General features: G+C 39.0%; 1 protein-coding gene across 3 annotated transcripts; it reads left to right on the top strand.

Annotated features, from left to right (window-relative positions):
- The first annotated feature begins 805 nt into the window (after nucleotides 1-805).
- LOC135259679 (gamma-aminobutyric acid receptor subunit gamma-1-like) lies at nucleotides 806-32,474 on the top strand. Of its 3 annotated transcripts, XM_064344294.1 has the most exons (10): nucleotides 806-1,351; nucleotides 5,139-5,299; nucleotides 5,912-5,979; nucleotides 10,113-10,333; nucleotides 10,698-10,780; nucleotides 11,340-11,477; nucleotides 11,937-12,089; nucleotides 13,067-13,266; nucleotides 16,137-16,224; nucleotides 32,127-32,474. In XM_064344294.1, exons 1-10 carry the CDS (start codon nucleotides 1,209-1,211, stop codon nucleotides 32,171-32,173), a joined length of 1,302 nt encoding a protein of 433 aa, XP_064200364.1. In that variant the 5' UTR covers nucleotides 806-1,208; the 3' UTR covers nucleotides 32,174-32,474. The 3 variants fall into 3 exon arrangements, with proteins under 3 accessions (XP_064200364.1, XP_064200363.1, XP_064200365.1); XM_064344293.1 differs by lacking the exon at nucleotides 32,127-32,474 and having other exon boundaries at nucleotides 16,137-21,826; XM_064344295.1 differs by lacking the exons at nucleotides 806-1,351; nucleotides 5,139-5,299; nucleotides 32,127-32,474 and having other exon boundaries at nucleotides 10,202-10,333; nucleotides 16,137-21,826.
- Nucleotides 32,475-60,948: the final 28,474 nt, after the last annotated feature.

Genomic DNA, 60,948 nt, shown 5'->3' with positions numbered 1-60,948 from the left:
ACCCTCCCATTCATCCAGGCTTGGGCACTGCAAACTGACTCACGCATACTCAGTGGCCTGGTTGGAGCATTGCTCGGGAAACGAACCCGGGCCTCCAACGTGACAGGCGAGTGCTGTACCACTGACCCACCAATGCTCCCCTTTATGAAATGCATATCCATCCATCCATCCATTATCTATACCCACTTATCCTGGGCGGGGGGTGGGGGGGGGGGGTGATGGAGCCTATCCCAGCGTGCATTGGGTGAGAAGCAGGAATATACCCTGGACAGGCCGCCAAAAAAAGCGTGGTTTGTCTGCCATGTTTGGATATTATTATTATTATTATTGAGAAATATGATAATACGCCTGAGCATTTTTACCAGAACTTAAAAGCTTTATAGTCGAGCCAGTTAACCCAGAGAGATCTTTGAATTGCATGTATTAACAATTTTGACAATGCAAGTCTTCTTAAATTAGACTTATGATCAAGTAAGGGACAAACTGATTTAAAAATAAATTAATTAATTAAAAAATAGAATTTTCATTTAATATTTATATAAAATGTTAATCTACACAAGTTGATTCAGTAAACGGCAAGTGCCGAAGTCCCTGTTTGTGAGAGTCCTATCTCGAAAATTCCGCTAGCCGACTATACCAGTTTGGAATGCAAATGGCGATCTCCATGGTAACATCCCATTCAAGTATTCAGTTTATTTCCTCCTGAGCTCAGTTTTGTGTGCCTCTGAATAACAATTACCTCTTATTATTGTTCTGCTTTTTCCGATTTTATTCGGGAGGGAAAAAACAGACGTCTGAATGACCCTTGATGCATTATATTTTTAGATCCCTCGTCCCAAGTGTATCACTGAGGTATTTCAACCTTCGTCTTATATATATATATATCATTATCAGCACTATAATAGATGTCTGTCTCTGGTCCTCATGATGCATTGTTTTGTTTATCTCTCCGAATTTTATGGACAGCACGATGTGTTATGCCCCGACGCGTCTGCAGGCAACAGGAACCTATGGAGTAGCAAAATTGTCCCGTCACCGACGCGCTTCCTCATAATATTGGAGCATGATACTGTAAAGAATAATATATGCAATGCTCAAGTGCACGGATTGGTAGATTGCTCCATCAGTCTCAAATTCTTCACAGACCGCCCGTGATTCGCGCAGAATAACGCTGAAACTGTTAGCAAGTAGAAAAGGAATTGTATTACATGCAATCTTTGTGTTTTTATTTCCACACATTGCCAGCAATTAGATTGAACATGGACGGAAGTCGCACGTCTGGGTCCAAGCTGCATCATGTCGGAGGGAGGGTGATGCTTATTTGGATGGCAGTAGCGTGTCTCGGCGTCTGGTAAGTTTGTGCTGGGTGCGTTTAAAAAAATAATACATTATTTGATAAATATTGCAGCTTATGGACACGATGGCAGCAACAGTAGATTTTGTGTTATTTGATGACAAATGCTGATAATAATTATAATGAAACTGCAATGTAATGAGGATATAAAGGATATGGTATAACACACCGTATATGATGGCTTAGAGTTTCCTGGTCAACCCCATAATGATATGTCTTGTAAAATAAAATACTGTATTTCTGTGTCGGCAAGGACATTTACTGATTTCAGATCAGGTTTGCATTGTGCGCGTGTGTGAGAGTCGTTTTTATTGAGACTGGCAGTTTTTGCTATCTCAATGACGGTGTAATGCCCTGTGTTAAAAGAACAGGCTTGGCAATTGCAGCAATCTATTTAACTTATTAACTTATTATTCATGTTAGCTACAGTAGTTTCCGACGAGTTTGGGTACGACAAAAAGCATTTTAAATCAATGTACACAGTTCAAATGGATGCTGCGTACTACTGGTGCGCATGAGGTTTTTTTTTAATGCTAGCAAATCCATAAACAAAAGCACCACCTGTTTAGCACGTGTGTATTGAGACGGTATCCAGTGCCGCAGTTTGAGTCTTACCATTTTTTTTTCTGTCTCAATCTGGATGGTTCAAGGTGCCAAAGCAGCTCTTGGTATGGCAATGTCCAGCTGAATGAATGAATGAATTCATTAATGAATTAATGCATTTTTATGTGAATTTGAGGCTATGATTAAATGGAAAATATAACAACATACGCGAAGGTGTAATTTACTTTTAAATGTTCTGCGCTGTTTAAAAACACTGTTGATCGCATTTTCCTAGTGATACATCCTTGCTCCCCCACAACAAATAAAAAATGCACTTGCCCTTTGTGCTGCTCAGACAATTAAATTCATTAATTCATTCAAAATGAACTGGCAAAAAGGTGAATATTGTGCCTGAATTAGTTTAAAGATACATAGTCCCAGCACTTATTAAAGTACGGAACATCAGTACAACTGGTTTCACCCATTAAGACTGAGCACAGTTTTGACCTTCCGCATAGATAATTGGATAAACACAACTGGTACATGGAGAATGTGTGGGTTGCTCATGACAATGTTCCCAATGATGGTTAGAATTACCCACAGTGAGGGAGTGTTGATTCAGTCTACCTGTCATGGTGCTTACAATAAAGATATAAAATAATATCATTATGTGCCACAATGGTACCACATCTGTTGAGCCAATTTTAATTGGAGAATGATTAGACTGAAAGGTTTAGTGAACCAGGTGACAGTGTCTCCAGGAAACCAGTGATCCCTTATTTTCCAATAAGTGGGGTCACTCAGTCATCTCCTCAGCTCAATGTTCCATTTAAAAGATGAGACCTAGTTTCCCTGTCCATGCAGGACTATTTTGGAAAACAGTGAAGACTCATCAACTCCCATACCAGACACTTGTGTTTTTGGTATAACTTTACATTAAGTTGCAGCTATACCGGTGTAGTTAAATTGTTACCAATTTGGTAAAAGGAGGTTAGTACTGAATAACTCAAACACAGTTAACATGGAACAACAGTTAGCAGTACCATTTATTATGCATGTGAATATTTTTAAATATTGTATTGTATACACTCATAGGCCATATGTTCATAATACCCAACAAATAAACCTTGCCTGTTAATTTCACTTTGTCTCTTCTTGATACAGAATTAATTATTGTTTTTATTCATATACTTATACAAGCGCAAATCCCCCTATTCTCAGTAGGGACAGGGTGCATGGTGATATGGCTGCTGGCTTTTCATATAATATTAACAGCCTTTGAGGGCAGTGCAACAGCTCTATATCCTCCTAAGACCTGTCAATTCATTTTTGTCTCCTGGAGAGGACATGAGTCTCTGGTCCTAATCTCAAGAACCATATATTCTATTCTATTGAAACTTACAACAACAAAAAAAACCCACATTCAATAAAAATAACACAAACAATATATATCATCTTATTTGACATAACAAATTAAGATACTTATTTTCTGCTGGGTCCCAAGATGATATAGGCATCACAGTTTATCTCATTGTAGGACCACTGATCTATAGGGACAGTGCAGTTAATTTGAGGGTAGTGCAGTATATCTAAGAGAATAGTGCAATACATCTTGTGCAATACATCTACAGCACAGTAGATCTGTGTTAGGGCAATGCAGTCCATCTTGTTGTAGTGCAGTAGATCTATGTAAGGACAATGCAGTCCATCTTGTTGTAGTGCAGTAGATCTATGTAAGGACAATGCAGTCCATCTTGTTGTAGTGCAGCAGATCTGTGCAAGGACAATGCAGTCCATCTTGCTGTACTGCAGTAGATCTATGTAAGGGCAATGCAGTTCATTGCAATCAGAACTTTAGCCCAAAGGGACTGATTGATGTCCCTCGCATGACTCGGGATCGTTGCCAGAGACGTCGTGCTTCAAAAGCACGAGTCCAGACCGATTCCTCTGAGGAATACCGTGACCTCTGCCTGCACTGTCTGAGCGCTGGCCTGTCACTGTGCCGTGAGCCTTAACCCGAGTCACGCAAGGGCAAGGGAAGACAGGCTTCCGCAGTCACTCCAGCTCTTCATGTGACGGTGACCCCGTGGCATTTTAAGGCAATGGCAACAGGTTCATAAGCACTGGAATAAGATGTAAGGTGAAACGTAAAACCTAGAGTAACCATCGTAATCATTTACTCTAATTCAGCTCAATTTTTTTTTTTGCGTTGTCATTAAAACTTAATTGGCATTAATTAGATGCAACAAATTCAGGACTAATATTAATGTACTGTAAATATACTTACATTATATACCTACATTATAATTAATGTAAGATTAATTGAGTGAAAACATATTTGGTGTATATTATGCTTATCACTGATGTAAACCATATAGTGTTGATGTACACAGCTGGATGTTTGTAAAAACAACCACTTTTGCCTACATGGAGTTTGAATCTGTATATTTATGTCCTCAAAGGCAAACTTTACACAGATGAGACATGAGACATGAGACAATTCTTGTCAAGACAAGTAAAAAAACAAATCATTTAAATCAAATAAAAAGTTCACTCATACTTATGTAGCAGTATTGGTTCAAAATCAGACCAAATATGAAACACTTCAGATGCCTAGAAACTCAAAATATTCCTGCACTCCCCTGTGAAACACTTCAGATGCCTAGAAACTCCAAATATTCCTACACTCCCCTGTGAATTTTCAATAAACCATTTCACAAACAAAAAACAGTAAAAGGAAATAAAATATTCTGAACATGAATGAAAATAGACATAGAAAACAGACAGAAAATAGAATACTTGTTGTCTGTGGAACTTGTATTTGCCTCTGAAGGGTGTAAGATTCAGAATGATTATTGACTGCTAAAAATATCCTGAGAACCTAAAATTCTGTTTCTGAACAGGCTGTGAAATGTAATACATTTAGACTTCTCTTTTTTGTGTTGCATTGTTTAGATCCCTCCTTCTCATTCATATCCTTCTCTCTTACACACGCTAGTCATTCAGGGTAGGGAATTAATATCTTGAAAGGTGCAGAGTGTTGAACCCAACACATTAAATCTGACAGTTTTATTCTGTCTCCAGAACCAATTCAGTATAACCAAATCCAAACAATTCCATAAATTATTCCGATGTTTGTTACATTGTTTCCTTGTAACATATGGTATTTATGCCTTGGTGTTTTGTTCTCAGTGTTTGTTTCCCTATTTAGTATTTTTATTATTTTCTTTTTGTTCCGAAGTCTGGCATTTGGCCCCAACAAGCTAGAAGACGAGGACTATGAGGACGTTGCCATCAATAAAACATGGGTTTTATCACCAAAGGTCTATGAGGGTGATGTCACCTTGATCCTGAACAAATTACTACAGGGCTATGACAACAAACTCCGCCCTGACATTGGAGGCAAGTGACTTTGTGTATCCCATTTCGCCGTCTTTGTCTTTGAATTCTCATCTCTTTATGTGTGGGCTTACGGTAAGTCTAAAGCACTATGCTTGAGGTAGGCTGTGCTTTTATTGAAAGGGGGGAAACAAGACTTCAAATAGAAAAGTAAAGAGTCCATACTTGATACTGATTGTTTGTGTCTGATTTCGCTCCCACTGTCTGCGTCAACTTGCTCTTTGCGCTGTTGCCAGAGCCAAGTGGTTTTAAGCAATTGATCACTGAATTGCAAGACTGAAACAGAGCCAGATGGTTATTGATCTATTGAGCTTTAAGTGTGAGGCTTAAGTTCATTAGTTTCCTGCAATCAGTGTAGGCCATGGATAAATATACTAAATAAAGTTATAGCTGGGTTGCTAATTCATTATTTTGAATAGTGTAAACTGCCGACGAGATTTGAAATTAGCTCTCCATATTGTCAGTTTTGGTGAAGCAGGGCTATTTGATGTTAGAGCCCCGAAATCCAACAGTTTTCCCACCAGTAGTTTGAAACCGAATCCAAGTTTGTGGTTGATTGTTTTCAGCTTATTTTTACAGTCATTGTTTCTCATCCAGGCGGTAAATCTCTTTCAGTTAGACCAACGGTCATTGAGACTGCAGTGTACGTGAACAGCATTGGACCGGTCGATCCCATCAACATGGTGAGTGCATGGCCTCTCCTGTAGAGGAAACATTACGGAAAGAAACGGCAAAGTCAGATGGACTGTTATTTAAGACCGTTAACATGTTTTAAAACAACAGAGCCTATCACCACAACTGACTAGTGGTGGCAATGTACTGTATGGGATGTTGAAGATTAGGCCATATGTAAGCAGATATTTGTGCGCTAAAATTCTGCATTGGGCAGTTCCATTGAGCAAGGCGAATGGTTTCAATATGAATGCGCAGCAGTATAAATAAGTGTATACATTTTTATTTACTTTTTATTTATTGCCATTTTTAATAATATTTTCAGAAAGCATGTTGGAGTATACATTTTCCAGAGCAAATTAAAGAATCCCCATTTGTGTTAATGAGGTTAGACTAGATCTCTCCAGGTCCCTTATCAGGATTTTAATTTATGGAAAAATCTAATAAAAATAGTTAGAAAGGAAATCTAGCACTTCTAAAAAAAATAAAATAAAATAAAAAAGAAAGTGACCTTGCAGTGACTAAGTTCTTGAAAAATGATTGCATTGTGACTGGATGACTCAGGTACTACAATGATTGACCATTAAAAATATTTAAGAATATTTAAGCTGCAGAATTATATCATGCAGTGTATTCATAGATCTGAAAGAGTTTTGGTCAAAAATGCATTTGAGGCTGTGGGGTCTACTTAATGACTTCCATGTCTTTGGAGCTGGAGTAGAATACAAGGTTTAGTAAATTTCCTGTCATGGTTTCAGGGTGCAGTGGCTGGGTGTGGCTGGATAATAAATGGTACTGCTAACTAGGGCACCATGAGTTCCAATTGGACTCACCTGTTCGCCGCCTATTTAACCTGTAACGTGACGGGGTTCGTCGCGTATGTGTCACTATCAGAAAGACCAGAGCCAGGTAATAGGACGGTGGGACAAGTGGTCTGTGGGAGCTATTTGTTAGGTTGCTTGTCCGGTACATTCAGTGTTGGTGTTAAGCGCAGTTTAGCGCTCTAGTACAAAAAGAAAAAGTTCTTTTTTTATATTGCAGCTCTGCGAGCTGGGGTATTTCGGACGTTGACCTGGTTTTGTATTTCTTCTGAGTATTTCTGAGTTGCACTCAGATTATTTGTTTTAGCTGAGTGTTTGTCACTCAGCTGTATTCTCTGTTAAACCCTAAGTCTAAAGGTTTCCCGTTGGAACTTCCGGGACCTTTATTATTTAGTACCAGTGTCTGGGTTCTCGGTTTAGCATTTGTCGGATATCGGCTTCGCTGCTATTATTTTTTTGTTTTTTTCCCCATCCCTCTGTTAAGTCCATTGAGATTTAGGGGCTAACTGTAGTAGCCTGGTGGTACCCTTGTCAGTGTGCGTGTGAACCTCCGAACACTACCCATTCCCCTTCACATTTCCCTCATCTCACATTGATCAGGGATAGTGTGGTAGGGGATCTATGCTCAAGATGGCCTCTGAGAATGGGGGCAAAAGAGAATGTACAATTACAAAACAAAAAGACAATATGCTACCACTACTATACTGGATAATGTTACATTGTCATTGTTACATTGTTACATTGTCATTGTAGGGTGTGGCAGTAACATCTGCAATGGAATAATCCAATGCCAGGGTTAAAATGATACTGTGACCCATTCATTTTACTTGCATGGGCCACACTCACCGGCCACTTGATTAGGTGACAGGAGTGGCACCCGCTGGATATTTTCTCTTTTATGGACCATTCTCTGTAAACCCTAGAAATGGTTGTGTGTGAAAATTCCAGTAGATCAGCAGTTTCTGAAATACTCAGCCGGTCTAGCCGGTCTGGCACCAACAACCATGCCACGTTCAAAGTCACTTAAATCACCTTTCTTCCCCATTCTGATGCTTGGTTTGAAGTTCAGCAGGTCGTCTTGACCATGTCTACATGCCTAAATGCATTTCGTTGCTGCCAAGTGATTGGCTGATTAGATATTTGCATTAGCGGGTGCAGTTTGCAGTTGAACAAGTGGACCTAATGAAGTGGCCAGTGAGTGTTTTTAGGTTGGGTCTTTCATTCATTCATTCACAGGTCTTTTAGATGTCTGTGTGCTTTTCTGTCTCATACAAATACAACAAAATAAATGTGACTATTGTGAAGTGATTTCATTATGACAGAAAGTTGAGTTAACACTTATGTTTGTAACACTTATGTAAGAGTTTGGCATGGTGTCATGCAAAGCCACTGAACCAGACGAAAACTGAATAAAGAGACACCCAATCTTTGGTTTTTGGCCATTTGTTTCCCTCAAACTAAGCAGTACCAAAAGAAAAATGCCAAGTTTCAAGCTAGAGAACTAAACAAACTACAAAATAATAAAATGGCTGAGAAGCATGCAGTGGCATTGTTCTTCCGGGCATTTTCCCAAAGGAACAGGAGGGTGTGCCTTTACAATGGTAACACCTTGGCTGACTGCTGATCAGCCTCAAGAGAGAATGCCTGGATGAGGTGCTGCTGTCCAGGGTTCTGAAGGCCTCCTTGGCTGTGGGGGAAAGCAGGCATAGTTGACAGCAGCAAAAATGAGAAGCATTGCTGCCTTTTCTCCCTATTATAACTCATTTATAAGTGGTATATATCACTATGAAATACAATATTAACATCCATAAATATAAATATACTAATGTCAATAACCACAAATAGGCATATCATACTAATTTTTTTTGTCACCAATTATGCTGCAATTTATATTAACTGGACAAACAAAGGTAATTATGTAACATCCTTGTGTCAGAAGCCATACAAAACATAGGGAGTTATACTGGTTAACAGCTATCATCAGTGATTAACATGTATAAAGCAATGATGTCACTCCTGTTTAGAGTCAAAATCATGCAAATAATGAATGCTGTAAGAACAATAATTACAGTGGTTACTCAATAAATAGTAATAATGCCATATGCCGATAGCCTGTATTGCAGATTGTAAAAAAAAAAAAAAAAAATCATATTGCTATTGGTATTCTGTAGTATTAGCAATGTGCTGGGTGCTCATTCACAGGATTAGATTGTGATGCATTTCAATGGCTAAGTGAATCATTTTTATTGAATAAATCAGCAGCCTGACATGCTGTTCAGTATGCAGGTAGGTTTATGGGAGAAAAGCAAACAGGAGTTGAAAGTATAATTTTATCAATGATAACTTCATTGATTTTATAGGAGTCGTTATGATTTTATCCCTCATTACAAAGTCATTAATCCATTTGTAACAGCCCTATTAAGGACTGCTGAGCCTTTAAACTGAAGTCACATTTTATGTTTACATTTTTAGTGATTTTATATATTCGCTTATCCAGAGCAACTTACAAAGCTTGATTTTTATTTTATTTTTTTATTTTTTATTTTTTACATGGAATCAATTTATACAGCTGGATGTTCAAGCAATTCAGGTTAAATACCTTAATCAAGGGTAAAAATTGGCACCTGCCAATTATAACTAGTACATGATTACTATTAATCACAAAAAAATGCATTTGGCAAAAACCTCAAAAGACAGGAAACAAAATTGATCAATCTTAACGCTAACATCGGCCTGATCTCCATCAAGGTGTATCAGTACAGATCTTTCACAACTGCTGCAGCTCTGTATATGTCTACTGTACTTAAAACAACATGTACTCACCACTGGGTAGATTTCTTAAGATTGAAACCTTCTCTCAAAGAGCCTAATTTGTACTCTTAGAGTAGTGTTCTGTACAGAGCAATTTTGGATCTGCAATAAATTTAGAGATTTTGTACTTTTATGAAGACTTGCTTCATTTCCAAAATGCCCATACATCTAAAAGGTTATTCCCCCCGTCTATTAGACAGTGTCTTCTTCTCTGAGTTCAGTGTGCTCCAGTGTTCCTTATTTTGGGCTAGTCCCCATGAAGTTGACCTTGTAAGGATTCCTTCTTAACATTAATAGTGCTGTAGCTACAGAAAATTATTGGGAATATGGCAATTTAGGAGAAAACTGAAGAGAACATAAGAAGAAGGAGTAGAACTGAAAACCAACGAAAATAATAGGGGATGCCCACAAGATCTATTTGCCCCTCTAACTCCATGTCAGTGACACTTATATTAGCATTAGTATTATTGCCATGCGATCAGATGATTCAGGATGTTCTGATCTGGTTGCAGGAGTACACCATTGACATATTCTTCGCCCAGACTTGGTATGACAGCAGGTTGAAATTCAACAGCTCCATGAAAGTTTTGATGCTCAACAGCAACATGGTGGGAAAGATCTGGATCCCAGACACCTTCTTTCGCAACTCCAGGAAGTCCGACGCCCACTGGATCACCACGCCCAACCGACTGCTGAGGCTGTGGAGTAACGGGCGGGTGATGTACACGCTGAGGTAAGGCCTGCTGAGGCTATTGAGCATTGTTAATAGAACTGCCTCTTTATTTTGCGTTTTTCAAAAGAAAAACATTTGAATGTGGCTATTGGTGCAGAAGTCCGACAAGCGTCGTAAAAAAAAACATGTTAAAAAATCTAGACAAAAATAAACTTTATGAATGGGAGTAATGAAAACAAATCTCCTGGGCTCTTGTTGTCAGCTCAGTTTTCTTGTCAATGAAAATATCTATATAATATGAATTGCACACCATACTGAAAATATACACTGGGGGGGATTGTTTTTTTTTCCCACATGTGCTTTTTCACCTTTAAGGAATATTGCATGCTCTGATACAGAGTATTCGCTGTTTCTCCATTGTCAGGTTGACCATTAATGCTGAATGCTACCTCAAGCTGCACAACTTTCCTATGGATGAGCACTCCTGTCCCCTTGAATTCTCAAGCTGTAGGTGCTGTTTTTTAATCATGGTTGTGCCTACACATCACGACTGCCATGCCAACACCCCCTCCAAAAAAAACGAGAAAAAAAAAACTCTTCTAGCAAAGATCTGGAGAGGCGGAAGTGCATCATCTCAAAGCAGAAATCCCAGGCTTCATCTGCTTTACACAATAACCCGGGGCCATATGCGCTTGTCATATGCCACACTCATCAAGGGTTGGGGACCCATAAACACTCCGAAAGATGAAGTCTGTGTCACAAACCCATCATGCGGCTAGATGTGATTCATGCAATGTCTGTGTCATATTTCACTGGCATGCATCTCAGTAACCAGGTCTACCATGTTCTCCATCATCTTGCCAGGCTATTCCGGAGGCATTGGCTGTGCTATAGCCAGCCTCGCTATGCATTATGCATTAGCATAACTGCACTTTTCTGCAGTCTGATACATTCATGCATCATCGATGTGCTGCCATCGCTTGGCATGTCTGAGGACCACGCACAGTCATCGTGGCATGAGATGAAACACAGGCTTAAAGCATTTCCTTTGGCGGTGCTCCTCCAGATGGCTATCCTAAAAATGAGATTCTCTACCGCTGGCAGAGGAGGTCGGTGGAGGTGGCGGACCAGCGGTACTGGAGGCTTTACCAGTTTGCGTTCGTGGGGCTGCGCAACTCCTCCGAAGTAGCGCGCACGCAGTCAGGTATGAGTAGTTGTCTTTTGCCTTAGTTATGCCGCAGTTTCTATGCTAGCCTTGCAGCGGCTAACGTGTGGTGCCGAACACATTTGCTAATACTGACGTATTAATTATTAACTACAAACATCAGTGTAGCGACAGACAGCATGAGTGTAGTGACGGATGCACATAGTACACCCACCCACTATGGCCATAACAAAACCATACTCACCCTCTGTAACTTCTCTCCCACTTTAGCACCCCCACAGCTGAGCACGACAAATAAGCCCCCCTCCTCCCGGAATGGAGTTTTATATTTTAAAATCAAATGTTACATGTACACTGCAGTGCAGACGTGTATTTAACTGCTGTGAATTACAGCAGACATTTTATTATATACACTTCAGATTCCCAGATGTGGGAACTACTGGTACAGAAAATTCTGGCTTCTAAACGTGGGTTCAATCATGCACTTTCTCTTTCCAGGAGAATACGTGGTCATGTCAGTGTTTTTTGACTTGAGCCGGCGAATGGGTTATTTCACCATTCAGACATACATTCCCTGCAGTATGATTGTCGTGCTCTCCTGGGTTTCCTTCTGGATCAACAAAGATGCTGTGCCAGCAAGGACGTCCCTGGGTAAGGTTCTCTTGTCACAGGACATCTAAACCATTAGTATTAAGTTCAGCAACGACTGCTCTCTTATCTGGGGATGCCCAAACTGTGATGCATTTTTCCATTTTGAAATAATTCAAATCCCTTGTTCACAAATGTCAAGAACAAGGAAGCACTTAATTTGTCATGGTCTGCTGCAACATAAAATGGCTACTCAGGAGCCAAAGTTACTGCAGAAAAAAAATAATTGAAAAGGGGATTCTCAATTACATGTGGATTTCTAAATGAAATTTGGGGTTTCTACTAGGGGTTTCATTCAATCAAATATGTTATTCTTTACCATCCCTTACTTCCTTATTAATTAGTGAATTAATAACTGGTATAATGATCGGTTGATCCCATTTTCAGCATTACTTAATCTAGTATTTGTTCCTTCATTTAGGTGAAATTCTAACACAGCAAATTTCCATATGGAATCACACTGATTATCTTGCTCATTATGCAAGTTGAGACACTACCCTATGAAATTAAACTCTCCTTGAGACAGGAGATTTTGTTTCTGCCATGATGAGAGAGTAGCTGGAAATGAAAATTACAATTGTTGAAACTGGTTTCTATGCAATCTGATTGTACATAGCCAGTAGCCAGTAGTATATTAAAAGACAGTGGTTGGGTTTCAATTGTAACTCAACCTACATGACATGATTCAACAGGAGGAGTAATGTTGTTAGCCTTAGAAAGCGAGGCATAACTACAGTGAGCATATTGTGCATTTTAATGTGTGTAAAAATACATGTGATTTATTATGTTAAGGACAATTAATATGTCCATTACTACTCAGTATTTAAACATAATAACTGATGACTTACATTGAAATGGAGCAGTACTGCAGTTCATTTTCAATCGAAATCATGAGACAACACTGGAAAATACATTTTTTCTTTGAGTATTGATTGTGTTCTGTTGTTCTGACTGACCAATGATGGGGTCTCACACTACAGGGATCACCACAGTGCTCACCATGACAACCCTCAGCACCATTTCCAGGAAGTCTCTCCCCAAGGTGTCCTATGTGACGGCCATGGACCTTTTTGTGTCCGTCTGCTTCATCTTCACTTTCGCCGCGCTGATAGAGTATGGAACCCTGCACTATTTCACCAGCAACAGGAAGTCCAAGAATCTCAAATCCAGCATGACTCAGGTGAGAGGTTCGCTAGCCGTCTCGCTACCCTTCACTATCAGCCCTACCGGACACTTACCTCAACTGCACAGAACTGTCAATATTCAGGGATTAAAATAGCTGATCCACAAAGTAGCTGACATTTGTAATAACAAATCACGGAAAATAAATAAGAAAGCACAAGTGATGCTCCTCTTTCAGTCACAATTTCAGTCACAATTTCTACTATTTCTATCTTCTGTCAACTAGAAAAGCTTTTGTCTCTGGCTGAAAATAGTCTGTTCATACAAATTTGTTGAATGGCTTTCATTAACACAATGGGAATAAATATTGGAAAGGGAATAGTCAAACAAATGTTCTATAAATGTTTGGCTAGCTGTTTACTTGTTATGTCCAGTTAGCTACAGTACCTATCCAACAAATCCAGATGGCTCCAGTCATCTAACTAGGTAGCATGATATCCTGGTAAGTAAGTCAGCTAAACAGCCAGCTAACTGGATAGCCCAGTCAGGTAGCTGGCCCACACACCTTGGACAGGTGAATGGAAATTTAGTGAGGTTTGCAGACAAAAATACATAAATAAAGAGTTATTGTAACAGAAATTATTATTATTAAATGGACTGCATTTATATAGCACTTTTATCCAAAGTGCTTTACAATTGATGCCTCTCATTCACCAGAGCAGTTAGGGGTTAGGTGTCTTGCTCAGGGACACTTCGACACGAACGGGCAACCCTCCGACTGCCAGACAACCGCTCTTACCTACCGAGCTATGTCGCCCCTATTATTATTATTATTATTATTATTGTTAATTTATTTATTTTGCTTAAGATGCTTAGATGAGGGGTGTGAACAGAAAGGGGGGTGTTTGGCCGTTCACCAGGGATCAGACCTTCCATTAGACTGCCATGCTGTGTATTTACTGGTTTGTGAAAACAGGGTGAGGGGACACAGGCTGTATTAGTTTCACCTGACAGTGACATGCAGAAATATAGCAGCGATGAAGGCTGCTATGAGCCATAAATCTGAGATGGCATTAAACTAGGCAGTTTATTTACTTGGGGAATAAATTTAGTGTGAAATATGTGCATCCATTCCTACATAAATTGTGTGTGTGATTGACTGTGTGTGTGTGTGTGTGTGTGTGTGTGTGTATGTGTGTATGAGTGTCTGAATAGTTAATTATAGGGCTGTCAACCTGGAAAATGGAAACTTTTCTTTCATGTGATGTTAAATGCACCTGTATTTTTTATTTATTTATTTTTTTGTGTGTATATTTATTTTACCCAGCAGCATATCCAGTGCAGTAATCAACAACATACTGTCAGTTATGTCTCATCAGTCTCTGATGATTTTATGTTGTGATATGCTAATTGTGGTGTTGATCCACCATCCCAAGCCTCTTCGCCCACATTTGCATAGCTTAAAGAAATGAGAAGCTAGGAAAGGAAACTATTTCCTTTCCCTTCATCACTAGAGTGGAGGAAGTCTTAATGAAGACCACTTAAGGAGAAATTTTTAAATTACAAGGGGGGATGTACAAGAAAAAATGTAATGAAATCTTGCACCACCGTAAATTGTTTTTGACTGATTGGTGATCTTTGTGCAGTGATTGCTGAAACCAGTGTCTATAGCAAGAAGGACCCTGTTACAGGAAGTAAAGATGCAGGTTTATGTTTTTTTTTTTTCTGAGCCGCCTGCTGAGATTTGTCGGAATAGACTGATTAAGAGAGATTTGCATATAAATAGCAAGATTCCTGCAGTGCATAATCTTATTTGCACAACTGCCACAGAAGTTAAATTCTTTCATTTGAAAAAGCACATCGAGCATTGCAGATAAGTTACACATCCAAAAACACAAAACTTTTTTTGTATCCATTTCATATACATATACACAGGAAAGTGTGTTTAATGGTATTCTTCTGGGTTACTCTTATGAAGAACTGTTGAATACGCTACAATTTAGAAAAAAAAGACGTTTTTAAATGGATAAAACTGAAGTCCGCGTCTTTAGGATAGTCAACAGCTCAATGATGAAGTATTGTCCAAACTGCGCATTTCGTAACATGACAAAAACTGAAACTATTTTCAAATGTGTGTTTACCCAGCTTAAAGCCATACATTCTCCACAACCTCTTTCACTGTTCATTCCTAGTCCTCCCTCCCAACTACCTCAAGCTTGGGGCCTCATTTATAGAATGGACTTATGATCAATTTTGAAACCACGTGTAAGTAGTTATTTATAAAACCTTACTTTGACGTGGAAATGATCTTACCTCCACGTAAAGTCTAGACTTGACGTAAGTGATTTTCCTGCTGGTTATGTGTGCGTCCAAGCCTGTGGTGAACTTTGCATTAGCTTTATGAACAATTTGATAGGAATTATCAATTAAAGGTGTGAGGAATGAATTGCCAGACACAAGGTGTTTTGAATTAAAAACAGGATGCGATGTTCTATAAATAGTGTGTCAAATTAGAAAAAAGTAACCATGGCTGTTATTGCATTATTGGAAGACATTGAAAACCATGCTTTTAGAAGGGAGAAATTTTTCAGAGACCGGAATTGCTTTTGCTTTTCTCTGTTGGTCCATGGTTATTCCTGACTAAACCCTCATTTGTGCTAGCATTGCATAAGGGGAAATCGCAGAGTGTAAGGCACGTTCAGGTGCCATCAATTTTAAGTTAACTTGAGATTTATAGATCACAGGTGCGTAAGTTACAAATGGGCTTCTTAGAACCTACGTAAGCAAGGTTTTTCATGCCCAGTATCTTTTATGAATCGAACTTAAGCACACCTTCGGAAATTATTTTAAGATTACGTTCAAGTATAAATCTGAGAAAAAATTTTATAATTGTGGCCTCTGGTGTTTAACATGCCTCTCTGATGACAGAAATGTGGAGCAGTCAGAACATCGCTGCTTCGGATAAACAACATCACCCCCTATCATGGAGAGGACCACAGCGACGAGTGTCTGGACGGTAAGGACTGCACCGGCTTCTTCTGCTGCTTCGACGACTGTCGATCTGGGACGTGGCGTGAGAACAGGATGCATGTCCACGTCTCCAAGATTGATTCCTATTCCAGAATATTCTTCCCCACGGCATTTGGCCTATTCAACCTTGTCTACTGGGTGGGTTACCTGTATTTGTAAAAAAAATATATATATAAATAAAAAGAAAATTATTATTATTATTATTATTATTTATTATCAGACGAGGAGAATGTTGAAATTACTCTAAAAAATAATCTTTTTTTACTTCAGTGTTTGTCTCTGTGTACATGCTATCAAAGCTACCTTCATGTGAATGAATAAGACAATAATAAATAAGAAATATAACTATAGTGATCACAGGAATAGCAAAGAGAGCTGAACATGGACTGAAGTTTTGGTCAGACAAATTTAAAATAAAGCAAGACTTCTATGGATACTCATTTCACTTTGCATTGTTTTTATAAGTGAACCATCATTCAGAATACAAAACATTTTTTCAATATGCCATAATAATGAATTTCATTAAATAGTATTACTTTCCGAAGCAATGAACAAATGAGCAAATGTTCTTCAAAGTTTATTTTGATTCTACGGTTGCATACCTGTTTTGCTTCACATATACCATTTCAGGTTGCAGAATATATTTAGCGTAAAAGATTAGACTGTCCTAAGGTTGAATATGTTTAGGCATACCAAAAACAGATACAACATTAAAGCAGCTAAGCAGTTAATGAAGCATTTAAATTAATTTACTAAACAGGAAGGAAGCTTGTATAGTCATTAACGCACTGATATGTTCCAAGGGCGATTTTACTTTCAACAGCTCAATTAGTCAACAAGATATATCAAGACTCATAGTTCAGAAGTGAGTGATAGAACCCATTCGTCATGCACTTTTTTGAGATGATGATAGAATTCAGTCCAGCGTTTCACCTAAATCTAGTGAAAATTCTCAAACACATATTAGTTTTATCTTAATATGTTTAACAAAAAAATGTTAAATTACATATAAAAGGCACTGTTAAGCATTTCTAAAAACACATTGTTTAAGTCTAACATTCTGTACCTTATAGCAAATGCATTATCATTGATATATACAGTATATATCAAACGATTTGCATGTGGTTAAAGTGCAAACTCTCAGCTTATATTAAAGGGTATTTTTATACATGTTTGTGTCAGCTTGCAGAAATTACAGCACCTTTTATACTTAACCCCCACTACCATTTCAAGGCACCATAATGTATGGAATAAATAGCATCACAGGTTTTTCTGATTAGTCCAGTTCAATTGCTTTCTTAATGCCGGTATAAGACTGCTCCTGGGATCTAGTCTCTAGTTTCTAGGCTTTTGGTTGCCTTTGGAGTTATTAGCATTTGTCAACATGAGGACTAGTGTTATGCCAGTAAAATTCAAGAAGCCATTTAGAGGTTGAGAAATATATTATTTAAAAAAACAGTCGAAGTCAAAGGTCAGACTTTTGGTTTACCAAAATTAACAATTTGAAGCATCATTAAGAAGAATCGCAAAGGGCCTGGTAGGCCAAGGAAGACCACAACAGTTGATGACAGAAGAATTCTCACCATAAAGAAAAACCCCAAACCTCCTGTCCAACAGATCAGAAACACTCTTCAGGATACAGCTGTGGATGTGTCAGTGACCACTGTCCACAGAAGCCTTCATGAACAGAACTACAGAGGCTACACTGCAAGATCCAAACCAATATTAACCTCAAAAACAGGATGGCCAGATTAGACGTTTACTAAGAAATATAAATACCCGCTTATCCTGGTCGGTCATGAGTGCTGCTGGAGTGTATCTCAGCATGCACTGGGCAAGAGGCTGAAATACACCCTTGACAGGCCGCCAATCTATCACTGGACTGCAAAGAATATGTGACTACTAAACACTAAACATGTACTAAACAAGACAACTGTCATTTACATTACATTAATGTCCCAAACGTTATGGTCCCCTGAAATTGAGGGACTATGTGCTGTATGAAAAGTGTGGTCATTTCTACATGGTGAAACCAAAGTGTATAAAAATATGCACTTAGACCACATGTAAATTGCTATATAAGCAAACAGGGTCAGAAATATACAAAGGGAGTGGACAAAAATACCCTAATTTTTTTTATAAATTATTTTGTCAACTATCCCAAAGTGTTTATTACATAAAGTATTGACTAAAGTCATGGAGCAGAGACTGCAAATTTGTTGAACATCACGATAAACTGAAAATAATTTTTTTTTTTTTTTTTTGTTAATTTATTGAATTAACCAATGATCTCATGCACAGCAGTGAGAAATGACAATATAACATGCACAACTGTAGGGTAACAAGTGTTTATTTTATTATTTTATTAAAGAGACAATATAATGTATCAACATTTTAATATTTTATTATATCGTTATTAATAAACTAAGATTATGTTGAGCAAAAGCTGGAAATACACATGTAATGATGTGCTTACACCTACATCACACTCACAGAACAAGAATTATTTGATATTTCATTATATTTATAGTCATGTTTGTTAGTTCTGAACTGCAAGACGTTGCCCACATCATAGCTACTATGGATCTGCCCATATATGAGACGAGTATGTCACAATTACTGTTTTTGACTAAGCTGAAATGTTAACTGTAAATGGCCCCCATTTGTTTTGAAAATGCCCCTGGATTTTAGTGAGTGCGGCCAAATATATTTAATATTTATATTGTTTTCATATTTGTATGGCCCAGCCAACTTCTATATTTCATAAGAAAAAAATATTTAAAAAATGGGGTGTTACAATAAACAATATACTATATTATGTTCATCTGGAAAACATTAGCATCGTTTACAAATGCAGTGCTTTATTATTCTTTGTAATAAACTATAAAAGAAATGTATTTTTCTTGAAGTAAATAAATCAGGTAATGAAAATCCAGTACTATCTATTTAATTAAAATGATTGAATTTTATGGTGTATTTTTAGCCAGTGATTACTTTGTCTAATTTAACAGATTTCCGGAGGTCCATTTGTTTTGCCTCAATTCACCAACATTTAAAAAATATTATGTAGGTTTAAAAAATGACATCTTTATAAATCTATCCAATTTATGCTAAAATGTCAACTTGTTCCATAAAATTAAATGATATGTAAAAAAAAAACAATAAAAAAAACATGTTATTGGCTTGGACATTATAAACCAAAGAATAACTCGAGAAATTATTAGGCAAGTTGCAAAATGTGTTTTGTTGTTCAGACAATTACTGCCTTAATGAACTGTAGTCATGTCAGCTTCTGATTAAAATTAAAGAAGAAAAGAAAAAGTATTCAGTTTATTTATAAAATGAGAACATCTCATTCAACAGTGATATAAAATGTTACATTCTGAAACATAGCATGTTAAATATGATTTCTGAGATTTTCTTTGAAATTAAAGCTACTGAGCTATTAAAAAGAATGGTTGTTTGTGTTTTTCAAATTAATTTTAGGAACTCTCACATCTTACTATTTGCAGTGCAGTATTATTGTTTTGGCACTCTACTCAAGCCCATTGGATTTGAAAAAAAATAAAATTAAAAAAATAAAAATGAATATGAGATTAAAATGCAGACTATCACATTTAATCTGAGGGTATTTGCATCCATATCAGGTGAACTGTTGAGGAATTACAACCCTTGTCACTCACGATAGACTGTGTATGACTTTATAATATTGCTTCCCAATTCTTTTGTCAAATTTGCTTTTGCCAAATAGAAATGAATGCATTAAGAGGCATGTTAGCATTGTATACTAAGTTGTATACACTACGAAAACGCATATTTACTTGTGTATATGTGCATTGAGGCAAATGTAAACAATTGCAATTTGCAGAAAAGATACCCGCCCAATCATTCTAAGCTGCTAAAGTTGGTGAAGAAGTGAGGCTCACTCAAATCGATAGCAAAACTTTTCTAACAAACAGACGTTTGGGGACATGTGAAATCAATTGCTTGTAACACTGCAAGGTACATTCACTGTGACATTTTAGTGGAAATATACCCTCTCTATTGCTGTTTTTCTCAGTACAGCACCTTTTTTATTGTATTATTTTTATATATTAGAGCATTGATCTCTCTCTCTCTCTGTCTCTCTCACACACACGCACACACACAGAACATAAGGCCATTCTACATCCAAAGAATATACAGACTATATATGTATGTATCTATATATGTATAAAACATCTCATCACAAAGGCTGCAGTGTAACAGCAATGCAAGACATTACAAAAAAAGGCTAACTTCAATGTGAATTCTTGGAGAGTGTACAGTCATAACAGCTGCCTTGCATGCATTGTAATGTATAAATTGAGGTATGTACTTCAGTGTATTGAAAACATAGAAGGAAAAACTGGAGAACATACCAATGTGGAGGGATTTTTGTAGGCAGGCTATGTGCAGCATCTGAGGTATGGTGTAATTGCTAGGGAACTGGGCTGGTAAGCTAAAGGTGAACCACCCTTGAGCAAGGTGCTTGACCTGAATTTCTTCAGTAAACTATCCTGCTGTATAAAAGGATTTACCATGTAAAACTGAGAACAATGTGTATGTTGCTCTGGAAAAGAGCATAAACTGAATGCCTGGAATATGTGATAATAATGCAGCAGATTAGTGCAGTTGAAACCTGTTTCACATTGACAATTATGCTATCTTGCAATGTTATAGATGTGTATATAGATATACAGCATTAATATTTTCATAATGTAAAAGATCAAAACCACCAGCAAAATCGCACCAGGAAATGAATTAAACTGGGATATAATCAGACAGTGGATGTGTGCATCAGAATAATGTATATGAATGGAATGTGAAATTAAACATTTCTTGCTTATTCCATATATGATACCATATGTGTTGCTGATACCATGCTATATCAATCTAAACATATTCATTAAGTACACTACACAAAATAAACATGTAATAACAGCAGATCTAGAAACAAAATCATTATATTCTGGCAGGAAATAAAATTCCAGATTATTATATATCCATGCAATTTCCATATCAAATCACATATCTAATGATAGGACATTGGTTGTACATAGCCTTGAATTGACGCTAGCCCTAGGAGAGCCATACCAATGAGAAGTATCTTAACAGCCGATGTGCAGATAACTGCATGGCAGGACCAATGGGCAAGGGGCAGCCAATGACACTCATCCTATTTTACAGGGCCAATAAATTCATAGAATCAGGGTAAAGGTGTCTTATTGTCTCTGTGAGAAAATTGTTTTATTTATATGATCCATGTGTGCTATACAATATTTTTGAATTGATGCAAAATAATACAATTGTGCCATTGATGACATCTGAAATTGATTTTTAATTTGTTTTGTTTGGACCAAAGTTGAAAGTCCTTTGTGTTGTAATAAACTGTGCCCAACCCTGACATATGGAAGTTTCCACTGAGTTCGATATATTTATTTTCTTTTTGTAACTCTGTAATTGTTTTTTTTTTTGTTTATTGTTTTTTTCATTAACAATTGTCTGTCTCTGTAAATTTCTGAAAATTATTCTAATACACTGTGAAACAAATAAAACAGTTCCTTATGTGTCTCAAATGTTGTATTCCTCAGTTTGAGAAATAAAAATTATACATTTTAAATCCAACACTTAATCAAAAGTAAACTAACTTTTACTTTTAGACCCATAATTAGATGGCAGTACTAATCAAGACCACCTTACTTATCCTCAGCATTTCTTATCTTAGGCCAGTAGGATGTGACTATGTGGACAAAGTACTACATGTATATTAAAATAAAATAAAAATGGCCCAGTGAGAAATTAAACCGATGTTGTGAATCACTGTGGTCATTAAAGATCACATGGCATTTATAAAGGCTTTCCTGATGTACTGGCAAAAATTCCCAACTTGGCTCTCTCAGATTGGTTTTCTAATCATGCCCCAGTTTAATTGCCTGGATAATTTATCCCTCTCCACTTTCGGCCATTGCATGACGAGCGTTCTGACATAAATACCTGGCATGCATTACCCAAATGAGTTTGCATTACCCAAACTCAGCATAAATGCTGTTGTAATGCTGCAACTGTCTGTTGAGAAGGGCTGACTCTGCTCTAGTCTGGTTCAAATAATATGTCTCTCGTATACAATTTTCACTCTGTTGCTGACTATTTGTTCTACTCAACACAAATTACTTGTGGGGTCCCCCAAGGTACAATCCTGGCCACTATTTTATTTTCAATCTACATGTTACCACTTGGCTCTGTAATTTGTGAACATGATATATCATTCTATTTTTATTCCAATTATATTCAGCTATAATTATATTTTCAACTCAATGATTTTAGTAAATTGGCTTCCCTTCAAAAGGTCATTACTGACATGAAATTGTACATGTATAAACAAAGTGTACAGTTAAATAGCCATTAGATGTAAGCAAACTGGGCTCATCCTGTCAAGGTATTGTTCCAGAGCATAGATGGAGCCCACAGTCTGGTATAAAATCTGGGCTATGCCAGTGGCGACTGTGGCAAAGCAGATTCACCAGGAGAAGCACAATTAGCACCAGCCTCAACCAGGGAAGGGACAGTTACTGCCAGTGGAGATGACAGCGTCATCTCATTTTAAATCATGTCATAAAACAGTGTCATTGCCCATCAGGCATCCAAGTTAAACTTTAGTGAACACGTGGGGTAATCTGTTCTCTGCATTTGACCCATTCTAATTACCACAGTACAACACCCAGGGATCAAGTTCAGTTCTGAGGCCCTTGCCTTAGTCAAAGGCAGTGGCAGGAGTATACCCAACCTGACAGACATGTCTTTGGTGTGGAAGGAAACCGGAGTACCTGGAGGAAACTCACTCAGGGAGAACATGCAAACTCCACACAGTGAGGAATCCGGACCAGCCGGGACCAAACTTGGAACCTCCTTTTCATGAGAGACAGTGCTTATCACTGTGCCAGAATACTGCTATCTGAGGAGCTGCACATTGACGTGTCTGTCACTGACTTACTTCTGTGCAAGCCAGCTTGAAAATGGTGGTGGAAGAGGTGGTCGACAAAGTGCTTCAGCACACCCCACCATGCTCCTGACTGACAAGGAGAGATCCTCACTGTCCCAGCCAAATAATTTAAACTGAGAGGGACAAGACAAAAGGCATGGACTAGAGCTCTAATTTCATGGATCTGTCTGTCTTCTTTTAAATCTTGTTTGACAAGTGATTTTAACCACAGTTGTTTCATGTGGTCTTCCGGGCCTTTTGGTGTTTCTGAGCTCACCAGTGCATTCTTTCTTTTTAAGAATGTACCAAATAGTTGATTTGGCCACACCTAATGTTTTTTGCTATCTCTCTGATGGGTTTTTTTTTCAGCCTGATGATGGCTTGCTTCACTGACAGTGACAGCTCTTTGGACTTCATATTGAGAGTTAACAGCAACAGAGTCCCAATTGCAAATGGAAATGCCACACTTGAAATCAGTTCTAGACCTTTTATCTGCTTACTTGTAAATGAAATAATGAGCGAATAACACACACATGGCCATGGAATTAACTTTGGTCCCTTAAAAAGGGAGGGTCCACATATAAAAAGTGCTGTAATTCCTACACCGTTCACCCAATTTGGATGTAAATACCTTCAAATTAAAGCTGAAGGTCTGCATTTTGAGCATTATTTCATTATTTCATTATTCATTATTTCAACTCAAATATGCTGTGGTAGACAGCTATAATGACAATAACTTTGTCAATGTTCAAATATGTATGGACCTGACTGTACAATACTGCATACGATACACAGTTACAACACATATTTTACAATATAATGACTTCCAGAATATACTGTTTCCTGGCATCCTATGTGGAACACTGCAAAATGTATTTTCAAATCAAACCAAATCAAATCAATTTTAACTGAGCAATTAAAAAAAATAAACTGAACAAAAACCACCAGGCCTGAACCCCCAAATAGCAAGCAGATGTGTTAAAAAAAAAAATAATAATAATAAAATAAAAATTAAAAAATTAAAAAAATTAAAAACTCCTCAAAAGTGGCAATAAAAAAACTCCCTGATGGGAATAAATCTTGGGGGTAAACCCAGCTGTAGAGAGGGAGCCCATACTCATCAGCTGGCCTGGGTAAAGCAGTGGTAAACGATTTTCCTGGGAGTGATTTGAAAGGTGGATGATTGTCTTTGCAAGCTTAAACCTCAGTCACATTAATTAAACTTTTATGGCACTGAGCTCAAATATTTCTGATGAAGAGCAGATTACCCCACTACAGATCTTTGTTGATCCAACACCAATATCCTGACAAAAAAACAAATGTTCTCAGTGGCCAACTAATGCTCAACAGGTTTTCTGGTCATTAATAATGGTGCAGACATTACACTTGACTGCTGTAATGTCAGTGATTTTGATAAAATGAGGAAAGACACATTAAGGTGAATAGATGTGGGAAATGCACAGGATGAAAGTATTATTATCAAGTGCCATGTGTGCACATGGAATGAAAGGGGTTTGACCAAATAACTCATTTCCTGAGAAATATACTCAAGTAGCCTGGGAGCTATGAACTTGATTATATGGCAGGCTATATTGCAATCCTCCATTTCTTCTGTTCGTTTATTTCATGTGGGACCATAAAACTCAGTAAGGAGCAACACGACTCCACACTATACAGGGAGTTGCAGAAAAAAAAGTGTTTCTGAAGGATCTAAAAACCGCTAAAGTGCTTGCTCATCACAAGCCGAACAATCCTAGGGCATGTGTATACCACTTTAATGCGGTCTGTGCAAACCTCGGATTACATTAGTGCTCTGTGGAGGGCCACAAATCACATAAAGGACTGATTGCATGCATTTTCCATTTCCTCCAATCTATTTATTTATTTATGCTTTATTTTTGCTCCTTGAAGCATTTTATCAAAACAATTTATCTGTCTGCTGCTTGGCTTGGTATAGAGAAAGTGGAACTGAAAAAATAAAATATAATAAAATAATTACTAGAAGAAACAATGGCAGAATTCCTAGGTTAATAGCACTTGCGCATTATTGATCCTCCCTAAACAATTTTTTTTTTTTTTTTTGGATCCGTTTGAATCCAAGCAGACCTTCATCATTGCAGTCTGGTTGACTGGGAAGAAGTCGTAGAGTTAATTAGGGTGAGTGAATGACAGCATTGATGTAGGTGAGGATGAGTGGCAAAATGTATGGATGACTAAAAATGCTTTGAACTGCTGCATAGAGGTGAAAAATAAATTATTCAGGTCATTTTTGTTTATATCCACCTGAGTAGGATTATGATACAGGTTAAAAAAAAAAAATTAAAAATAAAAACTAATTCTTCAGGTAATTTTGGTTTATCTTCACATGACTAGGATTGTGTTATGTTCAGACAAATGAAAGCTGAGGAAGAGCAGAAGGACTCTTGCCTTAGGCCCTCAGCCAAAGAACAGGCCGATGTCAAGCAAAATTAAATCACCCCCATCTTCCGTACAGACGAAAGCAGAGGAAGAAGAGATGGCTGGTGACAAGCAAAGTTTAACGGCACTGCCAAAGCAGTGCTGCAGTGGTGAGGGCCCGAGATCAGTGCAATGATTTCGGTAAGGGACATCCTGAGCTTGGAAATGTGACGGAGGTGCATGTCTCCTTGTTAAGTCTCTAAGCTGGATTTGTTACTTTGAGTCAGGAGGTTAAAACTGATTTGTTATAAAAACCCATGCAGCGTCAGTTTTTATGGTCTTGTTGAGAGGAATGATGGGATTCAGTAGCCTTCAGCAGAACAGAAAGGTACTGTTTCATAGCAACCATTTGGTCCCAATTCTCTTTAGATAGATCCAACGGCAGATAGTATAATTTAGCAGCAATGCATTTTGCCAAAAATTGTGTAAGAACTTGTACAGTACGTTCATGTTTGCTCTTGTTTTGAATGCTTGAGTTTGGGGTGAAGAACTGAACTTATTTTAGTCTGTTATTTACATGTAACTGGTTGTGTGTGAGAGAGAGGACTGCATGTGTGTACATGCTTGGTCAATATATCGATGCTGATTAATAGAAATGTGCTGTGTTATGAAAAAGCAGGGAGGTGAATGAGTGGATGTCACAGCTCTTGTTTTTCAATGATCTTGTACATACAAAGGCAACATGAAAATTCCCTTGAGAAGGAAGTTGCAGACCAATATGTTTAAACATTTGGAACAGCTCTAGAAGCATTCTGTTCACTATTGGTAGTTTGCTAGTGTAAGGACTGGGCGCCATTTTGGTGCAATGTCGTCTCGTCACGATCACAGGATCACGAAAACTGATCACATGGACTGGGTACTTCCTGTAGCTGCCTGAAAAATGTGCATTCCTGTCCCTTCTGCTCTTTGCAGCTCAACTGAAGAGATGTGGGCACATGCTATTAAGAAGTGCTGGCTAAAAAAGCTGAGGTCCGCCTTGTAAAGACGACACAAGGCACTGGAAATCTCTTAGTTAAATGCAGACCGAAGTGTTTAAACTCATTAGAAGCATTTTTCACTATGAAGTGCTAAAGAAATGACTCGGTCGCCATTTACTTGCATGTCGCTCGTCAATCAGCAGACACAAACATGTATCCAGATGTACTTCCGTGCTGCTGAATGTGATCAGCAATGTAACTTCCAGCTTCTGGACGAAAGAGAACCAAGACAAAGGCCGGCTTTACTGAGACCGCAAAGGGAGCTTGACCGCAGATGGCCAAGTCGAAAGTTCCCTTGGACAAGCCAGCATAGACTATATCTTGCATGTGATCTATTTTAAATACTAACTGGTAGTGACATGGCATGCTGATCTCGATAAACAGACCCCGATAACCGTCTGTTTACTACGCTTCATATGCTGCTGCGAAAGACTGAACGTGAGTGGGCATCGGTCATTCTGGATCATAACTTGGATTTGTTGATAGCTATGGTGGAGAATGATCTCTCACACTTATATGTGCTTGCAGACAGAAAAGCCATTGAAATGGTATACTCACAAAGTGCACGTAAAGCGGTTGGTGAAAGTTCTTTGTACAACTCAACGAGTCTCTGTTCTTAAAACACTGCTTTTGCCTCAGATCTTTCTTGTAGATTGATGAGCTTGAACTGCAGTTTGGCAGCTGTATCTTCATGGACACATTTGGAAGGATCTGGGAAGAACTCAAAAGAGTTTTCATTGCACTGATACTGAGAAGTGGTCCTGAGAATTCCTCCTGTAGGTTTTCCATGATCTGGTTGTTTTTGTCAGAGCATAGGTTATGCAGAACACATCTATTTCCATACTCCTCCATGCATACTTTCCTGATTGGGAAATGGGATACATTCCCTTCCTTCAGTTGTCCCTGTCTCTGGAAAGGCTTGATGCTGCCAAACAGAGTGGAAATGAGCTTCCCACGGCCCTGCGGCTTCACGTTGTTATCACTGCATAAAGTAGTCAGATCTACTGTACAAGGAGCTCTAGATCACAAAGCCATTCAATGTTACTTAGCTGAGGTACATCTTGTCCTTTTGTCCACATTAATTTTTCAATCTCTTTCCTCAAATTAAAAAACCACCTGACCGCAGTGAAGTAGACAATTCACCAGCTGATTGTTCCAAAAAGGTTTTAAATTTGTGTTTCAGACCTCTAAATTTGATTAAATGAACTGTCTTGACAACAATGTCCTGTTTCAAGTGTATGGTTAGCATGGGCCTCTTGATGAATTATGTGGTGATAGTGGATTATGTTTGCACCTCTGTTTTTGGACACTTTGTCGCAGAGCAACAAAACGGCACTCCTGAGTATAGTGACATTGCTGTCTGTTGATCATGGCAGACCGCACAGTTTTAGGATGTAATCCTGAGGTTGGAAATTCATTCCATTCATTACCGTAGGGTCTTGTTCTAAAGCAAAAAGGGGTGGAATTTGTTTATAAAAATTCTGTGAGTATACCTGAGTGTGTTTGTAGTGCACATTTTAACAACGAGTGCTTCCAGAACCTTGTGTAAAAGTTGATTGGTTTTGCGAAGAAATTGATTTTGAGACCAGATCAAAAGCTGAGTCTCAACTACTTTATATCTCGGGACCAAACCCATAAAATTCATTGGTCATAGGTACACACAAATTGGATATCAGTATCTGCTATGTTGTTTCTGTTCTGTCTCTTGTCCCTCAGGGGGATACTAGCTGTAGTGAATCCATTGTGTCACTGTCATGGAATGATGGTCTGTCCAGAGACAATTTTAGCCTTATTAAAGGTATCGCTGGTCTGTCATGCTGGCACTTTTGGCCAACTTCACACCTGCATTGATGTGCCTTTGACTGTTATGTCTTAGGTTATTTTAATATGCAAAATGTGTGTGGTGTCTGAATCTCAAAAAAATAGCTAGATGGCACACTAGATGGTTGTTTTTGATGCTTTTGCTACCAATATCTGTTGTTAGTGGAGGCCTGGCTACTAGGCTATGGGTAGCCAACTTACTGCTATTACGTGCATGTTTATCCTAGCAGCAGTGCTACTCTCAGCTGAGTATAGTGCCGACGAATTAATAGTCTGTGCGCTATACTGCCTGTTGTGCAAGACTGTGCTGTTTGTAAAATGGCTATTATTGGTAGGGCTGCCAACCACTAATGTTTGACTAGATATCAATGCAGTTGTATTGTCTTGAGTTTCATAGAGCATCGATAATGCATTGGGAAAAGAGCACACTTAAGGTCAGAAATCACTGTGTGAGGATGCCAGAGACCATGTTGCTACAATACCAATCTTTTTTTTGAGGCTCAATTAACACCCCCACTGAGAGTGATGTCTGATTGCGCATGAATTCACTAGCATAGGAACTACCACAGTATCTAAACTGCAACATTGTGTCTGGTTAAAGTTGTTTGTTGCTTTATACGACATAATGCCTGAATTGCCTGGTTAAAATGTCGACTGAACATTTTGTTAAATATATATCTTGTTCCATCAAAAATCCAAAAAAAAGAAACCAAATTTATTTCTCTGCCTTCTTCAGATTAAATTTGCTCTTAGATATTGCATGGCCTGTTGTAATGCATTGGACAGGTACTGCATCAATTAGGCCTGCAATTGGAAAGACTAATCCAAATCCAGTGACATCCCCAGAAATAAGCACAGAATGCTATTTGGCCATCTGAGCACAGTGCTTTATTTTCCTCAGTAGTATCTGTCACGCAATACCAGAAAAGCATTACATCATCATTACAGCATTACACACATCCCATAGCCAAGTGTGTGAATGAGTGGGTGAGTGGCTATGTTCAAAGCGTCTGAGTGAAAGTGAGTCAGTAAGTGCAAAAAAGCAATAGGGTGTAGTTAAGAGACACAATGTTCTATTAAAGAATATTTCAGATCTTGCTAGAAACACTATGAAGCAGCAACACTGTTATGAAAACTTGAGCGAACATCTCATATAAAATGAAAGGGCTTTCACCTCTGAAATGTTTCTCAACATGTAACCAACAGGCTGTTTCAGCATCCATCAGTTTCAGTCATCATCAAAGGAAAAGTCAATGTTTTCTTGCTCTTTATTGAAGGATACCAAAACACCTTTGTACATTGTTACTTTTGTATTTTTCTTCCAACTCATTGGCAAGCAGACTGAAGAAAATTTCTAAGAATGTTCCCAGTTTAGAATGTGAAAATGGAAATGGTTTTAATAATGTACTTATTTTCTTTGTGACTGAAACAGTACGTTTCACTGCTTGTACATTTGGGATTAAAATCTGCGATTGTGTGTAAAGAACCTGTGCTGAACTATTTAAGTGCCCACCATTTTCACAAAGAATAGGGGTTTCCCTATATTTAAGGAAACACGCTTTGTGATAATTGTCAGTTCGTATACCAACATCTAAGATCGAAACAGCCACCCACTTATTATCACCCTAGTGTTGGTTAAACTGTATAAAAATACCATATTAGGTTCATATTAACTCTTTTTACGCAGGCACTGTAAACAGGCTCTTTAAAATAATATATGACTGTTATAACTGGAAAATAAAATTCCTACCAGCCAAAGGCTTATTCAAAGACCTCAAAAGTACTCTTGTTTTTTAGTGCTCTTTGTATTCTTTGCTCTTTGTCTTGTGTGTGTGTGTGTGCGTGTGGGTGTACAGAAGTCAGTGTCCGTTTAAGGACCCCATCAAAGCTTTTTTGTCAGATTTCAAGTTAAAGACAAGAAAGAGACTATCCAAAGGGAATATAAGTCCTGATGTCTGTGATCTCTGCTCATTAAACTCAGTTTTTTCTTGTCTGGAAGATCATTCTATGGTAGATTCCACATTTATGGCATTTCCTCGCTCTGCCTCCATCCACCCCTTACATACAAATGGTATGAAATGTAAGGGTTTCGTTTAATGAAAGTTCAAGACCCATATCGTTACAAACAGAGGGAGATCATGTTTTATACATCGATATTATTCAACATTCATTTCTACATATGCAGATTTTATTTTATTATTTTATTTTTTTGTGAAATTACTGCACAATGCGTAGAATTTAGGTACAGAATTGGGATTGCTTTCAAGACTCTTATCAGCATGCGGGCTGTTCACTACTAACTTATAAAATGGTTATAAAAATGTTTATGCACAATCAAAGGTTAACAAGTACATTTACTACAAAATTAATCACCGTGAATGTGTCATTAAACCTCAGTAACAAATTTAAGCAATGTGCAATGTGTGTATTTTTTTTAATAACAGATTTTGGTTTTGTGGTTGTCTGAAAATGCTGAGAAATGTGAAAAAACAAAGTGAATAGAGGGCATTTTGCATTTTAAAAAATATTGGTTCCCAACATGGGGCCGAACATCCAATTCCCAATGTGGATTTAGAATGTCCAGTTAGTTATTTGCCACCACAGCCATGTTCATACATGATCGTCAAAGTATAGACATCCATGACTCTCCTCTGAAACAGTTAAACTTGCATAGTTGGAGTCGGAGGAAGACCTGGCATATGCAGCTTTGGCATGGGGGGGTGCCCGATGACCAGCGGGGGTTGCTAGAGAGTAAGGAAACATGGACCCCTAAATAACTAAACCCACAGTCACAATCACAAATCATTCATCACCCTTTGGAGCTACTGGTCTGGATTTGATCCGAGGTTGGGAGGCTCATCCGCGCACCACTGTGTGGTGCCTTTTCCGAATGAGCAGCACAAACAATGGAACACTGCGTGCCTTTTCCCTCATTGCATGTCTGCAGCAATTAAATCAGCGGGTGGATTGTTCGCTGCCTTGGCATGACTCCCTGTATCTAAAAAGGGCAATGATTCATGATCAACAAAGAGCATGCATCTAAATGCCATCTGGACACTGCAGTGGTTAAATATAACCAACACTAAAGTAAATCCAAAATTAAATACTAGAACATTTGAAAGCAAGCCTAATTATAATCAAACTTTTTAAATGAGTTTTAAGTAGGTAAACCTTTTACAAATATTTAACCTTAAATATATGTTAGTGGACAACAGTAATCTAGAAATACTTTTTTGAATTTTAAGAAATAATGTCTTCTCATGCAGAAATTCTTCCACTCTTGAATGATGAGAACTAGTGATAATAATAATAATAATTAGTCAGATAGTTATATTAATAAAACAAATGAGATATATTAAGTAACAAAGCTTTAAATCAGGAGCAGTGATGTTCAACATGGTGTCCAGGTTGGTACAGAAGCAGTGTTTGTGTAAGTCCATTATGGTCAAAAAAGTTTGTTTGAGGGAGACATAATGTCCTTAGTTTGTTCATTTATTTATTCATTTATCTTTCTGATGCTGATCAATCTGTATGATCCAGACAGATCATTATGTGTATTGGAGGGGCCATTATTCAGGTGAGGTGATATCGATCAGTTTTTTTAAAATGTTTTTTATTCTTTTCCCCCATTAGACAGGCACCAAGCAGAGGGACCCAGGAAAACGTCATCCCCACACTGAGCCGGGAAGTTAGAGAGAGCACCAGACAATCCCAGAGTCCCAAACACAGGACCAAAGGACAAGGAGCCTGCAAAGAGCAGTGCGGGGGTGGGTTTATGGCTGCTAATTGCCTTCATCTCCCCTATCCCCCAGCCCACAATCCTTTGCTGCCCTATCTTTCTATTTTGGAAATGTGTGCCACTAACTATGAATTAAAGATGTGAGGAAATGAAAATGAAAAAAAAAAAAACTAAGTAAAAATGTGTTACTGAAAATCAAGGGCTTACATTGCTAGATTTCAAATGGGCTATGTGCTGTACTCTTCATCAAAATCTTTAGTGAGATGTAGATGAGGAGTCTTTATTATTATCTTTTTTTCTTCTATCTTCTATCGACAGTTGAATATTTTGTAAAGGTTAGCTCAAAAAGTGTTCATAAAACTGAACAGAAATTACAGTGGCACAAAACTTTTAAACATACGTGACTGTTGACCCAGGTGCAGATGACTGCAGCAAACTTTTCATAGACATGCTGCTTTTCAGATTTTACTCCTTTGTTGAAAAAGCAGGGCTTTCTGTGGTTCACAGTTGGTGGTTCCACTTAACCAAGCGCCCCCATGCACCATCTGCAAGAGTGATCAGGGCATGCGCTTCCCCAACACGGCCACTGCCCCGACTGACCCCAACACGGCCACTGCCCCGACTGACTAGAATATGAACAATCCAATAAAAGTCGTTCTTCACGCCTGAAGAAACACGCATGGATTGACATGCTGAAACTCCTTCCTGTATGTTGCAATTAGTCCGCATGACTGCACAGGATAATTGGATAGATTAATTCAATGGCGAACAGAGTGGAGACACTTTAAATAGCCGAACATGTCTCGGCTGAATATTAATGGCCATTGTTCGTATGTTGCTTGTGTTTTGGTTTTATCTTGCACTTAATTAACATTTTGCCATTTGTATGGGTAGCCAATTTATGGTGTCAGTCCTCTATTAAAAGTGTGAGTAGCAGAGCTGTATGGGGTCAAACGATGTGGTGGTTTTATAATTTAGTAATAACTTTATTTGCACAAACGCTTTGCATCATTCACAGCACCGGAATTGCTGTAAGTCCAAGGGTGTTTTTATGGCCAACTTCTCTTGGAAGCATGACTTTCACTACACAGATTGATTTTTGTGACCAGACCACCTTTTTCACATTCTTCCACTGTAGATGGAGAGTTACTCCACACATCCCTGGAATCTGAAATTGAAATGAACACGGACGAGCAAAATTTGTGACTTCACAAATATGTTTAACCTATCATGGTCCACTATGCAAAGATATACAAATTACAGGAAGGCAATGTAGTAAACTGAAACCTCACTAGTGACAATGTTGTGATTGTTCATCTGTTGAACATGGCAGACTGCACAGTTTTAGGATACAAGCCCAAGGCAGGCAGTTAATTCCAATCGTTACCCAGGGACCTTGTTCTAAAACAAAAATGGGTGGAATTAAAAAATAAAAATCATGTGGATTTACCTGACAGAATAGAGGGAATCCATGTTAGTAGCGCACATTTTACAGACGACTGCTTGTAGGACCTAATGCAAAAGTGGATGGATTCAGTGTTGCCAGGTCAGATCTAAAGCCCCCCCCACCCCAAATCGTAACAGGGCTGGCTTTAGCATGCTATATCAGGGGGGGACTGCTGTTGGAAGCTGTTGACGGATGGATGGGGGTCTGTCAGGTGTGGGCTCGAGGAATTGCGTGATATGCATTCCGCTTATTCAATCAACCAGCAGTAAACTGCATCAGAGAAACGGTGGTCTGTGAGTCTCTGTGCTACTTCTTTGGTAATATTGTTTTCACAATATTTTCAAAAACCCACCTAATTTTTTTTAATTTCATCTATCAGCCCAACGCTATTTTTCCTCGCCTAACGTAATCAAAAAGAGCCCAATTGGGCGGAAACACACCCAATATGGCAACACTGGATGGATTTCGTAAAGCAATTGGTTTTTAAACTGGATGCCACGCCTACCTTACAGCAGCAAGTGGGAGTCAATATGTAAATATTTATCTATTTTGTATTGCCATGCTGAAAAGCCAATTTCATTAGCTGTTTTTCTAAATGGTCTGTGTCATTACAAAGTCAGTTGTTATTAGCTGTTTCTAAAATGTAGTTTAGTCATGAACAGTGCAGTGCACCTTAATGATAAAAAATGTATGTACAGTCAAGATGCTTTCAAAAATAATGAAATGAAAGGTTATAAATATCGAAAAAATAATATAAAGAACAGTAAATAGTTAAAAACTAAATAAAATCAATGTTTGGTGTGACCACCCTTCACCTTTAAAACTACATCAATTTTCTTAGGTACATTGTCCGGCAGTTTTATAAGAAAATCGGCTGGTAGGTTGTTCCATGCATTTTGGAGAACTTGCCACAGTTCTTCTGCAGATTTTGGCTGTTTCGCTTGCTTCTGGCTCTCCAGGTAATCCCAGAGACCCTTGATCAAGTTTCTATCTGAAGAGAAGTCTATTACTTAAAATATTACTTTATTTAACAAAATACAAAAATATATCTGTAAAATTAAATTTTTTGGAAAATTCATGTTTGGAAATCTAAAATTTGCTCTTTTCTACTGACACACTAATGCAGAAAATAAACATCAAAGACCAAATATATACTATATATTATATTTAAAAATCTAGGGTGCCTAAGACTTTTGCACAGTACTGTACATTGATCATAGGTACACACAAATTGGATAGGACTATCCGCAATACAATTGTATCTGAGCAAGGTGCAGACGACATCATGAGAGAAGAGCATTATTGCGGCAGCTACAATAAAGACATTAGACATATCAATAGGTCTACTATCATTAGGCATAGACATTGGTCTAATATCAATAGCTCAACAAAGTCATTATTGTTAAGTTTTTCATGGCTCAGATATTGAAACCCACCATTTCCCCAATGTTGCCTTTTGTTGCCACCATGGAATGAAGCATATAATTTAGCCAGCTTATGTGGACGACAAGGAGGTGGCATTGGGGGCATTGCCAATTTGCATATTCGTAGATTCTGGCATTCTCAGTGAGGGTAATGGTGTAAAGATGCTACTAAGCCATTTTATTTTATTGTTTATTATTATAGAGTAGTTTATTGAATTTTTGGTGAAAAAAACATATTAAACAAAATATAATTCAATACAGAATATTTTTTTAAGGTTTTAAAATACATGTGGAGGGGTACTTTATAGAGAGCTGTTACATTGTTTTATTCAGGACCCCCAGGCTCCTGTGTGACACACCTGTGCCTTGTCTCACACCCCTCCATATCTATTACCCCTTTTTTCTACTGGGCAAGGATGTAATTTACAGGGCATACAGGTTTACACACCCTCCATTCAGCAACACAGATGTATTAGAAACACCAACTGACAGGGAAGCATAGAGGACCTGAGGGATGGGGGGGGGTTAGGTGGGGGGTTGTTATTGAGTGTTGCAGCTCAGTGCCTCTCCTGTAGGAAAAGCAAGCATCTATCACCTTACCGTTCCCCTGGCCCAGGCTGTAAATAAACAGTAGAATGCCCTGAGGCGGGGACATACGTGAGATGGACTTTTCTTTTTTGCTGAACTGAAGCAGTACTGCCATTACGGCTCACATCATGCAGTGTTGGGGGGCTTGAATTCCCATTCATCAGCATGGCCGACAGTGGCAAAAGGGTAACCTTCAGGGAACCGTGGGGTCTCCAGAGGAGGAAAGTGACTATGCCGTACCTCATTACTGATCGGCAGAGTCGACCGCTGGCACGAGCACTCTATGCAGACGTTTAGTGCCGCAACTGTCCCTGGGCCATGCAATTCTATAGTTTAAGCGGTGGGTGTTGATGTTTGTAGGAGCACTTTGGGGCCACAGCAACATTCTTGTTTAGGGTCCACTATTCCCTTTGCTGATCACCATTACCTGCTCCTGTGGTGGTTAATGGTCCTGGTCGCAACTTACAAATCAAATCCAGCCAATCGCAGTGAATGTCAGAATGTGTTATCATTTGGTCTGTGATAAACAGACTTGCTAAAAATCCCCTTGCTAAATATACCCAATTCCAAGGTCACCTCTGTCGTAGGTGTGAGATAAACAAACCAATATTTAATGTCTGGTGGGACCTTGTTACAGCTTTTTTTTTATTTTTTATTTATTTTGTGAATTAATTTTGTGAATCCAACTCTAAGCTTCATATGAAACCTCATATTGCTGTATGTTTACAAAAATATTAACAGGAATGGATGGCACCGCTCCAAGACTCAGACATAAGCAAGGACGGGCCCATAATTAATGTAAATCATTCTTAGGCAGAATGGTAAATTTCTGAACTGGGACTGAGTAGGTGATTTTGTACAGTCATTTTGTGCAGCACTTTCAAGTACCTCCCAAACATCTGAGTATATTTTGTTATGTGCAGTGGTGCCCACAGGGTCTAATCTGAGGAATTAGCTGTTGCTAAACCCCCTGAATGCATTATTCACTAAACACAGTGTTGGCAAATAGAAAGTGATTACAACATGGCTTTAATCAATAGCGCAGAGTTTTCATGGCAAGGTGTCAATATAATTATTCTCCATCTGAGAGGTGAATAGCCAGAATGCTTGGTGGCTAAGTGCTTTATTTCCAGGACATAAATACACAACACAGAAAATATATATTCTGTTTGGGCAGTAGTCATGATTCTCAGTAATTTGTATGTCACCTCTCCCTCTCTATCCCCCCTCTCTCTGTATTATTTATTGGTGTACAATATGTAGAGCTATTCATGCTGGTCTTGTAAACCGATAATTTCTAACCTGTAGCATGTCTTTGTTTATCAAATTAAATGCTTTGCCTTTTAAATAAATGCAGTTCACACATTTCAAGTTTTTAAGAGTAAGGAATATGACTTCATATCGGTAATCATTCATTTTTGTGTCACATCTTAACAGACTCATATTTCAGTTTTGTATCTTATCCGCTGTTTCTCCTTTTTGTTTCTCATGAATACAGAGGAGGGATGACTCCAATAGATGTCAGTGGAGCCACAAAGGAGTCGATGAATATTTCATGAGGATGACGGCTTTTAAATATGCATTGCAGGCAGACGTGAGGGGCGTAGTGGAGGGGGGGGGGGCAAAGTACTACAGCCACCACTTTCCAGTTCATTTGTTAAGTCTCTCTGTTTTCATTAATAATGAGTCACGCCGTGCTTGACGAGAACAGGGACCGGGGGCGACAGCCGATTTCCATGCAAATAGGACAAATCACTGCATCGCGTCTGCGTCGTGAGAGGGTAAAAAAAAAAAGGGATTGGCGAGTTTGTGGTTTGGCTGCACAAAGCACATCGAACTAATGCATGGGCACCAAAATCCAGGAGTATCCATCATATTTGGTGGCAGTCCTTTCCCTGATGTGTATAATTGTGATGCAGGAGTTCAGTATTTCAGGAGCCCCTTTCATAGGTGCAACCCGCAACATTGCCAGGTTCAATTAGCAGGGTCAGGTAGTGGTTCTCCCCCATTCACACACAGGTTTCCTATATGGAAACATTCCATGTTGAGACTGTTCACACATGGCATGACCATTTCTGATAGATTTGGCGAGGCAGGATATCTAGTGATTGTTCCATGGACATCTGTTTTGCGAATCCCACATTTTATCAGGCCTAGAACTGCATAATAATAAACAGATGGCATATTACTTTCACCTAATAAATGTTACAAGCTTCATTTTTGCATGGAATTGAAGCAAGACAGACCATATGATATAAGACCTTGGTCCATTATCACTAAAATGCGGATTATATGTGTGTATTTAAAAAGATATTTTGAAAATGGCTATAACTAATAATTGTTTTGTCATGCCCATCTCAGGGTCCAGACATGAACCTGATTGTAAGTTTGAGGAGGACAGTCCATAAGTGCACTCAAAAGACGTGAAGGGTCTTCAAAGATTTTGTATAAAGGAATGCCATTACAAAAAAATTGCGTGTTCAAAAACCACATGTGAACAACCAACATGTGAAGAATATGTACTGTATGTGAACTACAAAATAATCCTACTTATAAAATGAAAGCAGAAAAAGGCAACCAATGCTATTTTAAGTCATATGTTTTGTTTTCACATATCAAAATAGTAATTGACATTTTAGGAAGTGACGTGTGAAAATGTGACAACGTAAATGACTCAATGTGATCTATTTTCATTTCACATAATATGAAAAAAGCCAATCACGTGAAAATGTCCAGTTCATATTTTTTTTTTCACAAATTTTTATTAACATGTGAAAATTTAAAATTCATATGTGAAATTGTGATTTTAAAATGTGAAAAGGCAAATTTCACAGTTATTTCTATTTTTCAGAATGGTAAATGCCAGACTGATACCTCTTCATACTCTGTATCTCCATATGAAATCATACCCCCCCCCCCCCCCCATATACACAGCGCACTGAGCTGGATGTAGCCTGCTCAAACTGTGAAACCAAAACAGATATTTTTTTATTTTTATTATGAAAAGACAGGTGTGTTTACTATTCCCTGACCAATGAGATACAAATCATGGTATCAGTCATTGATAGGAACTAATTTTCATTGACCACTGCCATCATTCAGCCATATCTGACTATGATGAGACATGATTGCTAGGCTTGTTTTTGGCTTGCTCTTAAAGTGACAAAGTACGTATGATTGATTTCTTAAGAGTGTCAAACCGATCACCAATCTTAGAGTCTGAGACGGAGTACCCAACCAATCACAATGTCCTATGCAGAAATAGGACCCGATTTATGACTCAGTTTATCTCACTGGTGCACCTGGTGACAGTTTTCAGTGATTGCACTCATTTAAAAGACAAACTGTTCTGTGGGGTGAGCTAGACACCCTGCTACCATCAGATGGCAAATCTGGCACAGAATAAGTTAAATTAATACCGGAAATTCCTCCTGGAGATGTAGAATTGATCTAATTAGTGAAAATGCAACCAATAACTGTAACTAGTCGTTGGGAATCAAGGAGTATCCTATACAGAGTCAGTCTGAAACCAGTCACCTATCAGTCTGCTAAAGAAAATATCAGTCACAAATCACAGAATCTCCTAGTGAGTATAAAACCAACAACCAGTCATAGTTTTCTAAAGGGTATCATTGATGACCAATCATATAGCTCCCTTTCATATCTCCCCCAAGTACCATTCGCTCCAATCATCAGTTACCCAGCTGTCATCTTTCTTTATGTCTCTTTTATCCAGCTTCTTTCAGCTTGTCTCTGTGTGGTTAATTACAAGAAATACCAAAAAGAGGGAAACTGCTTTTGAAAGTGCAATAGTGCACCTGCCGACTCAATGAGCATGTTCCTTTTCCATCACAAGGGCAAAGGAAGCTCATTGACACGAGGGCCTAGGACCTTGTTAAAAAGGGGACATTTGGGTGAGAGACTACTCTAGAGTTTAAAAGGAGGATAAAGTAATTTCTCTTTAGAGTAGGGTGCAGGAGGATACTGACAGGTAGCATAACTGTCATATTGTGGGTATATTTAATGTGAGACTATGCTGATTCTGATTCGTCGCACCCTGGGGAATTGGTGGAACTAGAAATCTGCTCTCATTCATCACTTTGTCATTGCTGGGATGTAAATATGCGGCTAAGCATTTATAAGGAGCTAAATTTATTTTAAGTTAATTGCTGGTCGTTTCCATTTCCAGGCACGACTTACTCAACACCAGTAGCCAAGGTTTTTGGAGCAATAATTTTGCCTTTTACATAAATATGTGGCAAATTTTAATCCTGAACCAGTACAGGCATTGCTGTAAGAGGCTCACAAGAAATCATGTTCATCAGAAGAAACGGTTCCGGTCCACATGTGGGGTCAGCTGCCACCAGGGCACCCGATCAGAGGACAAAGACTTTTTTGAAGTTAAACATGAAATATGATATTGTAATTACGAATAGGAGTTGCCATGGCTAACAATTTTCACCTGATTGGTAAAATGTATGGAGGAACAGAGAGCTCTGTGTAAGAGGTAGGCTTGAGTGCATTTTGTATTTTGCTGTTAGAATACATACGCAGAAGGCCTAATGTGGAGGAGCAGAAAAAAGACTTCCTAACAGTTGGTTCACATTTGGTATTATGTCAATGTTTCCCATACTGTGAAACTGGCTGTGTCAGCGTGATACTGATACAGTGCAATGGATCGTGCAAAGCCTGAAAGAGTGGATACAGTTTAACTTTCTCTTGAATAAGGGAGTCATATCTAAAGGAAGAGATGGATGTTTAGTGGTACAGTGAAGTTCTATTTTAAGCAGTGAGTTTAACACAGGGGAAGAATGGAAAGCCTTAAATCCTCTATATAACTTGTGACAATTTGAGCAGCCATAGTAAAGATATTTTCTAGGGAGCCTTGGTTGTTTCTATATTAAAGCCGAGGCATACAAAGATTTCAATTGAACATTTTATAACCAGGCTGCTAAGTACTGAGGGTACCTGGGTACACAAGGGCCTAATAATTAGCAGTATCCCCTATGGAACTTGGGTACAGAGCAGACATGGAGGCAGAGCAGTGATTGGTGATCTTTATATAACTTTGGGGATGTCCAGTGAGGAATGTATGAATGTTGTGGCATATACAAAATAAAGATATTATAGTATATTATTATCCTTTACAAAGAATTCAAAACAAGTACATTTATGATTTGCCTTTTAAGGTTCAGTGAATTGATATGTTCTTGGTGCATCCACTATACCGGCCGGGTTTATTTTCAAGTGCTATGCAAAAGGTCAGATTTGTTTTAAGCCCCAGTAGATACAGATATAGATACTGCATCCAGATGTATATATACTTTACACATGAAAATGAGAACCAGAGTATAAAACAACTGATTATACAGAAAAATGTTTCACAGAATAGTCGAAAACAGCAGGTCACAAATCCCTCAATGTAGACTGGATCACGGAAAAGAGTTGTATATTCAGAATGCTCAGATCCGATTCCTCTTGCTTCAGGGCTATGACATTTACTTTCAAATCGCTACATTTTACCATTAGAGCTTTGGAATTTTGTTGAGTCTCAGTCAGAAGATAAATAAATGCAATGGACAGGAATGCTAAAGCCACAGTTAGTATAATGGAAATTCCAGTGGCATAAGTGAGTGAATGCCTGTCTCTGATCTCTGGAGGGCTGGAGGATTATTGCATCTTATTTATGGGTACGATTAAGGGAGGAATACAGACAGCGAGTATGGTCATTCGATAGGCAGACTCCCTCCTCTTCATACAGTGATTGTTAAAATAAATAGGAAAATAATCACATACAACATGCGTTTTTTCATACTTCATCCAACAAAAGATACCAGAGACCACGCCTTATCTGTTTCTTCATGAAAGGAGGGGGACCGAGTCCAAAATAATCCAATTGTTAGCAATTTCTAAAGAGGCCATTGTAGCAAGGCTGCTATGAAAATTGCATCAAGTAGCTACTACCTCGCAATGAATGTGGACCTTCATTATGAATGCTGCATTCCTATATGTTCAGAATATGATAGACTACATTCTGTCTCCTCTCCAGGGGCTTGCTGATATTAAGCTTCTTCCACTTTGGTTGGTTTACATCAAACATCAAAGCCCTGCCACATCTTATTTCTGCCCCGTTTCCTTGGCAACGGGAAACAGTCCTTGTTACTGAGGTGTCGTCAAGCAAGCGGATGAGATCCACATCTCTGGCAATCCAGCTTGTACAAAATAACGCAATAAATGTGTGTCAGCCATTCCTAAAGGACTGGGGAAATATTGAGCCCACTTCTTTGGCTCTCCCAGAGCAGGCAACAGTTAAACCTGGGTGGATGTATTTGAGTTGGCATGCACGTAGTGCTATGCCCTGTATGTGTGACCAACTTTCATCTTAGTAAATCTGTGCCCAACTTAATTTAGTAGTAATATATGGATCCATGTTGCATCAGCCAGAAATTGTTCGTAAATTATAGGGGAATCGGAGGGTTGCTCCCTGCTGCCAAATGCAATTAAACCATATTGAGGGTCTCACTGCACTCAGACCGAGAGGCAATTTTTAATTAAATATAAAGGGGAGACATTAAATTCTGCTCTGCAGACAGACAGGGAATTCATTTTTGATAAGGAGCAGAGGGCTAGGTGATGTGAACTGAGCATTAGGGAAGGAAATAAAGAGGGAAAAAAAGAAAAGTGCAATAACAGATAGGAAAAGAGAGAAAAAGAGGAATATAAGTAAAAGGAGTGATGGAGACTAAGAAACACTGAGCAAAAACATTTAAATGAGGGAACAGGGAGATGGGGGGGGGTGACAAGGGACATGAAATGTACTCATTTGGCTGACCCCATTATTCAGATTTAACTAGTGCATAAATCTGGCAAGATGAACAGCAGCATTTCATAAAGACAACGCATAAATAACACAAACAATAAATAGTCATTAAAAACCATGCTACAATAAACATACTGCCAGGCATAAGTAGACATAATAGAGAAACTGGAGCATTAGCACAAGCCAAGAGTAAACATGCTATTATATCAATTGAAAAGGGGAGCCACATATTGGCTGGAATTTTGCGAATGCCTGATTGGCAAGATGGATGTTCAGACAGACGCAAGACTTTGCTGACGGCGCTTTGAAGAGAGCCTGTGAGTTTCAGTGTAAGAAGATGAAGGTATTTCCATTTTTATCCAGTTCTGAATGTGTGTGTGTGTGTTTGTGTGTGTGTGCATTGGGGTGGGTGGGTAGTGGAGGGCTTAGACTCACAGCATTAAAAAGTATGCATTACTGTCTTTATATTTCTCTTAAATATTGGAAAAACTGCAGCATGAGCAAGTAATGTGGTCCATATCATATCAGACTATAGGGTGGGGAAATGGGAAAAAGAACATCTGTCAAACTTATTGATATTGTCATGGAAAATTTTGGAACAAAACAGGAAAACTACAAACCTCTAACTGAAAGACAGTCATCAGATGACATTCAACAAGTATCTCCCTTTCTAATTTTATGTAGTGATACAGACATATAGAAAACATACAGAAATAATTGCATTTAGAACTCTGCAAGAAACAAAGCAATCATATCAATCTGAGTAAAGTGTTTTGCCATAATAATAATGCTCACATCATTTATGACTCAATTTAAATGGACTCTAGCAAAATAAATTGGCCACCCACATAAGTGTCACAATGTTAATGAAGTGACAAAGGAAAGTATGGCAGCAGGACAACAATTTTGCTGGTAGTTAAAGGAGTCAATTCTTGAATTCTTTCAAGTGAAACAGCATTTGAGGATCAAGGTCGAGTTAAAAAAAAAATGCTGACAAAAGTAGACATAAGCTGCAAAGTTAAAAATATGCTAAACCTCAGATAATCATTAACTTATCTCTAAATCAAGCACCTATATCAACACTGTGTCACTAATAACAAATTGCTCTGGGCAGGCTGTTCTCCAATCCTATATTCTGGTTTTACAGCACAATATTTATGTCATTACAAGATTTATTTTCTCCCTTTTTAATAAATGTTAAAAATATTTGATTGCATGTTGAATACTTTATACTCAACATGTAACCAGGATTGGTTTTGGTGGTGACAAAGCAATTCTGAAACAGCCCAAGTATCATAGCTTTCAATGCAAGCTAGATATAAAATGTTGCAATGGAAATGTTGCACTCAAACAAAAGGAAATTGCTCTACTCTTTTTGCCAGGTTTTGCTAAGCAACTGTGTCTAAAAGGAAGTGTATTTGGACTGCAGAATCCACTTACTATTATTTCTTTCAATGCAGGTACATGACTGCTCAGAAAAGAATAGACAACAATGGCTGGTTCAAAATGATTATATTTACTCTAGCCAATAGCTAGTCACCCCACTTCTAAATTAACCAAGTGTAAGCTAGCTAGTTCATATGTATACCCCTTGAGCAACCTTCATCTCTGTCAGGGAGGGTTCTGCACAGAGCTGGCTTGTCCTTATTGGATCGTCTCATTCTCTACTAATGTATATATAAATAAACAATGATGTGAGCATTGGTCATTATTATGCCACTCTTGAAAGCAATGAACGCGTTGTAGTCATCTAGCTTGTAGCGATGGGTCTTTAGTGAACAATTTGTACTTACTGAACATCTTAAAGGTGAACTAAATTAACTGCATCATCAGTGTAACAATTTATTCTTCAACTGTATTTATCCACAACTGCTAACAGTTTTATTTGAATATTTATGAGAGACAATACAAACAGTAAAGAGCTAGATAGATGGCCTTGAGCAGCATGGACTGTGTTTATTAAAGTTCTCAATGGCAATGACTCTGAATCTGTATTCCCTTCAAATAATATAAATAATAATAATTACAGCCACTGAAAGAGTCAGCATTTCCAATTCTTAACAAAAAAAAGTGAATGGTCTCAGTGGAATATCAGAGGGTAATGCCCTCTTCCATTCTCTTTTTTAGATAAAAAAAGGAATCCATACCACATCATGTCAACGCATGATTTAAATCATTGTATGTTCTTTGCTTTGTTAACCACCCGCAACTGATGATGATAGAATGCGGTCTGCTTTTAAATCCGCCCCTGTGGACTGACTATTTTGCGCATTTCCGCACCACCAGCATCACATGATGGACGACTCTAAGAGGCTTGCCTACATGAGCTGTCATGTACTTCTGTTGGCCCATTATCCTCTGGTAATTGGCTGCACTAGCGGGGCCGACACAGAGGAACCTAAATGCGCAGGCATTCCATTAAAGGGAAATCTAAAACAATTTTCAAAAGAAGAGAATGACACTGATGGCAGTAACAAAACAAATAAAGCCATTATTAACCGTCGTTTGACTTTTTTGCCGCTTGGTCATCCCTACAAATGTCAGTCATGGAGAATGGCTTCATTCCCAAACAGCGCTGGTAATGTCTTTAAGTGTAGCACCCCACGTTTTGCCTGCTTGAGCCAGAAGCTGCCAGAAGCCGCATGCCAGGCATTAAACACAGCATGACAGTGCATGGCTAGGCACTGGGCATCATTCCCTGACACGTCAAAGCCACAGTAATTACCCTCTGTTTATAGAGCCATCACATGTTTTTTTTTTTTTTTTTTTGCTGTAATGGGGTTTTTTTTCTTTCTTGGAAGACAAGCATGGTACAAAATAAATGTTAAAAAAAACATACCCAGGTCTCATGTTATACTATGAATTCTGAAATACTCATTCAATACAACTGTAGGTGTTCAGGTGTACTGTAATTGCAAGTAAAGAGGATACCATCTTTCAAACCATTATTATACTAAAACAATAGCGGGACTTCAATAAAATGCATTCAGTGGGCCTAATTCACAAAACATGTGCATGTTCAGATTATATATCTTTAACCTTTTTCCACAAACAGTTTGGCATACATCTTTTTTTTATTATCAGAATTTGTCCCCAACACATACCATAGGTCATACCGTGGTTAGCTCACGTATTAGCAATATGAAACACAGGGGAAGAACATCGACTACACTGATGGTCAATCAGAGATGTGTACTGGTGATTTTTGACTAGGCTAATTTTCATATAACTGTCTGGTAGACCTGCTGTTACCCGAGCAAGTTATCACCGTAGGTTTTCGCCACAGTCAGTTAATGAGCCAGTAACTGCTACTCCATCGCCGTTTGTGGTGTTCACTTGCTGGGTGATGCTAGCTGACCGATTGTTCGCAAGTCACTTTTAAACGAATAAAAATTAACACAGTGATGCTGTGGTGATGAACACATCTACCGAGTATTTTAATAACTGATCTGCAGGCGTGTAAATATGACAATGTACTTTGTCGAGCAAGTTTTCCCACCTGGTGCATGAAGACAAATATAATGTAGCCTACATTGAATTTCTAATTATTATTATTTTATTTTTTTTTTCCCTTGTAGATCAAAACCAATGGAGAAAAGGCAATATATGCAAGGAGCCCCCTGGACCGATTCTGAGAACCACTGGCTTAAATGCTCTTGTCGGTCTCTTAAATGCTAAAAACATGTTCCTTTCTAAATGCCAGTCTTACAATGATGGTTAATTTCGTTACATTCTGTGTATGTGATTTCATCGTGTGTTGTATTTTATCCAGCAAATAAACCTTAAGACTCTTAATTTGCTTCGTGAAAATGTTGCAGTGTCCATCCCAAAATCGGGATTATAGTAGCTTTGTCACATCTGTGAAGCATGGCCCAGGTAGACATTTACACGACTGACAAGCCGTCAAACACGTTTGACAGATTGAATATTTGCCGGTTAGGGTTAGATAGCTAGTCAAATGGCTCGGTAGCCGAAGTTGCAAACTGTTTTAGCATAGGCTACTGGACTACCAAATATAGCAAATAAGCGTTAGCTGATTACGCTTTCTGCCAACAAATTATTTGGTTAAGTAGGCTAAAGGAAATAGTAAAAATGACTTGGCTGCCGAAAAAACTTCAGAGAAAGATTATTTTATGGTCGTCTAGTACAGCTGTAAATAGCACGAAATGGGATGCTTGCATTTTCTGACTTCACACAGGTGGATCGTGGACGATGAGTCGGAGCCGCAATGTCAAGGCCAAGAGGCGCCACCTCCCACCCCAGTGACCATAGACTGTAGCCCCTACTGTAGCTTAGTCCTCCGCAGTAATCAGGAAGTGACGCAAACTGTACATCATTGGTCCACAACAATTATAAGTGCCCAAATGACACAAATCATGAAATCGACCCATGGACAGTCATAAGACAAATAAAATACACATTGTGACTATTTGTTCTTGTGAGAAAAAATTGACTTTGTATTTTGCCCGCATTTGTACCGTAGACTTACATGGAAACCGGATATGAAAACACCTATACTGGAGCCAACTGCAGTGGGGCTAGTGAACAACCAGGAACAACAAGACCAGGAAATGAGCTTCAGAAATAAAGTCTGGTTTTGGCTGCTTGGTCACAATCTTTGCTACCATGAAGTGTTTTCGAAGTGAATTTGAGAAGAGAAAGATGAAGGAAGATGCCCAGTTTAAGGAAAGTTTGCCTAAACTGATGAAATTTAATAAAACAGCCACAGACTCCACAACGGAGGAGCAACAAGTAGAGTGAGAGCACCTATTATCGACCACTCTAACCGCTAGTGTATTTACTTTGCATTTATTAGAGAGAACTGGACATTGTTACCTATTTAAATGTAAGTCCTGTTAAAATACACAAGTTGTCTAAATGTAAAAAACCAACTTCATACATATACATTTAGTTATATTAATGCAGCCGTATTTACTATATCAACTTTAAGACAAGCAACACGTTCAGAATTCTCATTGCGACCCATTAAATTAAAGACGTTGCTTCATAATTTCTAACTGCTTTCCTATTTTGCGTCCTGCGACTTGAGTTACAATAGTGAATACGTACGGATGCCTAGACATGCTGATAGCGACCACCCTTTCTAATATTAACCTCAAATACACAAGACAGGACACTTACAGTATGCTAGCAAATTTAAGTTCCATTCATTCATACGGGGTGGTCGACACACGTCCCCTTAGCAACCAAAAGCTAGCGCTGGACCACCTCTGAGTTATTTGCCGGCACATAAAAAAATTGCGAAAGTACTTAATAAAAATAACCACTGGAGGATAACGAGGACATTTTTCCGACATAACTAGATACAGGTTGTTACCGATATTTAGCCTATTTTTTCATATATAGTTGCAAATCAGTTTACGTTTTCCTGTATGTCGAACAAAGTTGGTTGTTAATAGGTGCTCTCACTCTTGCTGACGTTACAAGAGGTGTAACGTTAGTTGAAGAAGCTGAGCTAGCTAACGTTAACAGCCTTACTGCTGCCTCAGCCTGTTGTGCACCCACCACACCTACTACAACTTCTAGCGTTTCTGTGTCTGCTGGTTGCGGTGAACCAACTAGTGTGGGAGGAAAGCGTCAGAGGTGACACCGACAGACAGCAGCAGCCCACCACAAAGACACCTGCTCGGACCGGGACTTTTACCCCTAGAGAATAGTGGATGTTCAAATGCTTTATCAAAAAGCATGGTCTATACTTTGGTCTTGAAAGAATTAAAGATTATATACTTATAATCTTTTTCTTGCCATATTATCTTCTAACTGACTGAAGGTCATTTGAAGTTCTTCAATTAGAATTCTAATTTGGGTCTGTCATTTAGTTCTGTGGCTTTGTTAACTGAAAAGAGCTACCTCCAAATAGTTTTTGTTCACTAGCTATGATTGCGTTAAGCAAAATGGAGAAGGGCCTCACATTAGTCTTTACCTGGGGCCTCCAAATCACTAAAACCACCCCTGCCCCAACATTTCAAGTGAGGTGGACACTATACCAGCTGCTTCCAGCCCTATTATGGATACACGTAACTATGGTAGTGTCTATCAATTCAGTTATATTAATGTTAATATATCAACATGAATGATGCTAGTTTATGTCAAAAAGCACTCTTATTTCTGAACATTTCTTTTTTATTTATGCAGCAGTAGTTTGATTCTCAAATACCTTTTGACTGACAAAACCAAGGTTGAGTTTGAAAACCACACCTAAATTTAGCTAAATTCTGGCTGTTTCATCACCAGCAGTAGTAGTTGGTGAAAACACATGAAGCACTGTAGTTGTAATACTTCAGAAACATGTCTCTGAAATAAATGTTCAGTGGAACTGCCTCTTAAACCAACTCTTCATTGAAATGATGAACAGAGTGAAAGTGCAGTTTCTGGGGATGAAGATTTTTATTTCCATGCAGTTGACCCAACTGAGGACGTTGTGAATCCATTGCTAATATCACAATTTGAGTAGGTTAGGTGTTTTTACTGTTTGTGTACTGAAAAACAAAATGTTACTACTACTTTTACTATTGTAACTATCTGAATATAACCATTGTTTATAGGCAATATGAAACCTATAGTTATTCTCAAATTGTTTGTTACATTTATGTCACTTGTGTGGTCACCTTTGTCACCTGCCTCAATAGCTGGTAGCCAAATCATTTAGTTCATTGCAAAAAATTGTGAGGGCGGGGAAGGGTGAAGACCAGACACGACCAAACAGGGGATCTATAAGTTACCAAAGGGTACTCCAGTAACCACTGAGTCTCGTGAGACGAAATAAGGGGGTGCTATACTCCTAGGGGACGTATCCCAAATAATGAATAATAAACCCCTAAACGGGTAACTGAGGAAGAAGGAGTATATAAGGAAAATAAAGGAACAGGGAAATGAGAAATGAAAAATAAACTTCCAACCGAAGCTGAGAAAAAGAAAATGTCTTTTCAAAAACAAACAAAAGAAGTTCTGAGGCCAACTAAAACCAGGGGGGAAAACTGGTTAGTAAAGGGCAGAAAGGTTTGTACCCCAACAGTGACACAATAACCCCTTAAAACCGCCGGCCTCAGAATCTGGACCTATACCGTCCTAATACCTTTTTCCAAAAAAAAACAAACAAACTGAAATCAGAATTCTTTTAAAATTTCTTTGTTCTTAAATTCCTTACACCTTGCTCAGGAATATGACAGGGAACTGGCTAGAGCAAAACACGTTATACTCAAGCACCGTTCCACTGCCTACTGACGCTTTAAATACCCAGCCACAGGTGTGGCTGGTAATCAGCGGAAGATGTGAGCAAGCCACAGGTGAAACAGATCAGAGGTAACCCTGCAGGAATGCATGGAATGTTCAAGCAGGAACAATCCTCCCACAGGAACCAAAAATAACGATTAGCCGAGTGGCTAATCTGCAAGCTCGAACTAATCGTCCCCACACACCAAAATAACGATTAGCCGAGTGGCTAATCTGAATGCTAACCACTGAGCCGGTGCAGGCACAGAAAAATGATCTACCTGCACAGAAACCGTGACAAAAATGTTCAGTTTTATTAATTTTTTTAAACCAATGGGGATTGTAAAGTAGTTGACAGTCAGATCATTTGCTCTGAGATTACAGCTCAATTTCCCTCCAACAAATTTTCACATCCACAAAGCCTGGGTACTACTTTTCTTGGCCATTTTCCCCATTGGTTTTTAAGCATTAAGGTACATAGCTCCTTATGGGCATAAGGTTTGTTTTATTGAATGTCTGAAAACAAACCTTGTGGACATAAGGCCTGTTTTATTGGATATCAGAAAACCTCAGTCTTTAATTGAATTGTATCTGCCTGCGAAGTTGCTTGGTGCACTTCATTGAATCTTAGGGAACAGCTCTCATATAGTTTAAATCATTTATCTTCGACAAAAAGAGAAATGCCAGCAATCAGGATGAAATGAAAACAGATCTGGATGAAAACATTCTCTTCATACTGTATATGTGGTGCAGAAATCGATGCACTAACAAACTGCCCTCTGCACCTATACTGTGGGAAACTAATGGTCTCCCTTTTATGGAATGACAGTGAGTGTTGTTGATAATATGACAGATGTGGAATAGCTCTCTGCTCACTGCTTGGCGGGAACGCTAATCTGCACTGTTGCTCTGTTCTTTGTGGGGTTTCGTCCAACGTGTTTTGTCACCTGTCTCTGGATCGTACCGTGTGTGTCGGTGACTCGCTCTCCCTGCCAGAGTTTCAAACCTCATTTCTCTGATATAAAATAACAGACTCCATCAAACATCTTTTCTCCAAGAGCATCTTGACAGGAAGTTGACTGGCTCCAGAGGTTTTGCTTGCTGCATCGCTATCCCATGAGGAACCAAAAAAAAAAAAATTCTTGTCTGCTTCTGGCTAACGGCAGTTTTACTAGAAAATGACGGCATCATTTTGTTCTATAATGCAGACGCTTTGCAAATCTCTGAAACCAGTCATGCTTCTGTCCCACATATGAAGAAGTAATGTAGCTCCTTCAAATAAAATGATGCTTTTTTTATTCAGCTTGCCTGAGCAGATGATATTATAAAAATATTGTGAATAAGATCGACAAGGAGATGAACAGCAGCTGACCCACTTTTCAAAGGGAGAAAAATTGTCAGGTTGAACCTTGCTGTTGACCCCTCCAAAACTACGATAGAGGAAACAAGAACAAACCGATTTTCAATAAATGGCTGGCTCTGCCCATTCATCAGACTTGGTTTCTTAGAAGAACTCAAGCCTGTCAAATAATACTGTATGTTTATAAAATGCTTTTGCACTTCCACGATATGTGTTGTAGACTTTCCAATCCAATCCCCTTACTTAAATTTAAAGTTGTTGAGTGGCTCATTCAGTTAACACTGTACCGCAAGGATGAGCCCCGCGGACTCAGATCGAATCCCGACCATGCCAGTGCCGACTGACCGGTAGCTCCATAGGGCGATGTGCGATCCCGATCACCCAGGATATGGGCGGGTGCAGTCATTTAGAGGTCTGTGTTTCATCTGTGTCTAGTGACAATGGACCACGGTCTTTAGAGTACCCATGGACAGCCACATGTGAAAGGTCTTCTGACTCCACTCTATGTGATCGAAGCTCTGGTCTGCCGTACAAAGAGAAGCAAGCTGGCGACATCAGGTGTTTTAGAGGGGAGTAGCGGATGTCTACTCACCCAAATCAAATAGCATGGTTTGCACATTGACAAGACTGCAGTTGCATTCAATTGGACATTCCAAACAAATTTAACCCCACATTGGCTGACAGATTTAATTCAGTTTTTTTATGTAACAAAAAAATATGAAAGTAAGATTTTGTTTTAAAATAACAATAAAACCATTTTATTGTGCTAATTGATAATAAAACATTCAACTCCATTTTTCCGTTCCTATAAATGACCCTAAATATCTTTAAACCTCAACCCCATTGATTGTGATGGCCAAGGCTGTAGTTTAAATGCAAAAGCATAGACTGATAAATGGGTTTACACTGTTCACAGTAAAGATCCTGACAGTAGTGCCAGAAGGTTTTTGATAAAAGCTTTCATTGAAGGGGTAGATTCAGCGATTTGATCTCATATCGACTAGGCCCTGAGAGGTTGTAATGTGCAATCGATGGGCTTAATCCGCACAACACAATAGGCTTTGTGGAGACATAGAACCATAGCAGTCTGTCAGAGGATCCTCCGTGTGGCCAAATGGAGAAAGAACCAGGGTTATTGTTATTATGCGATTCCTCAGCTGGACTACTGTATCGCCTTGCTGGCTAGCTTCCTGTCCTAAGCCATCAGGCCACTGCAGCTGGTCCAGAATGCTTCGGTCCACCTGCTCTTGAACCCTCCAAAATGAACTCACGCCACGCCACATTTGAACACCCTTCACTAGCTTCCGGTGGCTGCCCGCTTTCAGTTCATCTCACATTGGCACGCCAAGCTGCAAATGTTTCCTCCCTTTCCTACGTTCAGACACTGATCGCACCGTACACTCCAGCCAGAGCCCTCCGTTAAGCTCTCTCTCACCAGCTGGCTGGCCCATCTTTTCGAGAACCCTGCAGCTGCTCCTCGCAGCCCCGGCTCTTACTCGCCCCCATCCCCCGATGGTGGAATGACCTTCCCAAATCACGCAGCGAGGCAGAGTCGCCGACTGTTTTCAGAAAACCTCTGAAACCCACCTTTTCTACCGCACCTCAATGTTTATACGAAAATAAGTTATTTTTTCCCTGCATTTCACACATCTTGAGGCATGTTCCTTGACAGTAGCATTTATTTGATTGCTACATTGCAAAATATCTTCCACATAACCCTAGAAACAATGCCATATAAATTACTACATAAGATTTCAGATGTCGAATAGTGTTATCAATAGTGTGATCATGAAACCTGTTTAAAGTGAAATTTAAATTCAAGGACTAAAGGACTATATTATTTGTGAGTTAGTATTCTGTCTTCATATCTGACATTCATTTGCAGTGCAGTAGCAGTGAAATCGTATAGCCTCATTGCATTTCTTGTGTATTTGACTAATGGTTATGTCAAGGTGCCATTTTATGATTATATATTTAACACATTAATGTAGTATAGCTGGTATTTTGTATTCTGCAGCACACTTGGGTGAATGATTCTGAACCATTTTCTCTGAATAATGAATATTATAGCACATTGGTATAGTGGTCAGACATCTTTGTACAATTTCAGAACAGGAAATTGTGCTACTTTATGTGACAGATAACTTTGTGGTTTTTAGATATTTCAATTTTCATGCACGTTGGTCTTGACAGTTTTGTGTGCGATGAAGGATATTTTAGATATTTATAGATGTTTTCAAGAACCCTCTGGCATTCAAGAGTTTGTTCAAGAACTAAAATATATCTAAAATACATTTCAGTTTCTACAGAAATATTGAGTCTCACGAGCTTGTACATGTGCATATTGCCTGATTATTCTTCATAAGGGTATGTTTTATGGGTATGATTCTGTTTGTTTTGAACTATTGCCTATGCCACATGCAGTTTGAGACCACTGTGCTCAAGGAAACAAGTAGCACCCTATTAAAAGAAAACAGACATAAATGTTAGCAAATGTGATATGCAATGCATGAGTTCATATGTACAGCCTGGAAACCAAATATTGCGGTACAACACAAAACATGCACTCCTGAAATAACACTGAAGAAATCCTAGAAAGTGAACTATCCCTTTAATTAAAAAAGGGACTGGCTAAAGTTTTGCAGTTTGTGGCAGTTTTCCTCCCTCTCCAAAAAGAACATCTATTTCCTGGCCACAAATCTGTCAGTGTTTTATGGGCTACTGTACCATCTTTATGTGCAGTTGCCAGACACAGAAAAGGGAGTTTTAGTCTCCTTAAATTTTCCTCGGTATAGAGGACTGGAATGTGCCACATCAAATATACTAGTGGAACGATGGATGAGACATGATTCATTTTATTCACGTCTCCCATTCCAATCAGCTGCCAACTCAAATAAATCACGATAGAAGGTTTCCTCCCATTATTCTTCTGGGGTCGAGTCATCTCCTGTTTTAAATTTCAGGATTGCTAATGTTATATTTATCTTCTACCTTTCGTAATATTTCAAGATTAAGAGCTGTGAAATTGGCATTGATATCGCATAGGATGGGTAATAGGTTCAGCCAAATTGTATTATTTCAGGTGCAAAACAACCTGTTCAAAAACAATTAATGAATTAAGTGATTTCGTATTCTGAAATAGTGAAAAAATAATAGTAACAAGGTACAATTGTGTGGTGAATAAGATACTGAAAATGTAATTATTATTATTATTTTTTTAATTTGGCTCTCAATATGGGGCTGAACATGCCCATTCTCCACTCTAATTTGGAATGTCCAATTCTCTGAAACCACAGCCGCATTCATGTAGGCCTACTAAGCCCATTTCCAAACCTGGAGAGCGTAGACATCCGTGCTTCTCCGAAACACATAATGTCGTCAGCCTGGTTCTTTTCACACTGCAGACTACAGCTAAGCTCACATAGAATAGAGTTTGAGGTTAAGGAAAACCTTTTGACATGCTCTCCGCGGGCGCCTGATGTACCTCTGCGGGGTTGCTATAGCGATGAGATCCTAAAGTAAGAAAAATTTCCTTTTTTAAAAATGATCCCCTTTTTGGAAATTGATAATTGTATTCCTCAACTTACCACTCATCTACCTCCACGTTCTAAAAGAAGCTGTACAGCTAAGACCCACTCTACCACTGGTGGGATGAAGCCAACTGTCATTCTGCTGCAGGCTATTGGTCAATATCTCCCAACATACAGTAGCCGTTGCGCAAAAAGTCTGTGTCTTGACAATATGGCCTTGCCCGCATCCATGGAAAGCATATCTACAGGCCGAATCATTCTGAAGCACTGGAAAATGCCATTCTGCATGTTTGTGCACAATGTCTGTTTGACCTGTGACAAAGGGGGCCCTTTTCCAACTTTCATACTACTGATATATTTTCAGGTATGTTTTCGCCATATCCTAATCACTTCAGTATCTGCATAAAAAAATAACGCGTGCTTATAGCATCCTTCATTTATGAAAGCTTCCGATCTTAAAACCGGCCATGCTCATGACAAAAAAGTGGTGAGCGAACAGTACATCAATGAATAAAAAAACATGTATTATTCATCAACTACGCTGGATCCATAATATCATTGCATTCCAAACACATATTGTACTGTCAGAAGTGAAGTGGAGCCAGTGGTGCGTGAATATGAATAGGTTTAAACTGAAAACAGTACAGTACTATTTACACTCAGTCAATATACATATTCATATTCAGGCGGATAACCGCGCATTGATAGGGAATGTATATATGGGGAGGCAGGAGTTCATTACCTCACGCTCGTGTGTGCGGCCTCGGTCTCAGAAAGGAAGCTTCTGTTTCGCTCTGGCAGGAAGGCTTGACTTCACATGTCAGTGTGCGATCGTGACTTTGCCAGATGCCAGGACGCCTTAGCATCCTGCGGTTTATTTCTTTCTTTCTTTTTTCTTTTTTATGAAATCATGCACAGATGTGCATAGTGCACTGCACCACATGACTCTTCATGACAGCTGCCTCGATCCGTTTCCTCCGGCGAGGTTTCTCCACAGCTTGCAATAATCGTGTGCACAGACGATCCAGATGCAAATATCTGAGCTGTCGACTGTTTTTGACGCACATGGGGAATGAGTCTTAGGGGTGGAGATCCGGGTTTGTTTTTTTTTTGTCTGAGGTTTCATTTTAGAACAGCTCAGCTGAACTGTGGTCCTGTGGTCTTTTTGAAACAACATGTTCAAAGCGTAGAGCAATGCTAAATTTGCTTGATGCACTGACCCGTTCCTGCCTGGCTCAGACAACATATTGCAGGTGCTCCCTGGACTTCTTGGTTTGGTTCTGACACAGATATATCATTGGCAGCACATGCTGTAACTTTCTGTGCCTGTCTGTCACGCCTCCGTTTTTTCACTGAGCCTGATCGAACATGACATTTCAGAGCCTGTCACAATAACCAGCTTGTCACAACCGGGTCACATGAGCCTAGCCTACCAATACTTGGGCAGCTCTGGGCAACATGGAGGTTGATGTGTGTGGGTGGTACAGCACGGTCAGCAGTAGAGGAAACCTCCTGTCATAATGTGCCATGCTGTACTCCAGTATTGGAGCATCTTCAGGTCATTTCCAGCTCAAAAGGGGCTCAAGGACAATCCCCATAACTACCAGCTGAAATTGCATTACAGGCACATTATGGTAACCCCCTTACATTAGTTTACTACTTGGTTTTATGTACCACATAGCAAAACTAAACAATCCATAAAAACCAATACTTCAAGTCTGCTCAGACAGATATTTCTTTTCCATATAAATACTGTACATAGAAGAACTGTTCTGTAGAGTTTTAAACATGCCAAATATGAGCTGGGACACAGAATACAATTTCCAGTCCTGATCGTGATAACTGTAAAGGAGAAACTAATTATGTGAACTGTCTTATTTTATTATATTTCACATGAGGGTTGCCATTTAAACAGAGAGGTGATGTGGGGAAGGGATGAGTGAAGGATTTTAAAAATATTATATGTGGAAACAATGCTTTGAGGTGTCCTGCCAGTGAGGACTAGTAGCAGTTAATTCAGTTGACAGTGAGAAAAAAGACAGGACAAACACAGTGTGTGTGTTGGGTTCGGGGTGAGTGTTCACAACTGCCTGGCAGCCCTGGTCTTCCCAGTTGGGTGGGCCTCTAAAGCCATATTAGTCCGTGCTCACTGGTTCACTTCGGAGCTGAGACGAGCCTCAGTCACAGTGCAGTTCACATGAGCTGTGTCCCGAGGCCGCAGCCGGGACACCCCTGTTCCTGAAAGCCAAAGTGGTCCGTGCTCCTAGCTTGTTCACAGACAGCACTCCGTGGCGTGAAGAGCGTCCAAACGTACATTCGCTCTATGAATCAGCAGCTGCCAGTGAAGCCTCACAGCGCTTTAACCATTCTCTCATTTATGTTGGGTTGCAACAGAGCAACAAAGTCAGGCAATACGTTACATTCATTATATCAGTATTTTTCTGACATACCACAAGACAATACTCCATAACTTTCAAATGTATTTTTAACATCTGAAACCAAGTCATAAAATCCATCAATTGTAATTTTTTTTGAAGCATTAGGACTATTACTGAAGCACTACTTTGTAGCGTACAAGTTCATGAATAATTGGAGCACAACCACTTTGTGGAGATGAGCCAGGTCTTTAAGGAAAAAACCACCAATGGACAGTGAATTCATATTGTCACCCTGTGGAACACAGGAGTAACAGTCATATTGATGCATCAACACATGGCAACTGGTCATGATGCTCTCTATAGTGCAGTCCTGCCCACTGGGCCTTTGGAGTAGGCGGTGTCTGCTGCATGAACAGTGGACCAGGAGGCACACACAGCATTTGCACAATAGCATTTGTGAATATTTGTAGTCTCTCAAGGGGTGGGAACCAAGGTAGTGGAAATTTTGGCTGTTTTGCATACAATGAAGAATGGGATTCGCGTCATATTGCATCTAAAACTGCTATTCAAGGAGAGCCCTCACAAGCAATACAGAATATGGTAAGCCTATCTGCCTTTGATCTTCAGCTTCTAGTCAAACGGTGCATTGTCTTATCTTTAAAAATAACTGAACAATTCATCCGAAGATGAGTATATAGGTAGCTTGAGATGATGGTAGCATTTGATGATGGTAGATGATGGTAGCAACGTAGCATTTGACATAATTGTGGCAGTACCATTATCCCCAAACCCCAGATAATCAGGAAGGAATTCCAACCATTTTTCACGTCGGGAAGTAGTATAGAGACTCGCAATGGTTAGCTAAGTCTTGATCTGCTAGTCACAGGTGCCCTAGCATAGATGTGTTTTTAAACACCACTTCAGAAATTCTGTCACAGCTTATCCTCCATATGTCTCACAACTAAAGCAATGCAAACCTGAACTAAAAAATCAGCGTAATTCCAAGCTAGAATAAAGCCGCTAACAAAAGGACTGCAGCAAGAGGTAGTATGATCAGAAAATGAATGAGCCTCTTCTGAAGCCAACATGAAGGGTGACGTCAGATCCTCATTGGCCAAGAGAAAATTCAGCTGCTCTCAATGGCCAATTAACTTCCAGTCTCCAAGACACTGATCAACAGCTGATCTACGTAGCCTTATAATCATGTGCTGAGTAAAATAATTTTGATTGAGTAAGTTACAAAATTAGAAGAAATAATAAAACTAAGCGAAAAACATGCACATAAAGCAACTAGCAAGAATCATAGGATAGATGACTGCTATGTCAGTATGATTAATGTATTAGGGAAACTTTGTAATGACCCCTGCCTTGGCCACTGTGTTTTGGCAAGGCTGTATATAAATAAATCTTGTTGTTTTACTATCGTCTATGGTGTTGGAACTTGCTCCAGAAAGTTCAGTTTCAACATTTCACCCCATTGTTTTTAAAAGTTTACTACAAACCACAAAAGCTGACATCCGTTTTTTTAAATTTTTTTTTTTTTATGAGACTTAAGGTGTTGTTGTGAGCTTATTAAGGTGCTCTCTGTTTTCTGTTCTTATTGCTCTGTGTTGTATTGCATTTATACTGTGTGCTACAACCTCTTACTCAGCTCCTCTGAAAAAGAGATTTTTATCTAAATGGGACTTACCCAGGTGTGTGAATGTGTGTGTGTATGTGTGTGTGTGGTTTGTGGGTGGTGTGTGTGTGTGTGTGTGTGTGTGTATTAACATTTTTTAATGAAGTATAAAAGCCTTACAAGAACATAAGTGTTGCTTCCTTTTGGTGTACTAGTTCCAGTTTGGTTTGTAAGCACATGATAAAATGAAACAAAGCACTGTGTTATTGCAAGTCCTGGTGCCACAAAACTGTCATGATGCAATAAAATGAACTGTGAGAAACGGGTCATGGAAATGGTAGCAAGCTGTAATCATGCTTTAAAATAACAAAGAACTCAGTTTAGTAACGATTGCTGTTCAAATGAGAATCAAGAACGCCACGTATATGAGAATGTTCTAGTCCCATAAAACCAGCTTCATTTGAACAGGGGGAACAACCAGGCTAGTATTTCAGAGTGTGGCATGTTGTTGGAACAAGAAGTTACTGGGTGATTATTGAGTGCCATCTGAAGTCACATCGACCCCTGGAGATTGGAAACTGGAGGCGTGCGATTGCGTAAGTCCTGACAGATATGCAGTAGAGTGTTCAGTGTTAAATCAACTCTTACAAAGAACAAATGGTCCCTGGTGGGCTCATATATACTCTGTTAGGGTTGATGTAACACTAGACATTTTACTGTGTCTGTAACTTGTTTGTCTGCTGTCTTGTGTAACATTGTAACTTTGTGTTTCATGTCAGGTCCCCCTTGCAAAAGAGATTTAGATCTCAATGGGTTTTTTTCCCTGGTTAAATACAAGTTAAATAAAAATAATAATAAATTATAGCTTCCACAAAAGTGTTTGTGATGCGGCAAGGTAGGCTGCACCACTCCTGAGTGATTACAAATGTTCGCGTTTTAATTTTTATCTGGGCCGAACATTCCGCAAGCGTAACAAGCCTGAGAAAAGCAGGCACGTCTTTCCCCGCACCTCTGGAAGAGGGCGAGACTGTTTCCCAAGGCGCCTCAATTAGAAAGAGCCTTTCACTTAAACCTTCCATGGGGAAACCCCAGGGGGAGGTGTCAGGGTGTCAGAGCCTGTTTGTTTAGCTCGGGTCTATGGTGGACACCGCTCTCCCGCGGCACCGCAATACCACGAACAAAGCACACGGAACAACCCCCTCGCCCCTTTTTGCGTCTCCTGCTGGAATTTCGGCACACCTGAAACTGTGTGATTGTAACCGAGCCGGATCCCTGCGGGGGAGGGTAAGCTGCTCATTCAGGCATGCGAGCGCCTCAGCTGGAGTGTCTGTCTCCGTCAAATTATCGCCCGTTCATTTCTGTCGACCAGCAGACAGGAATGAATAAAAAGCATCCGGACGGAAGATTTGATTACATTTTCTTTTTTTTTTTTTGCGAAATTAAACAACAGGTTGTTTGATCCAAGCTGTTTTTCTCTCTGCAGTTTAACCATACATATAGCATATATGCACACACACACACACACACACACACACACACACACACACACTCACTGGCCACTTTATTAGGTACACCTGCTGGTTAACCCAAATAGCCCACTCCTCCGAACAGTGGATCATGAGGCTGTAACTCGAGCATGGTATATAAAGCATGGTGAAGCGATTTATCTTTTTGTTTGACCAAACATTGCAATGGGTAGGACGGAGTGTAGCACAGTGGGTAAGGAACTGGGCTTGTAACCAAAAGGTCGCAGGTTCGATTCCCGGGTAGGACACTGCCGTTGTACCCTTGAGCAAGGTACCTAACCTGCATTGCTTCAGTATATATCCAGCTGTATAAATGGATACAATGTAAAATGCTATGTAAAAAGTTGTATAAGTCGCTCTGGATAAGAGCGTCTGCTAAATGCTTGTAATGTAATGTAATGTAATGGGTAAGAGGCATAATCTAAGCGACTTTGACCACGGGATGATTGTTGGTTACAGATGCGGTGGTTCCAGCTGCACTCCTGGGATTTTTACGTGCAGTCTCTAGAGTTTACAGAGAATGGTGCGTTAAACAAAAAAAACAAAAAAAAAACATCCAGTGAGTGGCAGATCTGTGGCTGAACACACCTTGGGAGGTCAGAAGAGAATGGACAGACTTGTTCAAGCTAACAGAAAGGACACAAATGTTTAAAAAACAGCTGGTGTGCAGAAGGGCATCTCTGAATGCACAAAACGTTGAACCTTGTTTAACTTTAAACTGGATGGGCTACAGCAGCAGAAGACCACGCTGGGCTACACTCCTGTTAGCTAAAAACAGGGAGACGCGACTAC

This window comes from Anguilla rostrata, chromosome 7, assembly GCF_018555375.3.
Source record: "Anguilla rostrata isolate EN2019 chromosome 7, ASM1855537v3, whole genome shotgun sequence".
NCBI lineage: Eukaryota > Metazoa > Chordata > Actinopteri > Anguilliformes > Anguillidae > Anguilla > Anguilla rostrata.
The sequence above is the reverse complement of the archived record's forward strand: the minus strand, read 5'-3'. Positions and strand labels throughout refer to the sequence as shown.

What these genes read in the sequence shown, in the direction of transcription:
- LOC135259679 (XM_064344293.1), top strand. Translation starts at nt 1,209, where the DNA reads ATGCAATCTTTGTGTTTTTATTTCCACACATTGCCAGCAATTAGATTG. An exon ending in CGGTCGATCCCATCAACATG is followed by an intron (nt 5,980 to 10,112) that starts GTGAGTGCATGG and finishes ATCTGGTTGCAG; the next exon opens with GAGTACACCATTGACATATT. An exon ending in CGGGTGATGTACACGCTGAG is followed by an intron (nt 10,334 to 10,697) that starts GTAAGGCCTGCT and finishes CTCCATTGTCAG; the next exon opens with GTTGACCATTAATGCTGAAT.